This window comes from Syngnathoides biaculeatus, chromosome 1 (assembly GCF_019802595.1).
Source record: "Syngnathoides biaculeatus isolate LvHL_M chromosome 1, ASM1980259v1, whole genome shotgun sequence".
Lineage (NCBI taxonomy): Eukaryota > Metazoa > Chordata > Actinopteri > Syngnathiformes > Syngnathidae > Syngnathoides > Syngnathoides biaculeatus.
In genome coordinates, this window is record NC_084640.1 from 2347287 (window position 1) to 2419375 (window position 72089).

General features: G+C 41.6%; 1 pseudogene; it reads left to right on the top strand.

The window, feature by feature from the left end:
• The first annotated feature begins 45781 nt into the window (after nt 1–45781).
• LOC133504328 (5S ribosomal RNA) lies at nt 45782–45899 on the top strand (annotated as a pseudogene).
• The last annotated feature ends 26190 nt before the right edge of the window (nt 45900–72089 follow it).

Sequence of the window (72089 nt, forward strand, 5' to 3'; positions counted from 1 at the left end):
GGCACAATGTGATTATCTTAAAAAAGCAAAAAAAAAAAAAAACATCTTTGGCTGGGTTGTGGGGATAACGGTGGAAAAATATTCCGCTGTGAGAATGTGCAAGATCTCATGCAGTTACCTTTCTCTCACGCTCCATCCCTCCTCTCTGCTGGCGCTAACTCACACGTTAGTACAGCCAGTGGATGTGTTGACAGTTTTACAAACAGAAATGTAAAACGCCATACTCAAGGGGGTCCAAGAGATAACGGGAAGAGGTTGGGGGGGGGGGGTTCAGGGCAGAAAGTAGATGAAACATGGCACAGGGAAGCAGAGAATCCCGCGTTAAAACACCTCGCTTGGGTTATTTTAATTACACTGCGTATGCCGCATACTGTTTGCCGAGTGTGGTAACATGGAGAGGAAGCGCTCCTGCCTCAACCCAATGGGACTTCCTATCACTTTGTGTGCCCATGGAGTGTGTAAGGAGGTGTTGCTGGTGGTTATTTTGTATTTGCATGGCCCCATCTATTGTTTGAACAGTCTCCATTAAATTGCCCATCAAATGATCAAAACCTCTTAATCGAACTTTCACACGTTTAAATCCCCTTGCCCATTGGTGTGTCACTTCAATATTGTTGATGTTTTTTTTTACTATCCAATGAAACAGTGGACCCATACAAGATCACTATATCAATGTTGAGGGGAGTGAAATGTTGCCATTGTTTTTATATAAATACAGAAAGGGTTATGCATATTATTTTAATTATTTTTAATATACAAAACAGTACAGTGGATCCAGCATCTGCATGGTCACTATTTCCCAATTACGAAAAAAAATGTGAAATATTTTCACATATAAATTTTCTTTGCCCCCTCAAAAACAAAATCCCACTGTATAAAAATTTACATCCAATATATATGTAAAGCAATTACATATCATCTGATTTACAAAAAATGATAATAGCATAAATAAAATGAGAATTGCCATTTTTTTACACATTAACACACTGCAACATACGACAAAGATAATGACTTTCAAACAAAACATTAAAAACAAGAATAAACAAAAATTGGTGAAATAGCCAATATATATACATATATAAAATACCCCGAATAGCAATTAAATGGCCCCATCCCGGTTTACTTTCTATACGATGTGGCGCATGCCCTGGATTGGTTGACAGTCAATCCCACAGTAAACGGTAAATATGTACACATAATAATATATTGCAGGGTGGATTTCCCATAGTGATTTTATATCACTATGATTGAAATTATTAGAGTTAGTGTACTTAGTCTAACTGTAATTATTTACCCTTTCCACGGTCTAATGATGTGAATTTATTAAGGCAAACAAAGCAGTCGGGGTCCCTCTTACTTAAATTGAGCCTTTGTAATGAACAGGCTAGTAAAACTGATAATGTTTTAGGATTTGTCTTCATTAAAATTAAAGATTAGTGATGGAAATAGTGTGGAACGTGTGTGTGTGTGTTTATCATATAGACTATGGTATTGTAGCCAAATGGAGAGCTTTTCAGATGTACAGCATTTGGCGTTAGGGCAACGATTGGCCCCAATTTGTCATGATTCTGGTACGACATCGGCCGGTGCTCTCCAAAAGGCATCATTAAAGCGTGACAAAACTGCCGGGGGCAAAACTGGCCCCTGCGCAATGATCAATACAACAGACAAGATTGCATTTAAGGCAAAGCAGGCTTTGGGAAGGAAGGATTGGAATGAGTTGTTATAGTACAAACCCCCCACTGCTTTAATTACTGATGTATGCGTGTCCCTATTAACAGTGCACCTATGGTCCGCTGGCCTGTGCAGGCCTACACAAAGCTCCAGAGAGGAGAATGAACGCTCGGTAGAGAAGCAAAAGGAGGGGAAAATGGAGAAATGAAAAACCAAGCGTGCTCATTAGCGAATGGTAATCGGCGGTCGAGAGGTTGGGCACTCATCTCACAAAACGCCACATGTCAATTTGTCCTCTTCCATTCATGATACCTTCTCCCATTTTACCCCAGTTGTTGAGGAGAATTGGAATGGAGCGCCGTGGGGGGAAACACTCGTAGGGAATGTAAACATGGGTTTGCAAGAAGACTACTGCTTCGACAAAAACAGAGAGGGCTCACGCTCCTCAGTTGTGGCTCTTCCTCTGTTCTTGTCGGCTTCCTGAAGGTCCCTAGACTTCAGACATTGTCACAGTCACAGTCACAGTGTAAATTTGAACTCCTCTTTTACCATTAAAAAGACACTATCTGTTCAGGATGTAGAGCCGAATATAACTCACTTGGATTGGTAAGAGACTACAATGGGCTACGCATACCAACACTCCGGCCAAATTTGAGTATTTCCTCTTCCTTGGACTTAAAGTCGGCAAAGGGCCAATTCTTGGATGTCTAATAGATTGTCAGGAATGATCATCATGTGGTGTTGGGTGTCTTAACTGCTTGGAAAACTGTCGAAAAACATAATCATAAATGTTAAAACTGCTGAATCCAGTATTTACAATCACAAATCCGTATGTGTGTGGTATAGACTGATTTCAACTCCGCTGTGGAGATGCAAGAAGCAACAAGAGGCGACAAGAACCATGTCATGTCCCTTTAGTCTCCATATACAAACAGCCAACCACTCCCTTTGAATCTTTCATCTTCTCCACCTCCCATCAAGAGACTCTGGTGAATGTCTTCCTCTTGTGGGCACCCACAACACCACAGACTGTGAGGTGAAACAGAACGACTGATTGCATTGTGTGTTTGGCCAATGTTCTGTACCTACCAAGTCATTCACCACAACAAAAAATGACAAAATGAGCTTTTAACCACAGTCTAATTCAAATACACCCCCCCACACACACACACATGCACACACACAGATCATGATGTGACAGCACACCGCACAGAACATATAGGGCTAATGCACCAAAACCAATTTCATCGCAACTGAAATGGGGGTGGGCTATCGCATGCGCTTTCATTCAAATGTTAAATCACATGCCCCAGCCAAGCAGAATCAGTAGATCTTGCCATCTTACTTTGAAATGAGCCCCATTCGTTCTTTTGGATTATCGTGTAAATCTTATGACAGTATGACAACAGTGGCAGAAGCTCTCCAGGGATTTAAGTCTATCTTTTCTGCTGTAGGAGATGCCGATTTGCGTTTACATCAGATCTTAGGGTTCAGAAGTAATATAACATATAGCATGACAAAAATTCTGCTCATATTCTCAGTTAGGAAACAGTAAACAACAGCCACATGTTTCAGGCTTTGATGTGTTTGGCTCTTTCAAATCTTTTGCACCTCAAACTTTTTTCATCATGGCAGCATCAACAAGGTTTAATTGGTATGGAAATAGAAGTGGTTGTGTCTTGACAGGATATTCTCAAACTCCTTTATTCCCACGTATTGCCCTTTAACCAATTATCGCCAATCTGGAGCTGTGCAGCCCCCCCACTAACCTCCTCCCCAATCTAACCATGCGTCACACTGCGAAAGACAGGAAACTGCAGGTCGATATACAACATGCAATCCATGGTAGGGCAAATTGAGTTTCTGTTCGTGAAATATTGCTTGAAATGTATATCATTGCTAATTACCATTAGCACTCAATAATAAATGGTCACATAATTAAAAAATTGCATTATTTAGTCTTTGCAAGAGTCATGGTCAAATGAATGGACAGTCAGAGTTGAGAAAAGTGGAGACTATATTGCTAAAGTAGCGATGACATCCTCACTTTTGGGGCATCATTTCAAAATGTATATTGTCTTAATATTGCAATTCATACAGCTGAAGGATAATTGGGGTCATTACTTTTTGACTGCCCCTCTGAAAAAATAAAATAAAATCTACAGTGAAAGACTTCATCTCGGTCTTTGTCACAGCATTTATCTGTGTGCTTTATTTGCACATGGCCAGGAAATATCACCTTGCAAAGAAAATTCACAGCTCCAACTGTGTGCATTTGCCACATAACAAAAAATGAATGAACCTCTAAAGTAGCAGACAAAAAGATGACTTACATCTGCACCAACATATTTTTCATTCGCAATAAAAAAATAATAAAATATGCCTTTTCTCACACTACAATATGTTTGTGAGAAATTGGTATCAATGAAGCACACATTTTCCCGTGACTTCCAAGAATAGATATTATTCTAGTTAGATATGTAAACGTGTTGATGCAGTGCAGTTACGCTAGCTACCAGACTTCTTCTGTGGCGTCCCCTTTTGGCTGGGCCCTCACATGGACCAGCTTGATGTCTGGGGCATTGTTAGCCCAGGAGGCAGGCCCGAGCCCGAGGGCTCGGTCAGCGTTTAGGCAGGGCAGTATGAAGAAGTCTGGGTGAGGTGGGGCGACGGTGGCGGAGATGGGTCCGGGCCAAGACTGGGCAAGGCTCAATGCCAGGCTCTCAGTGGGATACCCTTCTTTTTGGGAGCCTGCTCAGGCCCCCACCCAGGGCCACAGCGGGTAACTGAGCTACGTGGTCAGTGCAAGACAGGTCCATCTGCCCCACTACCTCTGTGCTGCCCATGCCAGAACCCTCATTTCACCTGCTCCATCGGCACCTTATGGAAATGACCGACTGCTGCCTGACCTATCTGACACGCATGGCTCACCTTCAGCATATGCCACCATCCTTTAACAACAATTCTTTTAATAGTTTAAACTAAGGCCCGGCAGGCCTTTGAGGGCAATAATGATATTACATGGAATATTAAATGTTTATTTTGGGATTAATTTAAAAATATATATACATAATGATCAAAACAGCTTAATTTTGGTCCACTAATGTTTACAAAAATAAAGAATATTTAACTGTTTTACAGAGCTTTGTCCTTTAGTATTTGCTTACAGATTGTCAAATTTCAGCTTTTTATTTTTTTTAGAGAATGCTTTTTTTGGTGGGATGTTTGGTTTCAATGTCATTATCTTTGGGTTATTCTGTAATATGTTAATCGGCTGCTATCATGCCCTTTAAAATCTGCAAAACGCAGCCAATTTATCCTTTTTTATCTTGTCTTTTTGATTCTTCTGCTGATTTTCCCCATCCTATTTTCAATCTAGGCTCCTACAGCTGGTAAAGTGTCAACAATATGCTAATTGTTCCATCGACGGAAATGAAAAATCACATGGCAGTTAACGCTTAAGTGACCCAATAACAGGATGTCTGTATGTCGTTGGCATGCATACAAGTCCAGGTATACACATGCTGACCTAATCAAAATACATCCAATGAGTTTTACTCCACCCTCACATCATGCCCCCCCCACCCTCTGCGGCACAGCGCAACATTGTTGCACCATGGCAGCACTTCCACAGTAAATGAGTTAGGTGACAGTACACTGCGGTGTGCAAAAGGGTGTTTGAGTTTGAGTTGACTGCATGCTACTTGCTAACATTCTTAACATTACCACAACAAAAAAATCAAGAATATTTTGTGACTCAATATGTGCATTGATTGTGATCACACTGGTCGCCACGGCATAACCCTTCCACCCATTAGAATTAAACTCAATCTACCTTGGGAGGTGGAGTCTGGCTGAGGCTGGGCTGCAGCCTCAGTGCATATGGTCTTATGTGGAACTTCAATTAGAAATTAATTACAAGCCCATCTTCTCAAACATCTTTTTTTTTTTAACACAAAATAAGATGAAGAAGGACACTGGTGTTTATAACTTGTGTAAAAAACCTCCTTGGCTACGTGGGTGTAACTTCCTCATTGAAAATTGTTCCTCTGCTTGTATCAAGCCCGGTCGATGTCACACGGCTGATAGCCATCAACCCCACCCTGATTGGTCTGCTCCACGCACAACTACCATTTTACTTTCATATTAAGGTGGGGACCACAAAATATCATTTCTCAGGCAGGAAATGGCCAATGGGCCGAGAGTTTGAGACCCGTTCCTTATATAGTTTGCCTTATAATTGAAAGATGTACCACTCATTGTTTTTGGACTGTGTTGACCCCTTAAAATTTATTGTCAGTACAAATTATTGGTGTGAAATGAGGACATTTGAAAGATTTTGACATATTCCACAGTACTGAAGTTAAAAATGGCTCTAGGAGAGGTTACACCTCCGTGTATAGTAAAGTATGGTTCTGATGTGTTATAACACAATCTTTTGGGAGTCTTTAATTTGACTGAAAAGTTGCTTCTACAAATATGTCCTTTATTTTCATTCCTATTATCCTGCACACAGCGCTATCCTTATGTCATATTTATCAGAACCTTAATGTTAACAATCATATCTCTACTGATGACACATGGTTATAACTAGCTGTGTCTCTTGATGACTATAGTTCGGTTGTGGTGTTGTGTCACTGTCTAAAACAAATAAATGGAGAAAAAAAGTTTTTCGGTTAAACAACAATAAAACAGAGAAATTTGTTTATCACAGAAAAGAGGACTGCTGTTAGTAAATACCTGGAGTCACTCACTCTAAAAATCCTAGATCAAGTTTGAAACCTTGGTGCGCTGATAGATTCAGATCTGATTTTCAGCAGTCATATTAAATCAGTCACTTCGCAATATTGTCACTGTACCAGATTATCACTGTATTAGTCATCTCAAACTGCTCTGCTAAAGGACTGGATTTTCAAAATTCTCAACAAAAAAAAAAACGATGATATTAGCATTACCACATTACCGGTCCTCTTTCATTGCTCAGTCACTTTGTACTATGTTGTATATTTTTTTATCTCCAAAGTATTTTTTGTCAAATGGCTGTCTGTTTTTGTACTAGAGCAACTCCAACTACAGGAGACAAATTCCTTGTGTTTTTAAACATCCATCCATTTTCTGAGCCACTTATCCTCACAACATACATGGCAAACCAAGGTGATTCTTATTCTAATTGTGATCACTCAAACAGCCTTTTACCAGCTGAAGAAGAGATTTGCATGAATTAAGCAGATCACGAGAAGCTCATCCATGCTTTTATCTCAAGTAAACTTGACTGTTTTAATGGTTTTCTGACTGGACTGCACCAAAAGTGCATTAAACATCTGCAGCTCAGGTTCTGAATTGAATAACTAAGAGATCAGACTGCATTATGTCAATTCTAGTCTTTGCATTGGCTCCCATTCAGGTATTAAATAGACTTTAATGTTCTGCTAACTTAATGGACTGGGTCCTGAATACATAAAATAAATGCTAATGAAATATAAAAAGCTACAAATTCAGGTCAGATAGTGGCACAGAGTCTAAAGCCAACATAGCCAACCAGCATTTCATTGTTATTCTGCACACAAATGGAAAAAGATGCAAAAAGAAGTGAAATTAACCTCAAGCGTCAATATTTTTAATCCCCAGTTATAAACTATTCTTTTTATTTGAGCATTTTAGAGCATTTTCATTTTTGATTTTTATTTGGTTTGGTTTTAATTATGTAAAGTACATTGAGTTACGAGCGGTACGGTGGCGCACCTGGAAAGCTTTGGCCTCACACTTCTGAGGACCTGGGTTCAATCCCAACCCTCCCTGTGTGGAGTTTGCATGTACTCCCCGTGCCTCCGTGGGTTTTCTCCGAGGACTCCGGTTTCCTCCCACATCCCAAAAACATACAACATTAATTTGACACTCTAAAATGCACATAGGTATGATTCTGACTGCGTCTCGTTGTCTCTATGTGCCCTGTGATTGGCTGGCACCCAATTCAGGGTGTACCCCGCCTCCTGCCCATTGACAGTTGGGATAGGCTCCAGCACCTCAGTGACCCTTGTGAGGATAAGCGGCAAAGAAAATGAATGGATGGACATTGAGTTACATTGTCTCCAAAGTGCACAATTTAAATAAATTTGCGGTGCCTATCAAAGGGCAATGCTGAACGCCGCTGGTTTGGCCTGCTCATAAAATAAGCTCCTGGGAAAAAACAAAAAAAAAACACCCCGTTATAATATTCAGTAAATTTTAGTTAGTTTTAACAATTTATGTGTAACTAAGGAACTTACATATCTACTTAACAGATTTTATGTTCCATTGTTTATTCCATTTTAATGATGAGGTTTCTCCACTGATTAGTGTACATCAATTCATTAATCTTTTTTAAATAGTTAAGTTCAACCAAAAGTTTACTAATAATTGTATTATTTATTCTATATGGGTGTTCAAAATAATAATAATAATAAACAAATGTGAATAAAAATATTTTAAAAAGTATTGTGATGCACCCTAGTAATTTCTACCTGTTTGTCCTCAAGCTTTCCAATCGTATTTACAAATTACTTTCCAATAAAATTTTCTTATAAAAATAAAATGATATTCCAAGACCATTGCAAGAGTAAAATTAATTTAAAACACAAATGGGGGGTAGGAGGGAGGACAAGGCTTTGTAGCTGCTATCATTCTGAATGCGGTGAATAGGGAGTCGTCGTGCCCTCTGTGCAGCCACAGCTGTCTCGGGCTGATAGGATAGCAGAGGGGGGATGAAAAGGTGTAAGAAAGTTCAGGAGGGCTGTAGATTTTCAACAGGATTGAACAGACTGCCGAGCTAGTCATCTTCTACTAACCAACAAGCCTGCCAAGCAGTGGGCTGTTGCGTTAACACCCCGCTCTGAGGCTCAGAGCAAGCTAATTAATGCAGCCAAATGAGATCAGCGGTGGAGGCCTAGTCCAGGGCCATATTGCTAAACAGCTTCCTTCAGTGCGGGCCCGTGTGGTGTAATTACCAGCAGGCCACTCCACAATGCCGCCTTTATTTCCCACTGAAAGTGATTTCATGTCCCTGGTTTCCCCCAGTTGGCTTCGTATTTCTCAGACGAGACCGGAGAAGCCTGGGATTGGTTCACGTCTGCTGGTAGGAGAGAACGCCGGTTTGCTTTTGATATAATAGACAGCTTATTAAGTGTGATGAATTCAAAGCAACAGCACACCTAACAATTAGAAGAATGAGTAAAGTGAATGCAAAAACAGTCATGACGTTGGTGCCAACACGTCTTCAATGTTTTTTTGGGGGGTTTTCTTTTATGTACGTTCAACCATTCAGCATCTGCTGTAAACATCTCATGACTACAAATGAAGAGTTTGTTTTCAAAACGAGACATAGGCATTTTTTTTCAGATTTACGAAACTCGCGCCAAAATTATCCGTTCGGAGCTGGATAATTTAGTAAGTTTTAATAAGTTTTGAAAACAAACTCTTCAAATCAAAAACAGGATAGCGGGCATCTTGTCATGGTCTGTGTTTGGATTTAGATTGTATTATGCTTTGTTTTATGTTTTTTTGTTTGTGTCACATGTTATTCATGTCTTGTTTCTTGTCCCAGTGTTCTCATTTGTTTGCTTGTATTCATTGACCTGGTTACTTTCAATCCTGGTTGGTGCAATGTCATATGTCATCATGCTTCATTGGTGAGAGTCATTCTCAGTATCTATTTGTTTAGTTTTTATTTTGGTTTTAACTGTGGCAACCAGTTCAGGGTGTAGCACTCCCGCGACCCTTGTCAGGATAAGCGACTTCGAAAATGGGTGGATGGACTACAATCTTGACACTTCCCATGGATGCTGCGTTATCAGCACAACAACGGATTGACGACCATGAATTGAATCCCAACTTGATTTAAAAAAAAGGTTTTCTTTTTTGATGGTGTCTTTGAATAAAGGTTAAATACAAGTATTTCATGTATTAACACCGATATGATATATGTAAACACTAATGAAGCATAAAGATCGGTTACTATCATCTTTGTCTCCTGCTAGGGCTTTACCAGTCACCTGAACAAAAGGAAATGCTCCCAACTGTTTTGCGGAATGTTTTGTTATTTGTAATGAGTCTATTTGACCTGCAACAATTATGGGATGGTTAAATGAGGCTGACCAAGGGATGGTTCTGTGAGTGAGTTTGAGTTAATAATTGTATACTTACGTATTCCATCCTGATCAATAGATTCAGTTCAGCGTGAATGTAGGCAGGCACCAGCATTTGGTGTGTAATGTAGCAGAAGCGTCTATTTTTATTTTTATTTTTTTTTTGCCATCACTAGAGTGGCACCGACACTGTCAAAGGTGCCACGTTTAGCCCGAGGCAGTACCACACAATCAGTCCATGGATCAGAGGCCAGCACACCAGCAGGGTCTGCTAATTCTTTACTCACCCTTACCACCTCCATTCTCCTCCCTTACTTGTCAAAACAGGCAGAGCCAGCATCTCGTTGACCCCATGCTGCCATGACCCCGCCCCTCCCTTTTCTTAACGAGCTCTTCTGCTTCTGTTCCCTGCTGTTCCCCCTCAGACCACCAGATGCTCCCGAACTCTGGTTCTCTTTCCACCTGTCAATGGCAATTGTCCGATGCCCCCGCAGCACCCCCCACATCCAGTTCCACCTCAAGGTACATATAAGCACAGTATCACTTTCTTTCTGGTTCTATGTGAGAATTATTTTGTTATTTTTGGCATTGCTGGCAGTTTAACTTACCTCAAGATGGAGTAAACGGAATTATTTATTAGAATTAAAAAAAAATAAAAACAAAGCGTTTGTTGCCGAATGGAAACATGGGGAAAAAAAGTTTTGTTGTAATTCTCCTGTTGCATTTTTTTTAGGAACCCCATTACAAAATTGACCCTGGAAAATTTTTCATTTTATAAATATGTCAGAAAGGAAAAATGAATCCCAATGAGGATTGTTTACTGTGTATCTCATTAACTCCATTGCAAACTAATAAATATTCAATTGATTAAATATTGCTTTATACCCTCCAGATCCTGTTTCTTTATGAAAAGCTGTTTTGTTTATTTTGTATTTTACTGGGAACATACCAGGAGTATTTAAAAAAAAAGTCAAAATACGGATTATTGACGAACTTGTTCACCCTATGTCTCCAAGCCTCTGTCACAAACCTTTTTCAATCCAAACAGTAACTTTGAGAAGACCAAGTCACAGAATGAAGAGGATAGAGGGGGGGAAATGTATCATATAGTGACAAAATATCGAGGTGTAATAAAAAGAAGAGATGAAAAATAATGGAAAAGCCCGGTTGAGGCATAGAACAGCGCCACCATTCACAGGTCCAGCTGGATTGGAGGTGAGAATACAGGGTCAGGCGCTGACACGACTCCCTGACTCCTGATTTGGAGATTCTCATTTTCATCTCCTGAACCGAGGGCAAGATATTGTACCTGTGAGAAACCTTCAGCCAGAACAAGGTGGGGTAGAATGTTTCTGTTTCCGACAAGGAAAGACACTGTGCAGCTTTACATTGCCAAGTGCAAAACATTGACTGATGAGGCAAACATGCACATGTATTATTTACAGCAACAAATTGGGCAGAAGCAGTTCATATATATATCTATATACTTGATCTTCTGTACTTTCTATACTGCATATCAGGCATGTGATTTGACTGAATGAAAAAAGTTGGTGGTCCGGGGGCTGCAAGCATGATTATAGGATGATCACCAATTTTAACGTGCAAATTTTATAAATTGCATTATGAATGAAATATATCAAGTACATCTACAAATAAATGCTATTCTGTTTTAAAAATGTACACAATATGATCGTTTATTATTTAGGTGCATACCTTTACCCAAAAAAATTACAAATTCAAATTCAACTAAGTAAACTACTAGAAGTGAATGTAAATTGAATTCAGATTTGCATCATGGCATGCAAGTGTACTTTCATAGCTTGTATATCATATCCATTCTGTCATAACCAGAACACTAGAGCGGACCCAAATGCACGACTCGGTAGACAGGAAGGCAGTTAAAGGAAGATCTTTATTCGTTCCAAGGTCAAATGCCGGAGAGTTAGTCAAAGCGAGCAGCAGTATCAGGAGCGTCAAGCTTACGGGGTTGGTCAGAGGACAGGCGGAGGTCGGTACACAGGGGATCAGGAATGCAGAAGTGCGAGAACGAGGCATGGATGGCAATGATCTGGCAGAGCCAAACCATCCGCTGGGTCCTATATATACTGGGGTTCATTATCAGTCATAAGACGCAGGTGTGCACTAGATGAACCGTGATAGATCTGGGAAGTTTCAAAGAAAGAGCGACAGGGTTAACGATCTTAGTGATAGGAAAGGGACCCACGAACCTGTGGGCGAGCTTATGTGACTCTGTCCGAAGCGGAAGATCCTTTGTGGACAACCATACGCGTTGTCCCACCTTGAACGCTGGTGCCCTTCTTCTCTTGAGGTCCGCCGCGGATTTGTAGGAGCTGCCCATGCGTATTGATGTCTTCCGGGCTATTTCCCTGGTCCGGTTGCAACGTCTCACCATTGCCAACACGGATGGCACCGCGGAGTCCGTGGCCACAGATAAAAACAGAGAGGGAGGGTAACCATGAACGATGTGGAATGGACCATACCTGTGGAGGTGGAAGGCAGACAGTTGTGGGCATTTTCCACCCAACCGAGGTGCTGGCTCCAAGTGCTGTGATCATACGATGCCAGACAGTGTAGACCGGTCTCCAGGTCCTGATTTATTTCTGTTTGGCCATTGGACTCCGGGTGATGACCTGAAGTGAGGCTTACTTTCGCCCCGATGAGGGTGCAGAACGCCTTCCAGAACTGAGACACGAATTGCGGTCCTCTTTCTGACACTAAATCCACTGGCAGGCCATGATAGCGTACGACTTTGTCTAACAGTAGCTGCGCAGTCTACTTGACAGACGGCATTTTAGGAGCTGGGTGATCCGAAAGTGAGTGAAAAAGAGTGCCCACCTAGCCTGCCGGGCATGCAGTCTCTTGGTGGTCGTCAGGTACTCCAAGTTCTTATGTTCCGTAAGAACCAGAAATGGCACTTGTGATCCCTCCAGCCAGTGTCTCCATTCCTCCAGCGCCGTTTTGACCACGAGTAATTCACGATCGCCACATCATGATTCCGCTCTGCCTTAGTCAGTCTCTTAGACAAGAAGGCGCACCGGTAAACTCTTCCATCCCTTGCACACCTCTGCCTGAGTACTGCTCCCATTCCCGAGTCCGATGCATCCACCTCCACCTCAAACTGCCTCTCTGGATCTGGCATGATGAGGACAGGAGCTGTGGTGAAACTCGACCTCAGTCTATCGAAGGTCTCCTGGCACGTCACATCCCACTCGAATGAGTTGTGGGGTGAAGTGAGGGCGTGCAAGGGGGCAGCAATGGAATTGAAGTTCTTGCTGAACTTGCGATAAAAGTTGGCGAATCTAATGAACCTCTGCACCTCCCTGCGAATGGTGGGAGTGGGCCATTGGAGAACCGAGTCGACCTTACTGGGATCCATGCGAATCTGTCCCTTGGCCAACATGAATCACAGGAATGTGACAGAAGGTTGGTGGAACTCGCACTTTTCCATCTTGACATATAGATTATGTCACAGCAGCTAGTGCAGCACCTCCCTGATGTGCTCGATGTGGGAACCTTCGTCCAGGGAAAAGATCTGCATGTCGTTGAGGTAAACAAACACGTTCTTGTTCAGTCTCTCCCGTAGCACATCATTAATAAAATTCTGAAACACCGCTGGCGCGTTCGTCAGGCCAAATGCCATCACCAGGTACTCGTAGTGGCCTGTTGGTGTATTAAAGGCCGTCTTCCACTCGTCCCCTTCTCTAATGCGTGCCAGATGGTACGCATTTCGTAAATCCAACTTGGTGAAGATCATTGCCTTTGAAGCAGTTCGAATGCAGTAGCAATTAGGGGAAGAGGGTACCTCTTCTTGATTGTGATGTCATTGAGTCCCCTGTAATCAATACAGGGCCGTAACGTGGTGTCCTTCTTTTTGACAAAGAAAAATCCTGCTCCAGCCGGTGATGATGATGGTTGGATGAGTCCTGCCGGTAGCAACTCCTCCACGTACTCCTTCATGGCTTGGTGTTCCGGTCCTGTTAATGAAAAGAGCCTCCCTCGAGGGGGTAAGGTGCCGGGCAACAACTCAATAGCACAATCGTACAGGCGGTGCGGCAGAAGGGATTTGACCTTTGCCTGTGAGAAAACTTCCTTGAGATCCTGATAACAGAATGGCACTGCTGGTAATTCCGGTACGGACTTCAATTCCTGTAAGTCGACTGGCGCAATATGTAAACTCCTCTCTGCTCGGGCCCCAAACGCACCTAACTATATTCTTCGCCCCATGCCCTGATTTGACCGGTGGTCCAGTCAATGTGTGGGTTGTGTCTTTTAAGCCAGACACTGCCCAAGATGACATCGCTGCTCCGCGAGTTGAATACATGGAAATGTGTTTTTTCAGTGTGAGCATCCGGAAATGTCATCCACAGAGATTGCATACGGTGAGTTACTCGCCAAAGGAATTTACCAACGGCCACAAATGCGTTGCGGAACCGCTGCGTCTGAAAAGTCACAGCGCCCAGGGCCTCGACTACCCATGGATTAATCAGGTTAGCGTCCGAACCCGAGTCAATAAAGGCTGTAGCAGAATAAGTACGCCCCCCCCGTGCTCAAGGTGACTCGAAGCAGTGCTCGACTCGATCCCACTGCGGTGTAATTCACACTCACCGGAGTTGTGAACTTGAGGGCGGAGCGCTTGGGCCTGATCGTTACTAAGTGACCCAGGCGTCCACAGTAGAAGCATCGGCCCTCTCGCCGACGTCGCAGTAGTTCTTCTGCCGGACCATCGAGTCCCTCAACCTGCATCGGCTGTGTCGCGGGTATGGGCGTCGGCAGCAGGGAAACCGACGGGCGGATGCACCCTGCTCTCCTTCAAGTAGCGTGTCCACTTGTCCCTAGATCGCTCACCTCTGGTCGATCTTGAGAGCTAGGGCGATGAGTGAATCCAGGGAGATAGGCAGATCCATGGCAATGAAGTGTTTGCGGATTTGTGGTGAAAGCCCTTGTAAAAAGGCATCGAGAAGCGCATCCTCATTCCATCAACTTTGGGCTGCTCTGATGCGAAACTTGATAGGGTAATCGGCCACGCGACACTGTCCCTGTCGTAACGTGATCAAGTCGCTGCTGCTTCGCATTCTGGCGAAGCATACTGGAAGACCTGCTTCATCGCGCATACAAAGGACATCCAGGAGTGGCATGTTCCGGAGTTGCGACTCCACTCTGCCGTGGCCCACGCCTCAGCTCTTCCCGTCATGTGGGATATGACGAGGGCAATTCATGTGCGGTCCATCGGGAAGGCGGAGGCCTGTAGCTCAAAGTGAAGATCGCACTGGTTTGACGTTCATCGAGTCGCTGGAAAAGCATTCGGGCTGGGAGAGGGGTGTGACCCCAAACCGCTGAAATTCCGTGACTGGCGGGGTCGTCAAAGCGACCTGGACTGAGGTAGGAACCGTGGTCGATGCTGTCAGCGTGGCATTAGCGGCGTTAGCTTGGGAAGCTAGCCATGGCTCTAATTGGGGCACAGATCTCGTCAAGTCTCTGGTTAGTCACCTGAAGAGCAGTCTCCTGCTCGGCCAGGCGTCTGCCTTGGATCTGTAATGAGCGGTGGATGCCTTCTGAGTCGGCTGGGTCCATGTCGTGGCCAGATCGTTCTGTAATAACCAGAACGCTAGAGCAGACCCAAATGCACAACTCGATAGACAGGAAGGCAGTTAAAGGAAGATCTTTATCCGTTCCATGGTCGAATGCCGGAGAGTCAGTCAGAGCGAGCAGCAGTATCAGGAGCGTCAAGGTTGGTCGGAGGACAGGCGGAGGTCGGTACATAGGGGTTCAGGATTCCGAATGCGGAAGTGTAGGAACGAGGCATGAATGGCAATTATCTGGCAAAGCCAAACCGTCCGCTGGGTCCTATATATACTGGGGTTCATTATCACCGATGAGACGCAGGTGTGCGGGGACCTGCACTGTGGTCAGATCAGTGTCATTCATTGAAGCTACATGGCTCATTCAATGATTCAGATTAAGGCACTTACATTCCCATTAGAACATTTTTGAGAACAATTTTGTGTTTTTGCAAACTTACAATGAAAATGTCATCAAACAAAAAAATACATTGCTAACCAAATCATGCAAGCTTATGAACCATAAATTTGAAAGGTCGCTTCCAACTTTGTTTCATTGTTTTTTTTTTTAACCCAAAATGATATCCCTGTCTGCTTTTTGTTTTTGTAAAACTAAATTATTGTTTGCAGAATATCTTTAGCAATGCATGCTGAAAGCTGAATGATGCTCCCAAACAGTTTTAAGGTTAATGTTTTGTTACCTCCTATATTTAAAATATAGAATTAGCTTATTGTGCACTGTATTGTCTGTGCTTTAATCATCGATCAGGTTGGCCAAGGTGGAATTTTAACATTATACACCATCTCAGCTTGTAATTTCTACTTTGGCTTCAGACCAGACATTTTTAGTCAAAAAAGAGAAAATCTTGTCCAGTTTCATCACTTTTTCTTCTGTTATTCACATACCCCGACATTCATTAAAGCAACAGTACTTTTTTTCTTTTTTTTTACTTTTACCATTATTATTGAGAGTAAACATGAGCAGCATGTCTAACTCTCTTTGCTCTACGTTGCCCAGACAGTATTGCTAACTAAAGCGCTGGTGGTGGACGGTGTTTGTAATCATGAGTGTACCCCCTTAGGAGCCGGAGGGGGGCGGTGTTAGGTAAACTAGGAAGTCGAAGTAGGCTGAGCAGCAGATCATGTGCTTCCGTGTTATAAAAAAGAAAGACGTCAGGCTGTGGATAATGTGCTGGAACGGTTTTCTTGTGCGCTGAGAATATGCGACTAGTGTGCAATTGTACTGGTCAAGACTACACAAAATAAGCGACGTCTTTCAATATCTATGACTTTCTACTCACAACAAATTTTACGCGCTTCATTTTTCTTGCTGGACTGCAGATTTGCGAGTACGGTGGCGCGGTCAAATCACAGTAACTGCAAATGGCCCCATAAACTGTCTTGAATACAACAAGCGTTTTCATTGGTTGAATGTGGATTACATTCGACAAATCAACAGGCACTTATCAGATTTTCCGCCTCGCTTGCAAAAGTCGGATCGGAAAATGAACAAGTGTGAATTCTGGCACGGGTTACAGTTGGAATATTGCAGAAAAATGGGATTTGTTTTTTTGTCCATGCATTTTAAAAAGACAGAATTCCGCCTATAAACACAAAAATCACATGTCTGGTATATACAGTTTACAGACTCCTTTGGCTCCACTTTCATGTTTAATAGGTACAGTAAATATCAGACAATGATAACCCAAGTAAAATGCAGAGATTGAATGGTAATTTATTTATGAAGAGCAAAAAAAAAAAAAGGTATTCAAATCTACTTGGAATTTGTGAAACAATAATGACCTCCAAAAACTAATAATAACTGTTTGGGTCATCCTCAATGAATGAAATAAAGCATTATGTAGAACTAGGTAGAGAGTCAACCCCAGAACATTCCATTAACACCACCATGATTGTTGGTATGATGTTCATTTTCCAAAATGCCGTATTGCATTTACACCAGATGTAACAAGACACACAACTTTCAAAAAGTTCAACTTTCTTGACCAGTCCATATAATTTTCCAACAAAAGTCTTGGCAATCATTCAGATGGTTTTATTTTTGCAAAATTAAAGTGAACCTTTATTTTCTTATTGGTCAGTAGTGGTTTTCACAACTGAGCCATGGGTACTATATGTGCCCAGTCTCTTCATTATCATTCAGTAATGAACACTGACCTTAACTGAGGCAAGGCATGGCTACAGTTCTTCAGATGATGTCCAGGCTTCCTTTGTGACCACCTGGATGAGTCATCACTGTGCCCTTGGAGTAATTTTTGTAGGTTGGCCACCCCTGGCTCATGGCTCTCACCGTGGTTTACTGGAGTCCTAAAGCTTGAGCTCTGACTTTGTAACCCTTTGAAACCCAGATTGATATATGGCAATTACTTTACGTGTCATCTGTTCTTGAATTACTTTAATCATTGATTTTTTGGGGGGATGTGGACGGGTGGATGACCACTTTTTGAGATTTTTTTGTGTGTGCAGACTTCATTTTGTCAGACAAGTTCTATTTAAGTGATTTCTTAATTCAACAGGTTTGGAAGTTGCACGGCTTGTTTTTGGTTTGTAAACATGAACCAAAACAAAATGATTAGCCACAAGTAATTCAGGATTTAACATAAGGGGGCTATTATTTTCACACAAAGATGGTTTACATCAATCAAAAATAAATATTTGAGAGGGGGGAAATACTTTTTCAGAGCACCGTATATTCACAGTGAGTGATGAGTGAGTGTGTAAGTAGTAATAGTATTTAAAACTATAAACTGTTAAATTCCAAAGAATGGAAAACACTTTCAGTAACATGTCGCTTGAAAATCATTAGATTTGTCTGTATTTTATAATCAGTTGCACCTCTTGAATACAAAAATAATTATGATGAATTATAAATACACTGTATGTTATTGTTTTTGTATTAAGTGTTGTTACATGTGGTATATAAAATGAGTGCAATATACATTTGTTAACTACGTAACAGTTATTTTTAGTGTACTGCATCTATTAAGCAGCATTTAAAGAACAATATTTAAAATTTTGAAAAAACAAAACAAATATTCACCAAAGAGGACTGGATGTTGTGTACATCCTCCCTGGTTGGGATAACACTGGAGCATGTTTTTTTTAAACATTGAATATTCTTATGTAAATTTAATCAGAAACACTGGCCTTGAATGAAATTATGTCTTTTGTATTAAAAAGGGCACCACAGTCATGTTGCCATCATCGTGCAAATTTAGTTTTGTTCCCAATCTGACATGACACACATTCATCCAGCCTTCCTGATGAGTGGGGATGGGGATGTCATGTCACACCACGCATTTGCTGTCCCCTTGCCCCGTCACATGCACCACCGCCCAGAGAGCTGAGCCTCTGGGTGAACCATGCTTCATGGCTTCACTTGTGAGGTTACATTTGAAAACGTGTGGTCCTTTCCCTCTGTCAAAAACTGCTAGTCTTGCATACAGATCATTTCACGTCATGATTGGCTCCGTGCACGTACTAATTGTGACATAAGGGAAACGTGTTGAAACCCAAAACGCCGAACAGAGCAGCAGACGGCAGTGTTGGCTGAAGGCGTTACATTCTCATCTTTCAAAATTAAAAATGTCATGAGGGTGGGACACCCATATGCAGGACTCCGAGGCAGAGGCGTAATTTTGAGGGTGGTTTTGTTCCAGGCAGAGGTCATACACAGGTAGGCAGTCTCAACATGTGGCAAAAGGCAAGGTCCAAAGACATGAAAACGAGGTCAGATAACTACTAGCCAAAAACAAGACTTAACTAGACTTGGCTGTGGTAGCACAGGAACGCTGGCCGCGATAACCAGGCAAATAAACAACAAGAAGCTTGTGTACTCATGTAGATTAATGCAGTCTCGTACAAAAAATTGGCAACTAGCAATATAACACCAGTCACTCATATTTGAAAAATGTACAGGTGTGGTCAGTAATACCCGCAGATATAAAGTTGCGGGTGTGACTAGGGATGGAATCTCAAGACCTTAAAATCATTTATTGGATTAATATAACATTCCTGTAAATTAAAAATAAAATAAAGAAATACAAAACTAAAATAGAAAACAAAAACGTCAAACTCAGAAATGATAATATCCAATTTCAACTGATACTAGTAGGGGGGGTTTCTTTTGGCTTGTCCCTTTCGGGGTCGCCACAGCGTGTCATCTCAGATGAATGCACATATATGTTTGGCACAATTTTTACGCCGGATGCCCTTCCTGACGCAACCCTTCTCAGGGAGTGCAACTGATATTAGTAGAAGATGATATAAAACAGTATTTAGAATTTTTCATCAATAAAAATTCTTGACCTGACAAACTCAATCTCAAGAAAAGTTAAATGCACTGGCCTGTCAAAGAATAAACACGAATGGTCTATACCCACAATGTTTTGAAAATGCTGAAAGTTTAGTTCAACATAATCGGTGATAGTGGCAACGAGCTAGCGATACATTGGAACGAACATTCCTGTCAGCAATTGTGATATGATGTTATAATCTAGCGTAATTTACGGCAGTATCTATTGTCAATCCATTGATGAAAGCTCGCAGGAGATGATTTATATCTCCCTAAATCATGTAGAAAGGAAAAGTTTTCAACTTCAAGATAACGCGGTACCATGGGGAAAATAACCATTCGCATTTAGATATATGGATAGACTAGTCTAACTTTAAAACTTAGATCAAGTCAAAGTTAAATCACAATGTCATACTTATTATAGTTAGATACTGAAACATTACCTGTGTTGTATGCCAGAAATGTTTTCAGTGTAACTGAATTTCCTTTGACACGGCTCATGATGTTGATGACTCCTGACGTAAATGCGTTCAGAACATGTGCTTTTGACAAAACTTCCGATCATACTCAGTATGGTTAACTTGCAGGTGAGATCAGGGTTTTTTTGTTCCCTATGTTTATGAAATAAACACATAAATTAATGTCCAGACTACACAAAATAAGCAACTTCTTTCAGTATCTATGTATTTCCACTCGTAACAAATTTTACGCGAGTGATTTTTCGTGCTCGACTGTGCAGATTTGCAAGTGCGATGGCGTGCGGGCGTATACGCGCCCATCAAATCACAGTGACTGTAACACACAAGGTTTAAATAGATGGCATTATTTGAGACAATGAGGCGCAGCTGAGGAGCTGCTGCCGGAGGAAGCCGCCCACAGGGCAGGGGTCTGGCCACGCCCCTGACAAAAACTTTTAATATTGTTTTAAACTTGAAAACTACTAGCACCAAACTATTCAGTGTATTTTATTGCGCAACCCAATGTTATTTAACAACATTTAACAACAGAGGAGGAAGTGATTAACGATGATGTAGGATGATGTCATAAAAACACACTTAACATGGATCCTGCACAGCTATATAACATTTATTGTATGTTAAATTAAAGAGCAGTACTACTTTGCAATAAGGATAACTGCCAGGTTCACCAATCAGACATTCATTAAACAGGACAAAAAAGGAAGCAAAGACACCAGTTCAAGTCTCGCGAGGAGAGAGGAGAGGAACTGTCTCATACAATTCACCACTGCACTCTCTGATTATCCTCTCCTCAGCACCTCTATTTATTTAGTTTTGAGACGCCCCTTATTTACATGTATGTTACAATAAGGAGACGACAAGCAAAACAGTTCGAAACAAGGTGTACGTGTTTGTCCACGTGCGTGTGTGTGAGATTGCTGAATACATGTTTGGTCATCATTTCTTTAACAGGCAGCAGTTCTAACAGTTCTGATGATTAGATGTTTTTGTTCTTGCTATCTCCTGCTAGGAGGCTGCCACATTATCTAGGGCAGAGCAAAGCATTTCTTTATTGGAAGCAAATGTATGATAATTATGATCACAATTATTCCAACATTTCCCTCCTGTTTATCCTACATTTGCTACCACATTTTCTAGAGCAGAGCAAAGCATTCTTCATTGCAGGCAGAGACAGTAACTGAATTGGAGCAGAGCAAAGCATTTCTTCATTGCAGGCAGAGACAGTCACTGAATTGGAGCAGAGCAAAGCATTTCTTCATTGCAGGCAGAAACAGTCACTGAATTGGAGCAGAGCAAAGCATTTCTTCATTGCAGGCAGAAACAGTCACTGAATTGGAGCAGAGCAAAGCATTTCTTCATTGCAGGCAGAAACAGTCACTGAATTGGAGCAGAGCAAAGCAATTCTTCATTGCAGGCAGAAAGTCATTTAATTATATGTACAATTATTTTTACATTATCCTCCTGTTTTTCCTACATGTGCTCAAATCCTCACATCATCTAATAGATCATCCTTTCGGCTTTATTCTAAAGTCATTTTTATGAAAACAAACATAGTTACACACGGAGGAAAATATAGTACAAATTATTTGTAATCTTCTGAATCAGAGAACAGGTCTGTAAGAGAAGTCATAACATCATCATCGTGGTCAACAACATCACTGTCATTAACCTGTTGTGCCAATAGTGGATATATTTCTGTCAATTTTGAATTTGTCGGGGCAATAGCAGTAGTTATAAGTCGGTTAAGTAATGCCCTTATGCAGGGAATACAACAATATCCACACAGTGTAAGAAAAGCTGCAAACAGCTATAGAAACTAGGACAGAGAACACCAAATTTTTATATTTGCCAAACATTTTTCCCACCACTCAGACCAGGGTGATGTGCTCACGCCAGAGTGCTCCTTCATCTTGTGGTTTAGGGTGCGGAGGCCTTGAATGGCCCTTGTGAGTGACCAATCAGGTGCTGTATTATTTGGAATAAACGTACAACACTGGTCACCAAACATTGCCCAGACGCCACCCTTCTCGGCCAGGAGCATGTCGACCGCTATGCGGTTCTGGAACGCCATGAGTGAGGTTGCAGCTAGTTGCTCTTTTATGGCAATAAAGCCTGCTTCCGTATAGTTACCTAGTTTCTGTACATTGTAATGTATGCAGTTGATTCTGTCAACATTTTTATTCGGGGTTATCCATAACAAGATGGATTCCCATCCTGCAGCAATCTGGTTAACCAACTTATACTCATCTGGTACGCCTCGTGGGATGCCGATTGCATCGATGTAAGTCAGATCGCCATCTTTCCAAGAGGAACTTCGCCTTCGAGAAAAAACGAGTGGTGGTCCAAAGATGGATGCAGCCAATTGTATATCCTCTGCTGTGGATGGAAACACAGTCACAGGTTGGAGCAGTGATACCAGTGCACACGTTCCTGATGCATTTATAAGTGTGTCATACAACTTTTGACCAACACACCACCACAACGCATCGCAGCATGCGAGCAGTGGGGCAGTTTTCAGATGGATATCATGACACCATGTTTTGTTGAGACTTCCCACATTAAAATATGTCCCTGTAAAGCTAACACAGGAGAAATCAGCTAATTCAACATGAGTAGATAATATCAGTTTATCATTTAGTGCCTTAGTTGTTGGATATACACTTTTTCATTTCTGACAAGTAGTGTTAGGAGTTATTTTAGTCATTACCTCCAGGGTTCATTGTGTTAGGATTTCTGTTGGAATGACACACATTAGTGGCCCAGGGCCCATGCATGTGATTTAACTATAGTTTACCTTGTTAGCTGCATTCTACATTAATAACAACCAGTTTTGTTTCCTATTTGTAAAAAAGAATCATAATAATGAAAAAATGTTCCTCAGGTTTTTCGGTTAAAATACTCCTTCCATAGTATACGTACTCTTTTGTATGGCATTCGGGTCTAAGGTAGCATTAAATTGGCAAATGGTGAGAAGAAAGTGGGGGTTTCATTGAGCATAAGCCCAAAGATGGAATCCCCAGCAATTACACCAAGGAATTGAATAAGTGCTGAACTGATTCATTGGGAGGCACACGTGCAGTCCTCCTCTCATGCCTCGGTGACTCCCGCATAGTTGTTTACCAATGTTATTTGAAATGAAGTTGCGCCTCTTTATCTTATGTGTGGTAGGCATAGTTGACTGAGTATAATTATTGGTTCAGTTGTTATGTATTTTTTTCATACTTTACAGGTGTCCAAAAGTAGCATATGAACAAAAATATCATTATGGCTGTCAATGTTGCAGCCCAACATGCTATCATATTATTTAGCCATTTTGAAGTCATGTCGACCAAGTCACCCCTGAATGAGTCAAGTGACTTTTAAATCTTCACCAGCCTTCAGGTATTTTCAGATTTTATAAATCTGCACCGACCGTATGCTGGACTTTGCTCACCTTTCCCCTTGGGTGACTCAGCTGAGATGACATTTTACAGTGTGTAAGGTGTATCCACGTGTTTCTTTCTGCTATTTTGTCCATGTCATTCAGGTCTTGCTCAGTCTATGCCAGTGTTCGGGTAAAACTGCATGTACAGTAGATATTAATTCATAAACAGACATAGGATGAATAGACAAATGGCAGTGATAAGGTTATTAAAGCACAGTAACTTGTAACTTTTTTTTTCTGATGGTGTAGTGCAGCGATGTCAAACTCATCATCTCTTGCGGGCCACGTTGTAGTTCGGGTTTCCCTCAGTGGGACATTTCGAGTGAAGGCAGCGTGGGATCGATTCCCGCTCAGCGATGGTGTCGACATCTGCACCGGGACTGGCTGGCGATCAGTTCGGCGTGTAGTCTGCCGCTGCCCGAAGTTAGCTGGGATTGGCTAAAGCTCTCTCTCTCTGAATAAATGCAGAAGGGTTGCGTCAGGAAAGGCATCCGACGTAAAAAAAAAAAATCAAAAAGACAGTTACTGCCGCACCACCATGACAGACACAAAAGTGGCTTCACACATCAATGCTGATAAAATTCCCAATTTGTTTCTAATCCTATCAAATTGATGCATGTGAAATTTCCTAGTGACACACCATTAGAAAACTGTGGGGTTTTTTTTGGTTGTTTTTCAAAAGAAGTTAATGGATACACAGAATCCCCCAACTTTTTTTTTTGCATTCGTTATAAATTAATAGCATTGGTATTATCTCTGGATCTGTGCAAATGATACAATCTTTTGGACACGTTTTTTGTATGTAGTTATCCAATTTGTTTTGTTTTTATTTTATTTTATTTATTTTTTTTGGGGTGGGACCTTGAGTGGGTCCCACAGGTACCACTTGAAAAGAAAAATGAAAATAACGGATAGCGTTTTCATCCAACACCCAACAGCAAAATTTAACTGTTTAGTCACCATTATGACAGCAGTCTCACTCCCATGTGTAACCGGACTATAGCGACCTTGGCAGTGGGAATGAGAACAGCTATCTTACAAGTGGCCAATAAAAACAAATTAGTTTTGTTTATGTTAACAATGGTTTCAAAAGCAATAACTTTTCTACAATCAACAAATGAACTCAAGTACCCCTTTTTGCAATTTTTTTAAAAATCTGTTTGGGGTTCTTAATAACTCCTGAAAGGGACCCACTTGTGTTTTTTTTTCCTTCATCATTCGTCTATCTCTCATTGTGTGGAAATTATTGGTAATTTGTATGGTCTCCCAAACAGTGTTTTGAATGGAATGAGACCCTTACGTGCCTGTAATGTATGTATAGTTAGACTAAATCTATCATTGTGTCCAAATTGCCCCTACGTGTTATTGTGAGTGCGGCTGTTTGTCTCCATGTGACCTGCAATTGGCTGGCAACCAGGTTAGGGTGTATCTTGCTTCTTGCCCGTTGACAGCTGGGATAGGCTCCACCCCTCCCTGTGACCCTTGTGAGGATAAGCAGCTAAGAAAATGGATGGAGGGATGAATGGATGTGTAGCTTGAGGAAATTGACCACGTTTTGGATGCACATTCTCTTGTGGATTATGTCGCACACAGATCAAACAAGCCCTACAAAAAAATGTTTTTTGCATACAAGTTAAATCCATGGATCATGTAATGCCTTTGTACCAGGGCTACCATTCCCCCTGTTGAGACCTGAGACTTCCCATGGCTCAAGATTGCCGCCCACTAAAAAAATGTTTTTTGGTAGAATTTTTTTTTTTTTTTTTTTTGGATCTGTGCTGACATAATTCCCATTTTGTAATGTAGTACCTTATTTTTTCCACATTTTTAGTTCTACTGGTAAGCTTTGTTGTTGCATTTTGTTTAACACATCATCTCAAAGTATGTCTTCATTTGTTACATGGTCAGCTAATACCATAAAGGTTTTGGCTGCTGCTTCCTTTGCTATTTTATCTGTAAATCCATTTCCTATCAAGTCTTGAGCTGTTTGCAGCAAGAAATCTCCTGTTCTTGTCGGAGGTTTGTTTGGAATATCTAAGGTGTAATAATAGAGCGCTGGATTTCTATTTTGTAAGATATTTAACCGTCCTCCCAGTAATTCCTTTTTTTTCTTTTTACTTCTATTTTTCCTGTCAGAGAGGGAATTAAGCCGAGTCCTAGTTTCAGCAAGCCATCTTTTCCCAACAAACGTACGGGGCAAATTAAAAAGTTGCATTTTGGGAACATTAGTTGTGACATTTTTGATGGGGAGATGGCTGCTCTCTTCCTCATCTGCGGCCACAATTATTAAATGTTTCGCATAAAGCTCCATAAATTTCTCCTTCCTCTGTCAGAAAGGTGTCAACTTTCTTTTTCTTATTTTGTAGCACTCTTTCTGCGTGTAGTGCTTGGTTAACGTAATGTTGCAGGATGCCAGTCGGTTTGTCAACCCAATGTTTTTCAATCCAGTGTTTTGTATGATTATTTGAATTTCCATGAAGAGCATTTTTTAATTGCCCTTGATACACACTGCCTGGAGTGTGATCTTCAGGAATACCTCTGTTTGCTTTAAAACATGCAGTCATTCCAATTCTATATTCTTCAAATGGTTCATTATTTTATTTTGCTCTTCCAATGGCAGAAAAATTTGCGCGATATTAACCCTCGAACTCCCTGCTGCTGTGAGAAAGTACTTTGCTGTCATCTAAATTTATTGTACTTCCACACCATTTAAGTGGTAAGATTTTCTTAAGTCTTGCGTTCCCTGGACGAATTATGTTACATCAACTTTTTGAGATGTGATACCTTTTATGGCCGTTTTCACATTATCTTGAGTCCAGGTTTTTTTTTTTTTTTTTTTTTTTGTTACTGTTTTTTTTGGGTGTGTGTGTTTCTCTTATTTTATCCTGCTGTATGTTGAGCTGGCCAGCAAAGTCATATTGTGTTATCCACAAATTTAGATGTTTTGTTTTAGTAGGACATTTGCTTTCTACAAACTTCTAGTCCTTACACATCATTATTATTTTTTTCAGATGTTGTGTTTCAACTATTTTGCTATTTATCAACTATTTTGCTATTTGTTTTTCCCCTGTTAGAGTCAGTGGTTCACCTAGGGTGACTATACTGACTTCCCCCTAAACAGGGTGACAATTACGTTCCGTTTGAGGTAATTCTCAAGCTTCTACCACAAGTGGCGGAGAATTCTTACCTCGGCATCCTCAAACAGTTGTCACTCAATTTCCTGTTCAAATGAGGTAGCGAACCTCCACTCACACTTTTACACATGCACATGTTTCACGGAGCTCACGTACAGGACACACCTTGCCCTTTTCTCAGTTTTATAGACAAAATAGTCTACTCGATAGTGACTAGTATTCTCGAGGTTTGGTTCTGCTGCAGTCACCCAGACGCGCATTCACTTTTTTCGTCATTCCTTAAAAATCAATTAGCAGAAATAAAAAAAGGCAAAAAGATGAAAAAAAATCAGTTCTAAAGAATTTCATTTTATGTTTTTTTTTATGTGCTAATAAGCATGAAAATACTTTTAGTAGTTTTGAAAAATAAAAATTCATTCAAACTCAGCTATGCAGGACAGCTATATGTAATCACAGTGTGACACAATATTACTGTAATTTTCCTTTTTTTATTTTTATTTTTGTGTCTGTGGATGGAAGAAAGAGGTTGTCCTAAATAAGTTCTACAGAATTTTTTGTAAAATGTGTATGTGCATACTGCACATGCATGAGTTCAAGTGTAACAGTCGAAAACTTGACTGGCTTATTCATTACAAAGATACAATGCTCAATGCCAGATCCAGGTAAGTGCCATGCTTGAGTGAACACAATCCTCAGACAAAACACAGGGATCATGTTAAATGTGAGCCAGATCACAATTTCATCCATCCATTTTCTTTGCCGCTTATCCTCACGAGGGTTGCAGGGAGTTCTGAAGCCTATCTCAGCTGTCAACGGGCAGGAGGCAGGTTACACCCTCAACTGGTTGCCAGCCAATCGCAGGGCACATCAAGACAAACAACCGCACTCACAATCACACCTAGGAGCAATTTCAAGGAACACAATTTCATTTTTCTCTTATAATGGTCACCCCAAATGAAGTCCAGCCTGGCATTTCAACAGGGTTTTGTAGACTTTTTGTAGCCACTGTAGGAGAAAAGATCATGTCTCTCATGTATTGTCTTATTGTCAATGCAATTGATGTAGCTAGAGAGCAGAAAGGTACCTATTTCTGGCATTATTTCTTGTTCTTTGGGGAGGCTTGAGCTCGTCTGCAATGTACCTCTGTTTGGTTCCTGTCATTAAACGTTGGCCGGTTTTATTGTCTGGAGTGTGACGGTGGGGATTTGGTTTATTTCCTGCTTTAAGCAGACCTCCCTCTCTGTTAGCCTTTGGCTTTGCAGGGATGCAAAGATTCACTGAAGCAAGCAGATAACATCTTCCCACAGAGGTGCCTCAGATCTTCATAATTCTCAATACTCCCCAGCCGCACCGGTTGACCTCTAAACCCCAAGTTGTGCTCCTTGTACACCCCCCCCCTCCCCCTCACCTTCTCATGTCCTCAGAGGAAAAGAGCTGCACCGAGCAGGAGCCTGAAACCATGCTTGTATTATCAGAGGACTTGCCAGCACTTACCTCCACTTGAACATTTAGTGCTGTCTTGTCAACTCTGGACAGAGAATAGCACTATAGGGTCACTGATGAATTGCTTTTTCGGGACAAGTTATAAACACTGCTTTGTCAGGATTACCCGTCCGATCTGTGTTAGAGGAGCTGAGATTTTTTATTTTGGACTACGCCCTCGCTGAGTCTCCTAATGTTGAAATCGTTAGGATATGAGTGGATGAGAACATGAATATGGGTGCATATTTGTGTACATCACACGTTTGTTAGATTTGAATGCAGTAACATTTCTGGTCTTAAAGTTTAAGCCTTGTGTAGCACAAAGGATGATTGGTTGGTGCATCCATTTCACAGATTTGAATTTGGGGGTTCAAATCAGGGCTCTGGTCTTTCAGGGTGGAGTTTACTTGTGTGGGTTTTCTCTTGGTATTCCAGCTTCCTTCAACATCACAAAAACATGCATGTTCTACTCGTTTAACGTCCTTAGGTGTGAATGTGAGTGTGAATGGTTGTTTCTGAATATGCTTCCTGTGACTAGTTAGCGACCAGTTCAGTGAGTACCCAGCTTCTCCCCCCCCCCCCCCGAAAAAAAAAATCGCTTGGATTTGAGTTCCACAGGGGTCAGTTATCTGACCTCTTCTCTTTGACCTATGTATACATTTACTGAGCCCCAACATCAGCTTCCATGGATTTTTTTGGGGGGGAGCAGGGAGGGGGGAAGAATCATAACTGCTGACACAACAACTGTGGCCCAAGACCTGAATCAAGAACTTCCCATGTTAACATTGTCCACAGTCAACATTTTAGAATCAAAACAAATACACGCATTTCTCTCACTATTCATATTAAAATCTGAAGCTGTTTTAATTTAATAACACAATTGCTAAATGTCAAACTAAATATAGTTTTGACCTCACTTACTGGATTATTTTTTCTCTATGAGGTATTTTATCCTCCTTATTCCTTATATAGTTACATTTCCCTGTTCTTTTTGCAGTATTGTAAGGCATCATTTTATTACCCTGCCGACATATGTTCTATAAAGCGTGTAAATGTACCTTCTTGACCATTACAGCTATTTAAATGTAATCTGATGACAAAAGTAAAACTTATAACAAGCCTTGGAATGTGAAGATTTGATGCTTTGTTAGACATCTTAAACAGCTGTCACGTTGTCTCTGTGCGCCCAGCATGTGGGTGTCTGTAAGTTTTATTAATAAGGTGTTGAATCCATCCTCTAAGCCTCACCTGTGGGGATTCCCACTGGTGTGTTGTCGCGTGTGCGTGTGCGCGCGCGCGCGCGCTCGTGCGTTGCATGCACATATCTGCGTCTGTTTGTGTGTCACCAGAGCTGTGCATCGCAGTGCAACACCTGCCAGAGGCTACGGCTGTTTATGACAGAAACGGTGAGAGCTGTAGAGGACACAGTGGACAATCGCCAGCGGCACACACACACACCCACACACGGGCACAGAAAAATGTACTTCACAGTGCAATAGTTCATGTCAGGTATACACAAGCCATACCAAATGGTTAAACAACACAACTACATGAATGAAAGAACACACTGCCCTCTTCAAACACAAGTCAATGTAATAACCACCATGCCAGTCTCTCTCTCTCTCTCTCTCTCTCTCTCTCTCTCTCTCTCTCTATCTCTCTCTCTCTCTCGCTCTCTCTCTCTCTCTCTCTCTCTCTCTTCTCTCTCTCTCTCTCTCTCTCTCTCTCTCTCTCTCTCTCTCTCTCTCTCTCTCTCTCTCTCTCTCTCTCTCTCTCTCTCTCTCTCTCTCTCTCGCTCGCTAGGTCTTGCTGGCTGTGCGGGTCCCCAGCAGCTCGCATATTACGACAGTAGGCAGGGGAGCCTGGCAGAGTCACCGGCCTCCAAAGTTCAATATAAACAAACAGTGGGATCTCTCAGGGACCTGGCAGCAAAATGCTTTGCAAAGTTAAAGCCTCACCAGCCCCTCCCTGCTGATCATGCCAACGAGAACAGCACACTCATTTGAGCAGACAAGCACACACGCACTCATTAACAGTCAAAAGCAGGCAGACCCAATGTCGTAGGTTTGCCCGATGCATGGAGTTGCACGGTTGATCGCCCTATAATTGAGCAATTCCATATTTTGTATGTGGTGGGATGGTGGAGCAGCTGTAGAGCAGTGGCCTCACAGTTCTGAGGACCAGGGTTCAAATCCCGGCCCCACCTGTTTGCATGTTCTCCGTGCCTGCATGGGTTTTCTACCACAACACATAAACATGCATTGCTTGGACACTCTAAGCTACCCTTAGGTGTGATTGTGAGTGCGACTGTTGTCTGTCTTCTGGTAACCAGTTCAGGGTGTACCCTGCCTCCTGCCCAATGACAGATGGGATTGGCTCCAGCACTCTCACAACACTTGTCAGGATAAGCAGCTCAGAAAATGGATGGCTAGATGAATGGATGGATATTTCATATGTATGTAAAATGCATATTACACACAAGCAACTGATATACACGTTACAATACAGATTGTCCATATTGAGTGTAAGTACTGCATACTTTTTAAGGTTGCACCAGGTGGATAAATGAGTGTCAGGTTCAGTCCCATAAAACTTGTTCAAGGGGGAATCCAGTGCTTTGCATGAACAGTGTATCCACTAGGTCATGTAATATTTATCCTATTTTGACAATGTGATGTTAAATCCTCTTTCATATAATAGTGTTTTGAGAAGATTTTTATCAACAATTACAAATTTTCAGATGGTTCTTTGGATGTGAACGACACAGAGTATGTGGAGCGAGCTTCCAGGCGGTGGGCCGTGAGCCGAGCTTTCAAGTGGCGGAGGCCGTTAGCCCCGTGCACCGAAACTAGGCTAAATGCCTCCGCTGCTGCCAAAGCTCAGCTAACGGCCTCCTGGGGCGTCGAAGCTCGTGGAAGAAGAACCATCCGCGGCTGCCGGGCTGGAGCTCCTTCGGGGCTTTGTTTACGCAGTTATGTCGTGCGTAGGCCTCCGAGTAGTTAGACTCTGCATCATTCCGCCAGAAGAACTATCCGAATATTCAACATTAATATAAAGTCTTTACCGTTATGCGCCTATGTATTTGCCGTTATAAAAATAATTTCTTTCTATGAGCCACCACCATTTTCTCTGGAAATAATGATTGCCTTTACTATAAATGCCTAAAATTTTGAATTATCAAAACCTTTTTGAAAATAAGACTTTAAGCGTGGTTGTTTCAACATTTGAGACATTAACCCATATAAAGCCTCCGTAGCTTAAAAAATGTGCTAAAATCAGAATATTTTGTTTTTTTTCAACCACTGGGTCCTCCATTATTGCTAAAATGATATGAAAATGACCTGTATATTCACCTGCTGTGTTCTTCTCATGTTACCTTATATCTTTATATAATGTTTTAACTGGTGACGAGTTCCTTCCCTACGTCGCCAACAAAAAACAAACTTGTAGGAAGGTGAAACGTGTGGTAGTATATCACTAACCTGCGCTACTGCAGTATTTAAGTCCTAATTAGTATGAATACTTCAAATGAAAAACACAAGGCCATAATTACCAATATTACACACATACAGAATACACTACACCATCAGCAACTAATACTGTATATTATCCTGTATTTTTTATTACATTATTTTGTGTAGTTTTGAATTGGATTTTATTACTTGATTATTAGCTTTACTTGAATAAAGGAAGTAAACAAGATCATGACAGCTGCAGTATCACCAAATCCGGAAAGCAGAGCATTTACCAATCTCATTCATCTGCTGAAGTCATTTATGTCTTTATCACTATATGACACACTGTGATGAATTCATAGGATTTTGTCCAACTGTTCAGAAAGAACTTGTATAGGTACATTTGTTCAAAAAATATATATATATTTATTTTTTTGGTTTCTCACCCAGTGTAATAAAAATGAACCCTTTGATTGTAATCCCTCCTGATCTTTCTCAGTGCTCCACTCTTCAGCATGCTCAAAACACAATTATGAACTAACAGATGGGTAAATTACTGGTTAAGGCACCCAGTGGGGTGGTGATGGGGGTGAGCTCAAGCTGAAGTCAGGGCTTAAATATTGGGAGTCCAATTGTGAGCAAGTAACCGGTGTTTCTTTCTTTGATGCTTGGTTGTTTTGTGCTCATACATCATGGCTATCATGAACATGTTCTTGTGTGTGTGTGTGTCACAAGGATATACACGTCCCATTCCAAGTATGTAACGCATACACGCGTTTCATTTGTCCATTTAGGCACATTTCTTGACGCTTCCCACCGACTTCTTCTATGCAAATGAAATCTAATTGGCCTTGTTAACTACCTGCCTACTAACGCTTGTTTAAATGGTCATCTGTCGCCTAACTGCAGAGGATGGGGGGCTTTGTGCCTCAGCCCCAGGTGTCGCAGCGGGTCCTTTAAATCCTCGTTAGCTTCTCAGTGTGTGAGTGTGATTGTGAGACAATATGGGCCACACCAGATCACACAAAGGCCTTATTATTATTTAACTCTTGTTAGCTCTTATCAACGGGACTCAATGGAGTCGATTTTTTTTCAAATGGACGCAAAACCGACACTGACATATGAGGAAAAAAATCAGGAAGTTAGCCTCACATTATTACTTGTGGTTTGCTGATGTTTATAATGAATCATTTGAAAAAAAACATCTTCAAATGTAATTTCATTTCTGCCACAAACATTGTGGAACAAATCCCCCACTGATCATATTAACTAAATAAATATTTTTATTTAAAAAAATGCCAAGATGACACGCTGTGGTGACCCCTAAAGGGATAAGCCGAAAGAAAAAGAAGAAGTCCATCATGCAGTTTTTTTGTATCTTTCGTTTGCATGTTTGCATGTCAAATGCATATTTTATTAAGAAAAGTCTCATCGGAATAAATGTTCACTACTTGCCATTTCAGAAAAAGCAATTATACATTATGAATTATGAATAAAATATTGTACAATATAATCAGTCCAAAGACCCTGTTCTTTATCAGCAAGGTAGGATTCCCTGATGATGTTTTGAGAGTCTAAAAATTAAATTGTAAAAAAAAAAAAAAGTTTCATTTTAAGTGTTGGATTAAAAAGGAATAAAAAAATATGAAGTGCTTTTTTTCTTATTAATTTTCAAGTGCAGGTTAAAATTTTGAAAAAAATGATACATAATTTACATCATACAAGCATTCCACAAAATCAACACGTTACGCTGCTTTTTGTGAAATCCGGGAATGGTCTGACTTTAACCTCGTTCTATTCTAAACTGCCCATTTTATGAGTTGATGTGGGAGGGTGGTGGTGGTGGTGGTGGTGTGAGGGGGCATTCTTAACACATTCCACACTACAGATAATTGATCATCCAATAACTGGACCTTTGCTGACTTGCTTAAATATGGCATTGATATTGCTATATCTGTACACTTAACCCTGAAAATTAAGGATATTTAATTCAAGTCAAACTCAAAGGAAGTCTTGATCTCATTGCAAAACTAAATCTCATATAAGATGTTTAGACTTGAGACTCAATACAGTACGAAATATTAATAATAAACTTATCTGCTTTAAGATGAGAGCTGGTAAGGAAATATAAAATTTTACAAGGAAACAGTCTTAGCACAGTACATCACAGTAGGAAGTGCACAACACCTTTTTGTTCATTAGTTCAAATATCCAGCGTATGTGTTTAACAAATATTTAATGATAAATAAATCTGAGATTGCAAAGAAGACTGCTAGTCGAAAACTGTTGCTAATGTAGGAATTTTGACAGTCATTAAAACTAATAAAATACAACTTTCTTCTTCTAATATTCCAACTGGTTTTTTTTTTTTTTTGATAAAAATAAAGTATCATGAAGTGTCAAAAAGATGAGAGAATGTTGAAGGAGGAGAGGGATGGTTTTGGCCTTAAGAGCATTCACCTGGAGGGAAAATTGAAACGCTTGTTAGGGATGGCCCTTCACGGTCTCTCACCTCTGAATCTTCCTCAGCGTTGGAACCCCCAGCCCCCAACCCTACCCGGATGTTGGCGAATCCCCATCCAGCCGCTGCTCTCCTCCTCCTCCATCCCCCACCCCCAAAGGTCAGCCAACCCTGGCCCATCGCCCCACTCCACCCCTTCAAAAATAGAGGGAGAAATGAGCTTTTAGCCCCTGTCTCCTCTCGGGGGGCGGGGGGGTATCTGTCTCCTTTGTTGTCTCACCTGACCCAAACTGTCACCCTCCAGCTAGCTTTATATATTTTAGGTCCAAGATAAAGTCACCTCAAGGTGGCTGAAATTCACATTACTTTTTTTAAGTTTATCAAGGGATCTAAACTCTGCTTCTATTTCTAGGTATTGGGTTTATGTTTTCATTTACTGACATGTGACAGGTGTTTTTAGTGGCCCAGTTAAGACCTGTTTCAGATTTGGGTTTTGCCATTGCTGTATAAATATCCACTTGTCAGCTGTGTAAGCGACATGAATTCAAGAGAGCCAAGGTGGGGGCAGCTAAAAATCAATTGTGAAGCTTATACAAGATGGAAGATCAATCAAACCCATTGCAATATTTGTCATAACCACGTCCGGGTGAAGAAAGTTCAATCACAGAAAAAAAAAGGAGCAGTTGGTAAAAAAAAAAACATTAGGAGAGCTGTAAAGAAGGCTTTAAAAAAATAACTCTCAGTGAGATCAAGACCAATTACCAAAGAGCACAGTGCACATATCACTAGCTACTGTGTTCACTTTTCTTCTGTTTGTATACACAGTTGTAAAGTGTTTTGAGTAATAACACAGAGCAAATCAGTTTTTTATTATCATGTGTTATCGTAATGTCATTGTCATTGATATTAAAATAATTGTATGACTTTATTGTCCTACTGTTGATTAATGTTGATTCAGTCGCTCTAATAGTACTTCATACAAACCACTTGTTCCAATATATTTCACAGTGACCCCATTAGGACTTATTTAAAGGACGTAAAATGTTGACACCCCTCCCCCCCCAAAAAAATGCATTTATTTTGTGTATTCATTTAGTCCTTTTGCATGAGGCTCTGTAGCTCAGTGGATAGAGCACTGGTTTGGTAAACCAGGGGTTGTAGGTTCATATCCCACTGGGGCCTCCACTCCCTTAGCCGGGTTACCCTCAGGGAGGACATCCGGCGTAAAAATTGTGCCGAAACATATTGTGGCGACCCTGAAAGGGACAAGCTGAAAGAATTTATTCATTTTACAAAAAATATCAACACATTGAAAGTATCCAGGAAATTAGTTTAAATAAATAATCCCCTTCACCTACACAGTGCTTTTCAAACTGGGGTCAGGCCCCCAAAGCGGGGGAGGGAAACCCCACACCATCCACTGAAATGAATTCTAGATGTTACACTGTGAAGCAACTGGTTAGAGTGCTGGCCTCACAGTTATGAGGATCAGGGTTCGCATCCACCTGTGTGGAGTTTGCACGTTCTCCCCGTGCCTACGTGGGTAATTTTTCAAACTGTAAAAGTGACGACTGCTGTCATTATTGCAAGCTAAGACTATGCACATTTATAGAAAAATAATGCATATGTGTGTATGGGGGTTGAATAATTTTTATCTTCTAAAGGGGGGCACTGCAAAAAAAATTGTAAATTGTAAACCACTGACCTAACCCTTATTATTCACTTAAATATGATAATAATACTATACATGTCCCTTCACTTCATAGTGTAAGGTAAAGAGCACATCTAGTGCGTGACATTAAAGATGGCAGTTCAAATTTTTAATTGGCCACTCATACAAACAGTCGCTAAGAAGCACCGAACTTAATAAGGGGTCTTGTGAATTGAAAACAAAACAACTCGTGGTGACACCTTCATCCACGTGTGCAAGCCTACAATAGTCATGATACTGCCTTGTCACCACAAGTGTTTGGCTACACTGCATCTCAACCATGTCGACACCCCACATCTCTTAAGAACGCCTCCACCACACACCCCCCAAGGTAGCTGCAGCCCTAAGGCCTCCCCCCGCTGACGTCGCTCCTCCTGGCCTGTCTCAAGCAGCTACCGTCTCAGCTCGGTCTTGGCCTGGAGCCGACACAGCGGTATGCGCTAACCCCAATTCAGGTGGCGTAAAAATAGCGTGACACTGAGTCGACGTCGCTTGCGTGTGAGATGTAAACAAACTTAAGCATGGGGAAAAAAATAAATAAATTAATTTTATATATATATATATATTCCCCTTACCCGACCCCGAAGCCTGCAGCATCACTCACAAAAGCTTACAATATCCACCCTTGACAAAATATGATGCCATGATCTCTCACACCTTACTTTTACTCATCTTTTGCTGTTTTGCATGACACTTGCGTTTGCACCAAGCGCCAATTATCATGACAGTGTGACCCCCCCCAACCTTTTCCAAAACCATCCCCTCCATTTCCTCCTTTCCTTGTCCCCTTTTCACCCATCCCCTGTCTCCCACACCAGCGATGACAATACTGTATTCCGGTAATGGTGGCCTTCGCTTTTCTTGGCCAGGGCGCCTGAATTTGTCAGGACGCATTTCCTTTCCTGCACACTGAGGGGGATGCTGCTGCGTGGCAATCTGGGCTCACTTCTCAAGCAGCTAAACCCTTTGACACTGCTTTTTTAATTAAAATTACATTATGATTAATCAGGCAGAAGCAGTAACCCCCCCTCCCCCTCACCACCTCCACCCTTCCTGTGCCTTCACCCACTCACCTCTTTCAGCCCGTCCTGCTCCATTTCCAGACAGGTTTGATTACACTCTGTAATGAACTTACCTAACTGCCAAGCTGCTAAAGATGTGGCTGGCAAAAGCAATGGCATGGCCAGCTTGTGGAGCCCCAGGGTTGAGAGCAGCCAGGCACAGATAACGAAATTAAAGAAAAAAAATGGAATCCACGTTTGACAGATTGGAAAAATATGACAGGGAAGGAGGGCCAGGAAATGTTAGGAATGTGGTCAAGGAGTAGAGACAGACACTTAAATACTCCAGACACTCGAGGGACTACGACAAGGCAGCTCCTGGATGGTTGTATTGATCTGCAGAGGTCCCCCTCACTCCCACAACAGAGGAAAGAGGGGAAACACATCTCCCTACATCTGTACAAAGTGTCTGCATACAAGACGTTAACGTCTATGTCTGGAATGTTTCCCTACTTCTTTTTTGTGGCAGGTGAAGTGGTACTGCACGACCGTGCTCAGTTGTTTGCTTACTCAGGCTGAAATTCCGATGTTAAAAGTATGTTCAGACACAGAAACAAAAGCAGACCCAATAAAGAGCATGTCGATAAGAAACCACAGTAGGCACTGTCAGAAATTTGTTGTGGCTTTCTCATCACAGCCTCAGCAAGTCACTCGCTCATAATTTTTTAGGCATAGTTTTACAATGGATGTCTTTCCTGACTGAACCCAGCCCTTTTTTTTAAATCTGGGGTTAAAACTAAAACTTGAAACCACACCGTATCCATCCATGCAACCGGATGTGCAATGCAGGTGCCTAAAGAAATGAAATATATTGAAACAAATAGTGTCAGACCACTGCAAGAAGTTCAGTTTTTGTGTTTGTCTTTCTATTAATTAGGATTACATGGGACAACTAGACCATCCGAAGGAATTTCAACTCACACTTCCGAAAGAACTTAGCTCATGTCCCAGAGGAGGCGGGGAGCATTGAGTCTGAGTGGACGATGTTCCGTGCCTTCGTTGGTGAGGTAAAATGCAATTCAATTTAATGACCAAACGGTTGCAGGTAGCGTACAAGGAGGACAGGGCAACTCAAGGTGCATGTAAGTCATGAGCAACAGCTGTAATTGTAGAAACTAAAGTAGACGGATACAAAATGGTCCGCATAAAAATAAGCATAACTTATTAAATAGCAAATTGGACCTGAGGGTGGAGCCGCAGCAGAAGGAGGATGCCTGCGGGTTAAACAGAAAGCTAGGAGGATCAACCTCTGCAATATTACCGTACTCAAGCCAACAGTATGATACACACAGGGTTGGAACCAGAATGATCATGAGTGAGAGAGCAAGGCAATGATATGCAATTATCCACCATCCTCCTTCTGGTTCTTTTCCACTAGGATGAACAGCTGATCATCATCACCGTCAGGTGCTTAGCAGGGGGCCCTTCCCACCGGCAGCCAGACAAGTTTTGAAACCACAAATGCACTATCAGAGAACAGACACATGACATAAAGGAATTGCCTGTGTGTCGACACAGGAACATTTCAGAAAATCATTGTCAGTCAACATGGTGAGTCCCTTCATCTACAAATGTAAGTTTAAAACCCTACCATACAAAGCCAAAACCATTTCTCAACAACGCACAGAAATTCTTTTAAGGGCCCCGAGCTCATCTGAAAAGGACAAGTGTGTATTTGTTTGACAAGTCCAAATTTCAGATTGTTTTATGGAAATCACAGATCTGTTTTTCTATTAGAAACAGCTGCCATTTTAACAGGCTTTTATATGCACTATAATACAAACAAGTGGAAAAACAGCAAGTACAGCAGTGACTGAGCATCTCTTCTTGCGCTGTGTGTTGAAATACTCCGCTGCTCCATTTGTTTACCACTCATAAACTGAAGACCCGCTATAGTCGTTTATGTGGTAATTAAAGCTTACGGCACCACAAAAATGGGACTATGCCGAGCCAATAAACAACAAATGCTGAAAGTTTCAAATTTATATCCTGAAAAAGATATCTATATATTACTGATACCATGATTATAAAAGTTGATTTCCTGAATACCTGTTTTCTAACAAATAAAACAATAACCTTGTTTGGGAGAAGTCATAACTACCTTGTATATGCTGTATACAAAATTTTCTTTTCCATCCTTCTGCCTTTCTCTTACAGCTTTTACTCACTCTCCCCACCCTCCGAGTTGAGACATGCCCGTATTGAGCGTCCTGTGGACACATTGACAAGCAGTATTAAAAGCCAGTAGGTGGTCTTTCACTGTCACTGGGCAGAAGCTTCTCGTCATAGCACATTAATTACATGCTCTCCGGAGCTCCAAGCCTGATCGCTTCACGCATGAGTATGCATAAACAAACAAGGACTTATTTATTGTGTGCACTGTTATTGATAACAAAGACATTGTAAAGTGAAGTGACTGTAAATTCTACTCCTAAATGCACAATGTAGAAACAGCGATGCTGGTGCATCTACTTGTGTATTGTTTGTGTATCTATTGAACACAGGTGGGTTTATGCAGATGCATGCATGCATGCATGGCTTCTCAAAGGAAGCGGGACACGTTTTCCTCCTCTCCCCCTGACCTGACCCCACCGTGAACCCTCTTGCCCTTGCAATCCATACGTATCATTTACTTAAGGCTCTCCCTGCCGTCTCGCCTAATTCATGGAGGCGTGAAACACCTCGTAATGCTCAATCACAGCAGGGCACAGCACGCTAGGAGCCATCCAGAGTGACAGAGGGGAGAAATGCCACAGCGCCCTCAGGGAGAGGAGGATAGGGAGGTGGAGGAGATGGGGAGAAGGATGCGGGGCTGCAGGGGTTTCCAGACAAGAGATGGGGGGAAGCTAACATTGTCTTTAAAGCAACTCTATCATGGAGTTGTATTTTGATCACATTTTATTAGCGACAGCAAAGAAAATAAGTATTTGAACACCCTGCTATATTGCAAGTTCTCCCACTTGGAAATCATGGAGGGGTGTGAAAGTTTAATCACAGGTGTATGTCCACTGTGAGAGAGATGATTTAAAAAGAAAAATCCAGAAATCACAATGTATGACTTTTTTAACTATTTGTGTGCTACAGCTGCAAATAAGTATTTGAACACCAATCTACCACCTAGAATTCTGACACTCAGAGACCCATTGGTCCGCTTTTAAAAATCCACATCCACTCCATGTCTTATCCTGAATCAGATGCACCTATGTGAGGTCGTTAGCTGCGTAAAGACACCGGTCCACCCCATCCAATCAGTAAGGAAAGAGCTGTCCAAAGACACCAGAGATAAAATTATACAACTCCACATGGTTGGAAAGGGCTACGGAAAAATTGCCAAGCAGCTTGGTGAAAAAAGGTCTACTGTTGGAGAAATCATTAAAAATTGGAAGAAGCTAAACGTGACAGTCAATCTCAATCGGATAGGAGCCCCATGCAAGATGTCACCTCGTGGGGTCTCAATGATCCTTCGAAAGGTGAAGAATCAGCCCAGGACTACATGACAGGACTTGGTGAATGACCTGAAAAGAGCTGGGACCACCGTTTCCAAGGTGATTGTTGGTAATACAGACGTCATGGTTTGAAGGGCATGGCACGGAAGATTCTTAAACCAGCACATGTCAAGGCCCGTCTTAAGTTTGCCAATGACCATTTGGATGATACAGAGGAGTCATGGGAGAAGGTTTTGTGGTCAGATGAGACCAAAATGAAATTTTTGGTCATAATACCACTGGAGGAAGACAAATGATGAATTCCATCCCAAGAACACAATCCCTACTGTGAAGGGTGTGGGTGGTAGCATCATGCTTTGGGGGTGTTTTTCTGCACATGGGACAGGACGATTGCACTGTATTAAGGAGAGGATGACTGCGGCCATGTATTGTGAGATTTTGGAAACAACCTCTTTCCCTCAGTCAGAGCATTGAAGATGGGTCGTGGCTGGGTCTTTCAACATGACAATGACCTCAAGCACACAGCCAGGAAAAAGGAGTGGCTTCGTAGGAACCATGTCAAGGTTCTGGCGTGGCCTAGCCAGTCTCCAGACCTATACACAATAGAAAATCTTTGGAGGGAGCTGAAACTCTGTGTTTCTCAGCGACAGCCCAGAAACCTGTCTGATCTAGAAAAGATCTGTGTGGTTTAACCTCTGTAATTGCAAACGAAGACTACAGTACCAAATATTAACATTGGTTTTCTCAGGTGTTCAAATACTTATTTGCAGCTGTAACACACAGATAAATCATTAAAAAAAATCACACATTGTGATTTATGAATTTTTCTTTTTAGATTATCTCTCTCACAGTCGACATGCACCTACGATGAAAATTTCAGACCCCCCTATGATTTCTAAGTGGGAGAACTGGTAATATAGCAGGGTGTTCAAATACTATTTTCTTCAATGCAACTGAAATAGGCGCCATGGTGGCGTAGCTGTAGAGCGATGCCCTCACAGTTGTAAAGACTATGGTTCAAATGCCGGTCCCTCCTGTGTGGAGCTTTTATGTTCTTCCCGTGCCTGCGTGGGTTTTCTCCTCCCACATCCCAAAAACATGCAACATTAATTGGAGACTCTAAATTGCCCCTAAGTGTAATTTTGAGTGCGACTGTTGTCTGTCTCCATGTACCCTGCGAATGGCTGGCAGCCAGTTCATGATGTACCCTGCCTCCTGCCCGATGAGAGCTGGGATAGGCTCCAGTACTCCTGTAACCCTCGTGAGGATAAGTGGCTCAGAAAATGAATGGAAAACTGAAACATGCATGCCACTTCGGGTCAGACATTAATTTACTGTTAAACTTGAGCCATCCATCCATGATCAAATCTGCTCATCCTCACAAGGGTCACAGGAGAGCTGGATCCTATCCCAGCTAATTTCAAGCGAAAGGGGAGAAGGAGGTCGCCAGTCAGTCACAGGGAAGATATCAACACTATCACTGATATCCATTCCAAGAACACCATCCCTACTGTGATGCATGGGCGTGGTAGCATCATGCTTTGGGGGTGTTTTTCTCTACATGGGACAGGACAACTGCACTGTATTAAGGAGAGGATGACCGTGGGCATGTATTGTGAGATTTTGGGGAACAACCTCTTTCCCTCAGTCAGATCATTGAAGATGGGTCGTGGCTGGGTCTTTCAACATGACAATGACCCACAGAGCCAGGAAAACCAAGGAGTGGCTCCGGAAGAAGCACATCAAGGTTCTGATGTGGCCTTGCCAGTGTGCAGACCTAAACCCTAATAGAAAATTTTTGGAGGGAGTTGAAACACTGTGTTTCTTAGCAACAGCCCAGAAACCTGTCTGATCTCGAGAAGATCTGTGTGGAGGAGTGAGCCAAAATCCCTCCTGCACTGTGTGCAAACCTGGTGAACAACTACAGGAAACGTTTGACCTCTGTAATTGCAAACAAAGGCTACTGTATCAAATATTAACATTGGTTTTCTTCGGTGTTCAAATACTTATTTGCAGCTGCATCACACAAATAAATCATTGAAAAAATCATTAATTGTGATTTCTGGATTTTTCTTTTTAGATTATCTCTCTCACAGTGGACATGCAACTCCGATGAAAATTTCAGACCCCTCCCTGATTTCTAAGTGGGAGAACTTGCAATGTACCAAGTTATTCATAGACTTATTTTCTTCACTGTAAGTGTCCTTGTGAGTGCGAATGGTTGTTTTTTATGTGTGTACGACAATTGTCTGGCAAACTCTTCAGGGTGTACCATGCCTCCTGCCTGAAATTAGCTGGGATGTGCTTCAGAACTACCGTGACCCTTGTGAGGATAAGTGGCTCAGGAAATGAATGGCTCCATCGATTGTAGCACCAAGTCAGAGTATGTTTCCTGTGGACTGTGCTTATAGACCCCGCACACAATATATCCTTCTTCTTCTTCTTTTCCTTTCGGCTTGTCCCGTTAGGGGTCGCCACAGCGTGTCATCTTTTGCCATCTTAGCCTATCTCCTGCATCTTCCTCTCGAACCCCAACTGCCCTCATGTCTTCCCTCACCACATCCATAAACCTTCTCTTTGGTCTTCCTCTCGCCCTTTTGCCTGGGAGCTCCATCCTCAGCATCCTTCTACCAATATACTCACTCTCTCGCCTCTGAACATGTCCAAACCATCGAAGTCTGCTCTCTCGAATCTTGTCTCCAAAACATCCAGCTTTGGCTGTCCCTCTAATGAGCTCATTTCTAATCCTATCCAACCTGGTCACTCCGAGCGAGAACCTCAACATCTTCATTTCTGCCACCTCCAGTTCAGCTTCCTGTTGTTTCTTCAGTGCCACCGTCTCTAATCCGTACATCATGGCCGGCCTCACCACTGTTTTGTAAACTTTGCCCTTCATCCTAGCAGACACTCTTCTGTCACATAACACACCAGACACCTTTCGCCAGCTGTTCCAACCTGCTTGGACCCGTTTCTTCACTTCCTGACCACACTCTCCATTGCTCTGTATTGTTGACCCCAAGTATTTGAAGTCGTCCACCCTCGCTATCTCTTCTCCCTGTAGCCTTACTCTTCCCCCTCCACCTTTCTCATTCACGCACATATATTCTGTTTTACTTCGGCTAATCTTCATTCCTCTCCTTTCCAGTGCATGTCTCCATCTTTCCAATTGTTCCTCTGCGTGCTCCCTGCTTTCACTGCATATGACAATATCATCTGCGAACATCATGGTCCAAGGGGATTCCAGTCTAACCTCATCTGTCAGCCTATCCATTACCACTGCAAACAGGAAGGGGCTCAGAGCTGATCCCTGATGCAGTCCCACCTCCACCTTAAATTCCTCTGTCACACCTAAGGCACACCTCACCATTGTTCTGCTGCCATCATACATGTCCTGTACTATTTTAACATACTTCTCTGCCACACCAGACTTACGCATGCAGTACCACAGTTCCTCTCTTGGTACTCTGTCATAGGCTTTCTCTAGATCCACAAAGACACAATGTAGCTCCTTCTGACCTTCTCTGTACTTTTCCACGAGCATCCTCAAGGCAAATAATGCATCTGTGGTACTCTTTCTAGGCATGAAACCATACTGTTGCTCGCAGATACTTACTTCTGTCCTGAGTCTAGCCTCCACTACTCTTTCCCATAACTTCATTGTGTGGCTCATCAACTTTATTCCTCTATAGTTCCCACAGCTCTGAACATCCCCTTTGTTCTTAAAAATGGGAACTAGAACACTTTTCCTCCATTCTTCAGGCATCTTTTCGCCCGCTAGTATTCTGTTGAATAAGTTGGTCAAAAACTCCACAGCCATCTCTCCAAATTGCTTCCATACCTCTACCGGTATGTCATCAGGACCAACTGCCTTTCCATTTTTCATCCTTTGTAGTGCCTTTCTGACTTCCCCCTTAGTAATCATTTCCACTTCCTGGTCCTTCACTCTTGCCTCTTCAACTCTTCCTTCTCTCTCATTTTCTTCATTCATCAACTTCTCAAAGTATTCTTTCCATCTATTTAGTACACTACCGGCACCAGTCAACACATTTCCATCTCTATCCTTAATCACCCTTACCTGCTGCACATCCTTCCCATCTCTATCCCTCTGTCTGGCCAACCTGTAGAGATCCTTTTCTCCTTCTTTCGTGTCCAACCTGGTGTACATGTCTTCATATGCCTCTTGTTTAGCCTTTGCCACCTCTACCTTTGCCCTACGTCGCATCTCGATGTACTCCTTTCGCCTCTCCTCAGTCCTCTCAGTATCCCACTTCTTCTTCGCTAATCTCTTTCCTTGTATGACTCCCTGTATTTTGGGGTTCCACCACCAAGTCTCCTACTCCCCTTTCCTACCAGATGACACACCAAGTACTCTCCTGCCTGTCTCTCTGATCACCTTGGCTGTCGTCGTCCAGTCTTCCGGGAGCTTCGGTTGTCCATCGAGAGCCTGTCTCACCTCTTTCCGGAAGGCCGCACGACATTCTTCCTTTCTCAGCTTCCACCACATGGTTCTCTGCTCTACCTTTGTCTTCTTAATCTTCCTACCCACCACCAGAATCATCCTACATACTACCATCCTATGCTGTCGAGCTACACTCTCCCCTACCACTACTTTACAGTCAGTAACCTCCTTCAGATTACATCGTCTGCACAAAATATAATCTACCTGCGTGGTTCTACCTCCGCTCTTGTAGGTCACTATATGTTCCTCCCTCTTCTGGAAATAAGTGTTCACTACAGCCATCTCCATCCTTTTTGCAAAGTCCACCACCATCTGCCCTTCAAAGTTCCTTTCCTGGATGCCGTACTTACCCATCACTTCTTCATCGCCCCTGTTTCCTTTACCAATATGTCCATTACAATCTGCACCAATCACAACTCTCTCGCTGTCTGGGATGCTCAGAACTACTTCATCTAGTTCCTTCCAGAATTTCTCTTTCAACTCTAGGTCACATCCTACCTGTGGTGCATAGCCGCTAACCACATTATACATAACACCCTCAATTTCAAATTTTAGTCTCATCACTCGATCTGATACTCTTTTTTTACACAATATATCCTAGGTACCATAAAACAATGACTATCTTTTCTTCCATCTTCTACTACTACTTTTCCTTTGTCTTTGTATTTTTGTAAACTGAGTATTTGGGTGGGGGCTCTCAGAATCAGCTTTATTGGCCAAGTATGCAAACAACACACAAGAAATTTGCTTATGATAGTTTGAGCCACCCGAGTACGACACATGTTGAGTAAGACAACAGAACAGAGTTCTGAAAGGGATTTTTTTTAAAACTCACAGCTGTGCAAAAGATGCAGTCTTCTAGCATTTAGAGCAGTTAGAATGCCCATTAGAGCGACAGTCCAGTGCAATGACCATTGTGCAAAGGGTGTCGAGACTTCAAGGAGTGTATGCAGTTTAAAGTGACTAGTGGTGCAATAGTCTGCTTAAGGCCATGCTACCTGAGAACGGCCGATCTCATCAGATCTCGGAAGCTAAGCGGGTTTGGCCCTGGGTAGTACTTGGATGGGAGATCGCCTGGCAATACCAGGTGCTGTAAGCTTCTCTCCCCGGCTAAAATGTAGAGGGATTGTGTGAGGAAGGACATCTGGCGTAAAAGTGTGCCAAACAAATATCCGTTCATCTGAGATGACACGCTGTGGCAACCCCTAATGGGACAAACCGAAAGGAAAAGAAGAAGTCGTGCAATAGTCTATTGTATGTTATACTAATTCCCCCAGCAGGATGTGACCAGAAACTCGAGGCGGAGAACTGGCACTATGTTGCAGTGGAATTTTTAGGTAGCTGTTCAAGACTTTAACTGCAAGAGGGAAGAAGCTGTTGTAATGCCTGCTAATTTTGGTTTGCATTGTTTGGTAACGCCTACCCGACAGGAGAAATTGGAAGATCTAGTGGCCAGGATGTGGAGGGTCCGATAGGATCCTGCCTGCTCTTCTCCAAGTTTGGCTGGCATCTAAGACCTCATGGATGGGTAGGGTGGTGCAGACAATCCATTCAGCAGATTTTATTGTCCGTTTCAGTTTGTCATTTTTTGTGGCAACACCAAATCAGACTGTGATGGAGGTCCACAGTACTGATTTGATAACCACTGTGTAGAACCGTCTCAGCAGATCTCGTGGCAGGCTGTGCTTCCTCAGAAGCCGGAGGTACTACATCCTTTCCTGGGCTTTTTTGAGGATGGATTTGATGTTTGTCTCTCACTTCAGGTTCCTTTGAGACTGTGATTCCTAGGAACCTGAAGGTCTCGAAGGTTGACCAAAGACTGTTGGACAGCGTGAGGGCCAGCTGTAGTGAAGGATACCCCCAAAGTAAACAACAATTTTTACAGCCCTTAGTACATTCAACTCCAGCTTGTGTTGGCCACACCAAACCTCCAGCCTCTCCACTTCCTGTCATTACGCAGACTTGTCCTGGATGGCTGTAGTGTCAAATGAGAACTTTGAGAGTTTGACAGCTGGGTGCATTGAGGAGCAATCATTTGTGCTGAGCGACAAGTGAAGCAGGGAGAGGACACAACATTGGGGTGCCCATGTGCTGATGGTGCATGTGGCGGAGGTGGTGTCTCCCAGCCTCACCTGCTGTGTCCTGCCCGTGAGTAAGTTTTAGATACACTGGCAGATGGCAGGCGAGACACTGAGCTGGGGATGCTTGGAGGAGAGGAGTTCAGGGATGATGGTGTTGAGCCCAGAGCTGAAGTCCAGAATAGGATCTTCCCATAGGTTTGCATGATGTTGAGATGTTCAAGAGTGAAGTGCAGACCCATGATGACTGCATCATCTGCAGACCTGTTAAGTCACTAAGCAAACTGCACTGGGTCCAGATGGAGACCTGCAACCCTATTGTGTTGGTCCACCATGATGGGTTCAAGGGACATCAGCACCACTGATATCAAGGCAAGAGGCCTGTAGTCATTTAGACCCAAGATTTCCGGTGTCTTGAATACCAGGGTAATGGTGGACGTTGGAAGCAGGTTGGTACTTCCCACACATCTCGAGACCTGCTGAAGATCTTTGTGAAGAAAGGAGCAAGTTGGTCTGCACAGACTTTGAGGAAGAATGGGAACACAAAGTCTAGGGAAATCAACTAATAGATTCGACCACAACGTAGAACTTGAAGGTCATAGACTAGTCAACATTACATTACACATTTTCTCCCAGTAATGTAACAGATAATGTCGATACATGTAATGGTGCTTCTTCACCCAGGTCGTTGGTTCTTAGCCATGTCTTTTCCCATCACATAATCGTCCATGATTTTGGAAACGTATGTGGGTGCCACACACAGAAAAAAAAAAAAAAAAACCAATACCTTCACATAGTGTGCCTGTTTAAATATGGGAAGCACTTTGCATGACAGCTTTTGCTATACAGATAAAAAAAAATATACAGATATTCAGATAAACCTTGATTTATGGATTAATAAAATTTTGCAAAAACTTGTATAAGTAAGGCTGTCCATCATAAAATAACTTCAGTAGCTGTTACTTTTGGAGTTGGCCACCGTAAAATCAACAATGAGAGACAGACGCTGCAAATAATATCATATCAAGAATAAAAACAGAGCTTCATTGATCCTGCAGAAGGAAAATGTTCTAGTTTATTTAGCATCACCATTTTTGTCCAAGGATATTAGCCTACTCAATGATAGAAATGGGTGTATTACTTTCCTACATCACAATCAGTTCAATTTCTGTTTTGTGGGTGATTATTACGCCTTTCAACATTCATATTCCATCACATGTACACGTACCTCGCATCTGTGGAGATAATCCTCGCACTGAGCTTATATTTCACAAGAAATACAAAAGATATACACATGTAAGACGTACCATCATGTTTTCCACAGTTTTTAATTGAACAGACATGTACCGGTGCAGTGATGAAGGTTCCATTGTGTACTGGCAATTAAAAGTTTTAGACATACCATTTGATGCTTTTTACCTCATAGACTGTTGTTACCATAATATAAATTGCATACTAACTGCATTGACGAAAAAGAAGAAATCCTGTAGGAAGGCGAAAGAGATGGAAGGGGAAAGGAGAGAAAACCGATGGTGAGGAAAAGAAGCAACAGACGGAAGTCACACTTGTGAATTAGGAGGTGTGAAGAAAAATGACTCGATCGTGTTTAATGGCAGCTTTCTGGACTGCTGTTTTAAGACGCACCAATGTGGTGTTTAACCCTCTCTTCTCTGATACAACAGTTGTTTCTCTTTTTACGCACTGTCCTCAAACTTATGAGCAAAGACCATTATGAATCATTACCTTTACTTTTTACAGTTGTGTATGCATTGAATTTAAAACCAACAGATGAAGCACCACAGCCATCATTCAGTGTAAATTACTCTGACTCACAGCCACCTGCACTACTTGTAAAAACCTGACTTGGTAGCATCTGAAGAATTTTACACGTAAACATTCAAGTGTGAAACACTGATACGTAGAAAGATCGCTCAGATGCAATGAGGATTAAAGCCTTGCTTTTTGCGCCAGGTCAGCACAATGCTTGAGGGGAGATCTGCTTCCACAATGACATTGTCTCATTTGTCCTTGCCCCTACTCCGTGGACCCATGCCCAGGACCGGAGCATCTCCCAGGCCAACCTGCCCAATGGTCCAGTTAATCATATGCGGTGGCATAAGGAAGCTTATGCTGTTTGATGGAGTGCGGCAGTGAGTCGAGTCAAGCGAGTAACGGGGGTGTGCCTAAAGGGACCATCTTGGCACCAAAGGCCTTGGCATGAATTGAACAACAAGTGTACCCATCAAAAGAAGTGCCGGTACCCCCTCTGACTTCCCCCAGTGTCCAGCTCCTGCTGTGGAGTGGGTGACCTCACTGAATGTGGACACTGAGTTCCTGCCGACCAACACAAACACAGGCACTCCAGTCCCAAAGCATGGAGACCAAAATCGTGAAGGTCACACATGAGAATTCAAAGCTTATTCTAATCACAGTCCTGTTCATCACATTTGATATGAACTACAACACAAATTGTGAGCTGGGCAATCTCGTTTGGACCACAAATACTTGTAGAATTTCTGCTCAGTAGGGAAGAAGCATTTAGAGTGGCAAAGGGCCATATTTTCATCCTTATCCAATTCCTAGAGATTAAGGGTTGATACACGTGTCATAGGGGCCGCATAAATGTTGGTTGGTTAAAAAAAAAACAAGATGCACAAGAAAACAAAATCTCATGAAAACCAGTCTTTAAAAGGGAGTTTAAAAAAATGTTCCCAATTTTGCATGTCTTAAGATCCTTACACTCACACTGTATCATCTAGCCAACAAGTTCAGTATAGTGATAATAACACCTCACGGATGCACGTATACAGTTTTGCTCAGAATAACACCCTGGAACGTGATGTAACACAAATGCAACACTGTTCTCAGAAACTAGAAACCTAACCCTTGTACAACTTTTTTGAAAAGCCCAATATTTCTTTTTCATCAATTTCAATGATGGAATAGCAAATGTGACCATTTTTTATACTATAATTCGACAATGTTCACAATGCATTTGTTTGGCTGGAAATAAAAGCTAAACTTCAAAAATATAAACACTCCATAACTTAAAAAATGGATATCATCTGTTAATTTTAATATTTGATTTTTGAATAAATGAAAAGGACTCATTTGGTGTATCCTGGAAGTTTAACCTGAAAGGTTTTTTTTCCCATATAAACCGTATTTGAATCTTGCCTCATCAGTGGCTATGGATTCATATTAATGCATGCCTGATGTGACAAAAACAATGTATGGTATAAGTAGGCAGGTGTCAAATAAAGCATGAGTGGTTTCCAGTATCAATAAGTGCTGTCCGCAAAAGGAGCAGCAAGGGTTGATGTGGTGTGCTGAGGCTGGCCTCTGGCCACCCGTGACCTTTGGTAACTCTCTGTGTCTTCACACCTCTGCCAGACAAGCTCTGTCATAGCAACACACATGACATCACACACTCCCCCACCCCCCTCCGCATTTTACCGTCTCTTCAATTAAATGCCTAATAGATGTTTTAACACTCTGCCACTCTAATGACGGTGTCCTAATCTGCCGCTGTTGGATCTCGGCAAGGTTGATGGGGAGATGGAGCAAGGGGGTAGGATACAGGATTTTACAGATTAGGACTGACAATCAAATCATGGTGAGACACTTTTTTTTTCATTTTTCACACACAAAAGACCCAAAGGGGTGAGCCTGGTTGGGGCATCTAGCCGGAGAGCCTGGTGTCACCTCAGTGACATGGAAGCCACCCTGGCTGTCACTTTGCATCTATGACGCCCAGACAGGGAGACCACGAGGAGGCTGACGGGAGCATGGGAAAGTGAGCACCCAAAATGTTTGAGACACATTTGGCTCACAGACAAATTGGAATCCAGCAACCCAAACTTGTGCCCCCCCCCAACAACCCCATCCAACCTTCTTCTTTACGTCCTCTCAAGACAGTATTTAAACTTTTAGGCTTTCACATCTCTGTGACCTTTACCATAAATTGGTTATCTGGGATAGATGTCATGAAGCATTTTATCCCAATGACAAGCAAGAGATGTGACAGTTCATTTTTAAAGAGTGAGTTTCAAAATCTGAACTCTAAATGGTGCGTATTGCCTTTTATGGTTTTAAGTCAGGTCAAGTTTATTTGTATCGACCCAAATCACAAATTAGTCTCTCAGGCCCACAAGTGGCAAAGATTGGTGTTGTCCCCTAAAGTAAACCTTCTGACTTTGGAGGATTGTTTCCATACTTGAATATTTGAGATAATCAAACAAATGTAAATACAGTATCAGGCAAAGAAGCATAAAATGCTGTTTTTAAATATTGATTTTATTTCTTAAGGGGGTGATGGACAACTAGTCAAAAATACCTGGCCCTGTGTAGAAAAGTAATGCCGCCTGTTGTTGAATCATAAATTAACTCTGGCCGATTACATTTTTTGTTCCACTGGTCCAAGACAGGGTGGCACAGTGGTGGAACAAATCATTAGAGTGTTGGCCTCACAGCTCTGAGGACCAGGTTTCAATACCTGGCCCCAACCTGTGTAGAGTTTGCATCTTCTCTCCATGCCTGCGTGGGTTTACCCCGAACACTCCGGTCCCCTCCCACATCCCAAAAACATGCATTCATTGGAGACTCTAAATTGCCCTTAGGTGTGATTTTGAGTGTGACTGTTGTCTGTCTCCATTTGCTCTGAGATGCGCTGGCAACCAGTTCAAGGTGTACCCCGCCTCCTGCCTGATGAGAGCTGTGATAGGCTCCGGCACTCCCGCGACGTTTGAGAGGCTTAGCATCTCAGATAGTGGATGGATGGATGGTGCACGACATCACCTCCAGATCTATTTGATCTGTGAAACACTTAAATTGAAATGATTTCACAAAATAAAGTTAGTCTAAAGGTTTTAATTAGCTGCAACAAAATGCCACGATCCAGAGAAATTCCAGAATAGATGAGAAAAAGTAACTGGCATCGATCAGTCTGTGGTTTACGACATCTGGCATAAATGTAACAGTATGTCAGAAAAAGAACATGACACCAAAAATACATGGTGGTATTAGCGTGATGGTCTCGGGCTGATCCCTACTTCCGGACCTATTTTTTTTTTCACAGAAAGTTATTAAGGAGAATGTTCGGTTTCAGTTCGTGACCTCAAGATGAAGCACTCATGGGTTCTGCAGCAGGACAATTATCGGAAACATACCAACAAGTCACCTTCTGAATTGTTTTTAAAAAAAAAAGATAAATGAAAGTTATTGAGTGACCTAGACAAAGTGCAGAATTGAATCCACTTGAAATGTTGTGGCCTTAAAGCAAGACTCTGCCCAAACTTATAGGACTGGGAGCACACATTAAAAGTTAGTAGATGAGGGTTCAGTGTTTCTTTTAATGCCAGACTTATCCACAGATTTCACCAAGAAACATCTATAAATTGGAAAAGTATTATCGACATTCCTCTCTCGCTCAGACATTCCAATGTGCCCGGCTGGAAAACTGACAGCCAATCAGCGTTTGCCACGCCTGCAGTGCTGTTCTGACCCCCCATTGCTCGTGGATACATTTCACCGAACAGAGAACGTACACTATTTGGCATTTTGTGGCCGATTTTTGTGAAAAAAATAATTACAAACAAACAAAACTAAAATAGCATGTTGCACAATGTTCAAGCCTGGGCACTTGAGTCAGAATACACACAGGCGGAAATTGAAGTGCTGGAGAGGGGGCGTGGCACTAACGATGAACAATAATCACATTATATGGATCACAGAGATTTGTTTGATGCTTTTCTGAGGAGTTGGCTTAGATGTAGAGAATATACACCAGGTCAGACTTTTTTTTACCCGGAGTTCTACTTTTCAAGCAGCCAGCCTCGAGCGATCAACCGGCGGTGGGGGTGGGAGGATAGGAGTTGCACGCGCGTTTCGCCATAAATAGTAACCGGGAAGTGTGGTGTGATAAGAGCCAATAAAGCAAGTATAACAGCGAGTCGATGCTCCGTGTTATTACTACTCCTGCCATTGAGCAAACAAAACAAAAATAACAATGTACAATGTTCAAGCGTTTGAGCCAGAATACACACAGGCGGAACTTGACAAGTTGGAGAGGGGCGTGGCGCCGACAATGAACAATAACAGTCCCATTATATGGACCGCGAGATTTGTTTGAAGCTTTTCTGAGGAGTTGGTTTAGATGTAGAGAATATACTGCAGGTGTGGCCAGACATTTTTACCCCAAGTTATACTTTTCAAGCAGCCAGCCTCTCGCGATCGACCGGCGGTGGGGTGGGGGTGGGGGGTGAGAGGGTGGACAGAAGTGGTGGTTGGGGGTTTGTACATGCGCGTTGCCGTAAATAGTAACCAGGAAGTGTTTTGTGCTTACACATATATATCCTTCCATTTTCTTAGCCGAACTATGGTCGCAGGAGTGCTGGACCCTATCCCAGCTGTCAAGAGGGAGGAGGCAGGTTACACACACGCAGATATGGGTAGAACATGCAAACTCCACACACAGAGGTCCAGGGTTGAACTGCTGCGCCAACCCGCCACCAAGTACGTTGTTGCTCATAAAGTACCAGCACAAGAGGCTATAACTAAGAGGCTAATAACCAGTAATGATTAGATGCGTGCAAATTTCCCTGGCTGATGAATGACCCTTAACTGTGACAGCCACAGCATTATCCTGTCAGGTTGACCCCATGGGAGGTTAAAGAAGGACAAATTTGGGTGTGTTTTCTCAGTTTTGTTGCAGTTTTGTGCAGAACACATCAGCATCTTGGCTTAGCTAGAACGAATGGTCTGTAATGCTACGTAAGCACTGGTGACGCCAGAGGCGGGGTCAAGGATGTTTCTTCCATATTTGGCTGTCAAAGCTGGCACATATCCATTGGATTTCAAAATAGCTTTTTATTTTAATTTTTTTTTCAATTTATGTCCAAAATATATGTAATAATAATAATACTTCACATTGGAGGATTTATTGTAGGTATCAATTTTGGGAATTGTCTTCCTTTAAAAAGACCATTAATTCTTCACAATGCTCCAGAGGCCAAACAGTTCTGCAAGGTAGATTGGACCAAAATATCTCCACAACGATGTAAAAGACCAATTTTCACTTATTAAAAATGCTTGATATCATGTGTTACAGCTGAGGATGGCCTAACCAGCTATTAGGTTTAGGGGGCCATTTCTTTTTCATATACCCCCTCGCCCACTTTATAGATAACATTACTTTATTGAAACACTACAACTACTACTTTGGTTATTTTACGTCTGATATTTACATATTTTTGATGTTCGCAGACATTAAAGTGAGGAAATTGAGAATGGGGCCAAAAAGTCCATTAAAATCTTGAATCTTCTGAAGCCAATTCAGGAGTTCTGTGAGTTTTGTCAGCACATAAAACAGTTGAAATCAAAATTATATTAAAAAATAATGTCATTTATTTGTTCTTTTGTGTAGTGATTTGATGGGAAAAAAGATTGCATTTGTTTTTGTTTAAATATTTGTTAGTTGTTCACTAATTATCATTAATTGATGCTTTTTGTGTTCGGTGTTATTCCCCCTGTAGGTCATCTGTGTAATATGTCCCCCACCCCCCTCCCCACTCCGACTCCCACCCACACACACATTTCTAATACCAAAAAGTACATTAGTTTCTGATTTTATATTTTGTATCCAAATTTAAATCTGTTGGAATGCTTTTGTGTATATACATGTGATTTTATTTTTTAGGGGTTTTTAGTATTTTCCATTAGTAATAGCATGATAAAAACAATAAGAATGATAACAAAATATGGTGTTTAGTAGACCAGTCCTCACTGTGGAACGTAAGACGCACAATGACCTGACTAAAAATTATATGATGGAAACCAGTCACCATAGAGATGTCAGTGGGCTGCCGAGGTGGCCTTGGGCAAGGCACTGATACCCCAAATGTTCATTGGAGGTACACCATTGGTACAGCCCCCTCAATTTGACAGCTTTTCCTTGCATAAATGTGCATATGTGTGTGGGTTGGATTTGAATGTGTATGCAATGCATGGAACAATAATAAGAAAAGTGTCAAAATGAATTTCCATGTAGTGTGAATTAATATATAACAATTAACATTATTATTATATCCCATCTGAAGAGGATTTTACACAGTCTTGGGCCTGTTTTGTGTCCTTTTTTAAAATTAAAAGCAAAAAAAAAAAGAGTGTTGCTATGTCTAGCTTGTTGACATGACAACAACATTTTGGGAGGCTAAAAAGGATAATTTTTTTTCACAGTGGCTGTCTGTTGTTCTACTAAGGCAGTTTTTGACATACTTGGCTCATAAAGATGATTCGGATTCTGATGTGCTACAATGAAGTCATTAATTGTTTGCGCCGATCTAGCCACTCATGGCTGATATCCTTTTATACATCCAACCATTTTCCATCCAACTACAGTGGCCCAAAATTTCATTCTTTATATCTGTCCTTTCCCTTACCCTCTCTCCGTAGTAGCAAAGTTAAACTTGTGCCCCCTGTCTGCTTGTTGACCTCCTTGGTAGAGTGGTGCGATCCCTCCATGATCACCCCACCCCCACCCCCCCGCACACACACACACACACACACACACACACCAAGCCCCTTCTCCTCCCCTTGTTCTTGCTCTTTCAGCACAGCTGACTGCCAATCCCGCCTGGCCGCCCCTTGTCGTCTCACAGAAGTGCGAAAATAAGATGGCATTGGATCTATTAACACATTGGGCTGAGTGTTAGTGAAGGACAAGGGGGGTGGGGGGTGGGGGAAGAAATCTCTCGGTAGGTTCACCGACCACCATTCTGGCCTTATACTTTGGCCGGGGGGCAAGGTGGAAGGCTGTGGTGGATGGGTGGTGGGTACAGAATGTGGGCAATTAGAGAGCCCTAATAGCGTCATGACGGGTACGGAAGACGTGTGTTAGATTGGGCCATGCTGACACCTACCCCCATTAAACCCACTGATTCACCTGCAGTGGCTTTGTCAACCAATAATTTTGATTGAGGGAATGATCAATCGCGACGTGTAAGGACATGTACAGCGTGACAAAATTCTGTCCAGAAACTGAAATGTGACATGTGGATTAACCTTACCCTGACCTCATAAAAATGTACGGTGTGTTTTATGCTGAGTTGTGTCAGCACGTCTTTGGACCATATGCTAATGTTTGTATTTCGATTCGTGTCTCCACACCCACAAAACGCTTTTAAACATCTCAGCATATTTTCTATTCATGAAGGTAAAACATAAACTGCCACACAAACTGCCATTTCTCAGATAACCTTGTTCCAATGTTATGATGACTTTACATGTGCTCGCATCCGCAGGATCTCGTTCCTGAACTTGTTGGCACGCGGCGACGTAATGTGTGTCTATCTCTGAATGTCTCTACCTCGGTGTGATTGCACGCCCACGGATCTACCAGCGCCATCACAACAGCCGCACAAAAAAACAAATAAATAAATAAATCAACCTCACAACTTTTTGTCACACTTCAATCGCATAATATGTTGGGAATTAATAGACTGTTTGCTGCTATTTACTAGGATTTTCCTTGATTAAAGACGCATGAATAAACAGCAAAATCAGTCTTTTATCATTTCAAAAATTCTTGTTAAAATCGTGCTTTTGCGTTCATTTGTTCTGCTGGCAAAGGAGCAAATTCCGCTGTCGCCCCTCTGCTATACAGCATGTGGCCCTCCCTCACAGGGGATGGTTACCAAGCAGAATAAGGAAGATATTTACAGGTGTGAAAAGATGCATTTTTCTAATACAGTGTGAAATTCTTCTGTTAAGTGTGCTCTTTCCAATACGCCTGTTCACAATGGGATGAGAGAGAAGAGACGGGAGAGAGAATCCAAGAAGCGACTTGTCTTATTTCTTGGCTCTGTATTTTCGAAAGAGCTCAGGCATAGCCGAGCACAAGTCTTCAGGAAAAAAAAGTGATAAAATATACAGTGAGAAAATCTTTCAAGTGTCAGGAATTAAAGCGGAGTGCAGTCATACAGCAGGACTGGGGATGTTAGTGGGGGGCGGGGGGGGGTCGTTAGGAGGTGGTGGTAGAGCGCTGCTCAAAATGAATACAATCTGTTTTGTCAGATTTTCATAGACGCCTTTTCCTCTGAGGCCTCAGACTCGCCCTGCTTCTGTGACATCACAAAGACTGAATTGAGGTATGTGAGTCCAAAGGGATCCTCTGGTATGTTTTATTTGATTTATTTTTATTTTTTTTTACACGTGTTGCTGAATTATTGAAAATGTATTGTTCAAGGTAAAAATATTTGGCATGGGAAAATAAGGTTATGACCACCCATCTTACTGGTCCAAAGCACTGACGCATTGAAGAGTTGTGAAATTGCTAGTATGAAAATCAATCAAAATATCACGCTTTGTTATGCAGGAGAGAAAGCATGTCGTAAAATAAATTCTCTTTTTTCGATCTGGCAGGCACTTGTGACACTTTCTACATGTTTTGGTGACCCTCAAAAACAATCCTAAACATGATGCCATTGTTTCAATCTTTCCCAAATGGATTGTTCATGTTTTCTATTGAGCAAAGAATTTTAAAAAATGTTTTACATTACAGCGAATTCACCAAGTTATCAATTTTAAACCTCATGTCAGTGTTTTTTATTTTGAAATTTGATCTTCTCCGCCACAACAGCTCCGTGTCTCAATTGACACGTTGAGACTGCACAGAACGTTTCCGTTTACGGTCCCAGCCGACTCAAACGCTTCAGTTTCCAGTCCTAGCAGGCTGGCAGCAGCAGAACTCAAAAAACGAATAATTTCATAAACTAATAGGTTCATTTCATCCATCAATACATCCAACCATCCATTTTCTTCGCCGCTTATCCAGGGTCTCAGGAGTACTGGAGCCTATCCCACCTGTCAACGGGCAGGAGGTGAGGTACACCCTGAACTGGTTGCCAACCAATTGCAGGGCACATCGAGACAAACAGTCACACTCCCAATCACACCTGGGGGCAATTTAGAGTATCCAATTAATGTTACATGTTTTTGGGATGTGGGAGGGAACCGGAGTGCCTGGAGAAAACCCATGCAGGCACGGAGAGAACATGCAAACTCCACATAGGCAGGTCCGGGATAGAACATGGGACCTCAGAAATGTGAGGCCAACGCTTTCCGGCTGAACAACAGTGCCTCCCCAGTTCATTCCATTTACTGAAAAAAAAACGGTTCTTATGAATGATGTGTTCACATACAAGCCAACACAATATCAGGAGTCCTTCTTAAAATTTTGGTTTATTGCAAAAGTTTACTGTCACGCACCAAGTCCTCTCTGATAACAGATACTGTCATAGATTTCTGCTCGACACAGGCAGAAATAGTTTTAGGGAGTTATAAGTCTACTCTCATTGAGGAGCTACAAAACTGCAGTCTGGTCTGACTGCTCAAAACACCTCCGACCCCCACTCCTGCATTCCACTCAATGTCCACGAATGGTGAAGGAGGAAACAGAAGCGCACAAGCGAGGCAATTCTGATTCCTGAGCATAGAACCCTTTGGTCAATTCAAGTTATTTCAGTGACCATTGCTTTTTTTGTGTGTCAGTAACAGAGGTGTTTGTATACCTCTTGTCAAGGTGTGTACTTGCATAGCGACTCTTCTACATGATAGTTGACCATGCTGAAAGTAAACCATCCATTTTCTGAGCCACTTATCCTCACAAGGGTCACAGGAGGGCTGGAGCCATGGGAGGAAACCAGTGTTCCCGGAGAAAACCCACACAGGCACAGGGAGAACATCCAAAACCCAACACGGGCGGTGCTGGGATTTGAACCCCGGTCCTCAGAACTGTGAGGGCAACACTCTTACCAGTTGCTCCACTGTGCTACAAAAACTGAACCTGTTGAGTCAAATTCTTATGGTGGTAAAAATGCCCCTGAAGGAAGATGAACAACTATTTGCTGGAACCAATTTTAGTCATTTATTGGGCTCTTTTAAAAGAGGGTTTTTGTTTGGAGGCAAAGCGAAGGGGAGAAACGGGTCAGTACAATGTGTTGAGCCTTGTCGTGACCACACACGGTCACCCGTCGAGTGTGGCTTGGAGCCCAGACGACTCTACGCTGGGTCTTGCCCACCTTGCCGCGGAGATACAGGAGTCAGGAATCGAAACATGTCAGTGCCAAAATGTCCACGCTGTGAAAAACAAACACATTTGATCCACTGGCAAATTCCTATCACTGTGAACAATGAGTGAAAAGATATCACTAAAAACGTGTTTATAAAACACTCGAGGAAGAAGAACAAATGATAGATAGTAGATTATTGTGAACACCCTGAATTGATTTCTTTGTCTGTGTTTTCTGTTTTCCTTCCTCGTTTCGCTTTTTCCTTTCGTGCCAAATAACTGCAGTTTGTACTCCGGATCCTGCCCACAATCACGGGCCTTATTGAGGCCTTACCGCATGAATATCAGCTTCTTTTATCTATTCACTGCCAGTTGTAATAGCGCTTTGCAGCGCCAACAGGCTCTTTTGCGGCACGCTAGCGCTTGTTAAAGCAATGACACACCGATTGGCCAGGAGATGCGAGGGGCAGAGACACCCCTTAATTAATGGGAGGCAATCTTGCAGCTTTCACGGAGCCGTTCATGGGTTTTAATGAGAGGATTAGCGTCGTGCATTAAAATGTATTTAACTTCCAGTACTAGCTTTGTTTCAATAAGTATAATACAGACCATTAACCAAAGTAAAGGAGGGCTCAATTAAAGCAGACAAAGGCTTATGTGCTGGATGCAGAGTGAGACGGGGCGCCGGGTTCGTTTTTAGCATCTGCCCAAACAGCCCGTGGTGAGCTGGAGGAGAACATTTGTTCACTTGAGGCAGCTCGCACGTGTCCTGTACAAGCACATTACGCCAAGTGATGAGAAAATCGATCACTATATTTGAGACATATGGCTGAAATTATGAATGTTTGTGAGCTTACGCAAATTTTTACGTTAAATGTTTTTGCGGAAAACAGAAAAACGTTAGCTTCACTTTTGCTGAACGTATGGTACTGCAGCATTTTTTTTTGTCTGTACTCAATATTTTCTCTCAATTTTAGACACAATATTCATGTCAAATAACATTTATCTTGGATATCTGGCATACAAATCTATTAGTAACATAAAAATGCAACAAAACTAAAGCAGCCAACCACTGAGAGATAAATCATTTTATATGTATTGTATATATTTTCAATGTATTGTAGTATAATGAATGTTGGAAGGGTGAAGCACATTTGGAACATTTATGAGATTAACATTGTTTAAATACATGCACTTTTACATCAGTGTAAGCGTGCGTGTGCGAGCATGTGTCTTAGTAAAAAAGCAACATCTCACCAACACTGGCATGATTTAATCACAAAAACTGCATACAGAATAAGATTCATGAGAGGTATTAGTATTTCTGAAATATTGATCTTATTCAAATGCCTTTAAGTGTAATCCAACACAATTTAACACTGCTCAAACAATTGTTTTATTTGAATACTGTCTGGACGCTAATGTATAGTACTTCCTGTGTTGAGGACACGTGCTACTGATTTGTTTTGTGAGAAATATGTAAGTAGTTTACCCATATTGCAAACAGGAGCCCGAGATCTCCGAAAATCTATTTTCTAAGTTGTCGGGTTTTTACAAAAACAAGCAAGTGCCACACCATAAATGCCTTGCCAGGGCCCCTGCTGAACAATGATGGTATTGTTCACTCTGAGAAGAAAGCTGGCGTGGGCTACCACATTTATCAATTTTTCCCTCTTCCTCCCTCTTTTCGCCCACTGCTTGTTTGTCATGCCATGGCAAAGGCCCATGTTTGGTCCCAGCAGGTTGTCGTGTGCACACGGCATCTCCTAAAATTAGTTCAAGTCAAGCGGTGGCCTTTTTGCAAGCTTTGCCACATCCAAAGCGTTTTACAAAAGATTATCACACTTATGTTGTAAAACGGCTTGATTTCCTTTGAAGCTTTTGGTGACAATTTAGTAGCAATCATGGCCTGAAAAAGTAATGTATTATATTTAGGCACGTGCACTTATTGGGGGGGTAGGTCCTCAAGCCAAAAAAGGCCAAGTTATTCAGCCGGTATTTAATTTATCCATTCTTATCTGTCAAAACAACCAACACAATCATAAATTCATTTTTTAACAAAGAAGGTGAAAGAAATTTGCAGAGGAGATAGAAAGTCTACAAATAAATCAAGGTGGCAGCATATGTACCAAAGGATTGAAATAATGCCGCTGAAATATCAAATCACTTTGTGTGGAATTGGTGGCAAAGAGTATTTTTATTCAATTTATTCTTCTATTTAGAAAATCGGGCTCCGTTTTTTCATCCAGAGCAAAAGGGACCGTGCTTGAGCACCGCTTGCGGTCTATGTGTACACGTGGCTGATTATATTAATTAAAACACTTTTAAATTAGGAAATAGAATCCAGTGAGCGCAATTATTAAACGAACGGACGTGACAGCTTCATCATGCGTTTAAGTGTTAATTAGTTTACAGATTCTTCATTCCTGTGCCGTCCATCTTCCCGCTATGAGTGGAGTGAGAATGACGTGGTTCACATTTTTCATCACATGTCATCCGACCCCACTCGGAACACTTTTGTCAGCTTCTTTTTCTCAATGATTAGCCTGGAATTACATTTGCAATGTAGTTGTCAGAGTATGTATGTTGATGACAGTCACAGAAACTGATGTACAGTTCACTTTACGCAGCCTTGCTATTATACAGATTTCTTTTTTTGTATGTGTAACTTTTTACAATCTACCAGGCTTTTTTTTTTCATAGCGTATGAGTATTGGAACGGCACGATGGGTCAGCTGGAAAGCGTGGGCCTCACAGTTCTGAGGTCCCGGATTCAATCCTGGACCCGCCTGTGTGGAGTTTGCATGTTCTCCCTATGCCTGCATGACTTTTCTCTGGGCAGTGCGGTTTCATCCCACATCCCAAAAACAACAACAACAACAACAACACCAACATTAATTGGACACTCTAAATTGCCCCCAGGTGTGATTGTGAGTGCGGCTGTTTGTCTCCATGTGCCCTGCGATTGGCTGGCAACCAGTTAAGGGTGTACCCCGCCTCCTGCCCGTTGACATTTGGGATAGGCGCTCCCCGCGACTCTCATGAGGATAAGCGGCAAAGAAAATGGGTGGATGGATATCTAACTATAATATTTAATAGGACGCTACACCAGAGTTCCAATTAATAATTTCATCTGTGTCTAACCTCATAGATTGATCATTGAAAATTACATTTGTTATTTCTAAAAAGTAATATTTTTCATTTCATAGGAAAATGCTCACATCCAGTTCTGGATAAAGAAGAAGAGAATGGATGGAGGAACGTTTATGTATTTATTTCTCAAGTAAATGTTTTCGCCTCAAACATGTTTTGATCTTTGGTTTCATTCTTGAATCCAGGAGTGTATTTTTTTTTTTTTTAATCAACGAAGGTTTGAACTTTGAGTGTTTAAATGAGAGAAATGTGAGAAAATATTTGTGCCTGTCTGAGAAAAGTTTATAACGTGGGTTGTTAGGGATTTAACAACCTAAAAACATCTATAAGAAATGGGGGGGAAACACTCTAAATAAAAAAAAATATACTGTAAATGAAAAGATGATCTCTAAACAAAAAGACATGCATTGTAAATGAAAGAAAAAAACAAAAAAAACAACATCCTGTAAAAAAACATATCCTTTAAATGGAAAAAATGAACGAAAAAAAAATGAAACAAAATGGAATAATAAATAAATAAATAGTGATAAAATTGACGTCTACTCCACAGATTTCACTGAATGTAGGTATTTTTTTTAACGTGACCCCTGCATTAAACGAGGGAACATTATATGAAATGATGAAACTCAAACCATATTAGTGAAGTGTATCTGACGCCCACCAAATACAATACCATGCAGGTGCTCTGGATTGTGCTTTCTGTGCCAACATGGAAAATGACTGATTGAAGGGAGGCTGAATCACAGTTGTTATGGATACAGTATTTTACATGTCAAATTAATTATTCATGATTCTATGTAATGTATGAGTACATGACAGAAACTGTCTTTTCTTTTATATTTTAATTTATTGTGATGTACCGGAAACATTTTTTTTTACATACATGATATAACAATGGGAGCGGTACGGTGGAGCAGCTGGAAAGCGTCAATCTCACAGTTCTGAGGTCCCGGGTTCAATCCCGGACCCGCATGTGTGGAGTTTGCATGTTCTCCCCGTGCCTGCGTGAGTTTCACCAGGCACTGGAGTTTCCTCCCACTTCCCAAAAACATGCAAGATCTAAATTGCCCCTAGGTGTGATTGTGAGTCCGGCTGTCTGTCTCAATGTGCCCTGCGATTGGCTGACAACGAGTTCAGGGTGTACCCTGCCTCCTGCCCGTTGGCAGCTGGGGTAGGCTCCAGCATTCCCCGTGACCCTTGTGAGGATAAGATAAATTATTATTTTTTTCTGTTTTAGGCCAATTAGGATTGCCAACATTATTTCTTTTTGCCAAATACCTGGAGAATGAGAGGTTTTTATTTATTTATTTATCGATAGATAGATAGATAGATAGATAGATAGATAGATAGATAGATAGATAGATAGATAGATAGATAGATAGATAGATAGATAGATAGATAGATAGATAGATAGACAGACAGACAGACAGACAGATAGATAGATAGATAGATAGATAGATAGATAGATAGATAGATAGATAGATAGATAGATAGATAGATAGATAGATAGATAGATAGATAGATAGATAGATAGATAGATAGATAGATAGATAGATAGATAGATAGATAGATAGATAGATAGATAGATAGATAGATAGATAGATAGATAGATAGATAGATAGATAGCAATCCATCGTATGAGCATCGATCAGGAGATTATGGTTCAAAAATATTGATTGAACTTGTACCACTTTGGGGCAATTGAGTGCTGTTTATTCGGAAAAAAATGTACATAGCTTTGCATAGAAAAAGAAGTGTCTGTTTAACTTTCCCAACGTTCCCGGGCTCATGTGTCACTGCACCGAAGTGTAACAAAGTTGAAGCGGCCTAAGCCAAAAACGGAGGCCTCAGCTGTGGCTGATGGAGCCAAAGCCTGGTGAAGGCCTTTGCTGAGGTGACAAGAGCAGGGGAGCACAGAGCCAGTGCATGTTAGTTAGCTCGAGCGTTTGGTAAAAGCGCAGACAGCTTGGGAGGTGCTAATGAATGCCGGGCATTGCTAACCGTACTGTACGCCGGCTCCGGGTGCAGCCTGGCAGCCTCCTGTCCCTCCTGCCCGTGCGAAATGTGAAAGATCAACCGGTTGGAGGGAGCAGACGCGAGTAAACACACTCGAGTACACGTACCCTTTTTTCTAATGCATGCGCGCACTTGACTTGCCAACGTACAAAGTATGCATTGACATCCACACAAATACGAGGACACGCACGCGCATGCTCACACAAAGCCAGCCACACAAGCCCACTCTCAGGCCTGGCTCACTGTGGTATCGCATCATGGAGGGCTCCAGCCAGGCCAAGCCATGAGGCCTCCGCTGAGATGATTCAAGGCTCCCTGCTGGGTTGTCACTCACTCAGCCAGGTCCAGTTCCACTCCAGAATGGGAGGAGGACATCAGCACTGCAACATGCACACAGTGAATGTGGGAAGACTTTTTGGAAGTCCAACTTGTAGTATTTGAAGGAAGGATGTCACGTGGCTCTTCCTCATAACAACACTCACTTTAAAACCTTATTAAAGCATAATATTGGTCTTCATTCTGGAGGCCTCATAGCTCAGTGGTTAGAGCACTGGTTTGGGTTCACATCCCACTGGGGCCTCCACTCCCTGGGAAGGGTTGCAAGGGCATCCGGCGTAATGAGAGAACTGAAAGGGACAAGCCGAAAGAAACTTACTATTGGTCTTCATTGTGTTATGTTTTGCGAAGGATGAAGACATTTCAAGTGTATTCGTCCTAGGGCCAATGTACTAAAATTTCTCGCCAGCTACACTATCATCTAAATTTAAAAATATATATTATTTTTCATCATATAATAACTGAGAATTGTTTTTTAATGAAAATGGAATTCAGAACAATAATCATATTTATTAATGAAATATAACTGCTAAAACCCATGACTTGGTCAATAGTAGGTACAAATATAAGGATACTTTTATATTAATGAACCATTTCATACTATATCTCAGTTTATGTGTTTGTGTGTGTGTGTGAAGGAAATGGTCAGATGTATATTATTTTTTTCTATAGTAGAATAAAACAAATGCAATGTAGCATCCATGGTTTTATAGAAAGTGCCTGTGGCCTCAGCCAAAAAACATGACATTTTTATAATAATAAAAATAATAAACTGAATAGATGGTGGTTTTGAGGGGGTGGGGAGCCTCTGTCCTGTTTTACATTTTAGTTCAGTGAATAATAATGTGTATAAGATTGATCATATTTACTGTTTTGACTCATAAATATTCATTTTGCCATGTTTTGCATACAGCTCTTTTTTAAAAAAGGATGCTTGTGAATTTCAGTAGCACAGTTATGATCCGCATCTGACCATCTGTATGTCATTTGATATTATCACAAATGGAGCTTCAACTTTTGATTCAGCGTGAAAAGGGAAATAATGCACATATTTCAACTTAAATGACGCATTAACTGTGTATAAATGCCTTGAATGTATCATGTTAGCACACTGGCGAGATTTTGTGTGCAGGGAAAAAATTTAAATGTTTTTGACTTGCTGCCTCAACTTTCCTCCTCACACTAACACAGTAAGTTGGGTCTCATTAAAAGCTCTTTGCGAGTTGTCTGGAGATGTATCTATTCATTAGCTTCAAAAGGGTGTCATGTGTATGAATTATGCTAACAGGATCTAATTAGCAGATGCAAATGAGGTTAGTCAAAATTGTAGCAAAAAAAAAAAAATAGGAGAAAAGCTCCATGGGATAGTTGGAGCTTGACAGCTCACCAACCGCCCCCACGCTGGGCACCAAATGTGATGGTTCACCCTGCTGCTGCTCTATACAAGAGGCAGGACCAAACCATAAACACAGACGTGGGGAGTACAGGTTTTCAGAGGTGGAGTTAAAGTATTACCAGACTTTTTGAAAAAAACAGATATCTTTCAGGGATCGCACAACTGCCAATCAGTAACAATAATGGTTTCTAAATGGAATTCCATGACACACGAGCTGTCCGACTCATGCTTCCTCCAAAGTTACACAACCAGATGATGAAAGTTCACAATATGGCGGGAAGAGGAGTCACTAATAGCAGCCGCCTCCGAGCTCCTGCCGCTGTGATATCAGCAGCCTCAGACTGCAGTAGAAACTGGCAGGACTTCGTGGAGCACACTTTCTGGCCTTAGCAGCAAGGAAGGCCGGCGGGGTGAAGCATCATGCGTGTACTGCAGATGCAGTACTGCTGTATACGCATTGGTGTGCAGATACCATCAGTGAACTGTAGTCAGTCAGTAGACAGTATGAGTAGGATCATTCATTTATTGACACCCACACTATAGTTTTATCTGATAATTTTTATGGGTTATACCTTTTTACAATATACGGACAAGTCCGACTGAGCTCTAACTCTTAACTCAAATCAAATTTCTCTGTTGAAATGTACGGAAATTCCATCAGTTCCTATGGAATATCAAGAAATTTTTTAAACATATTTTTGCTTCAACTGAATGGGCATTTTGCTGCTCCTTCTGGTGTACCCACCCAAGCCACCAGAGGGCAGAATTTTATATATATATATATATATATATATGCTATACATATATAGAATATATATGTATTATATATTCTATAATGTTCTTATTAATTGTCTTTTGTTGTATGTGTCATCTTTAAATTAAACTTATAGTGGAGGTGCCAAACAAATATCTTCAAGCAAGCATGCTTTCCCTGTGGGTGTGTGTGTGTTTTAACAGCGGTATTTGTAACGAGATTGAGGTAACAACCAATAAATGAACCTTTTAAAGTGACTGGGGTTTAACTTGTTAAATCCCCTACACACACACACACACAAACACACTCCATTGAGAAATATACAAAGATAGTGTTGGTATATACCAACAGAAGCCCCCTCCTCATCTCTGTTATGTGTGGCATGAATATGGAAATACACATTCAGTGTGTTTATTACACCTGCGGTCAAACTCTGTAATAAAATTTAAGGAGAACAGTGAGCCAATCAGATCAAAGATTGTTTAAATATTGAATATTAACGGGAAATTCAGGAGTCTCATCTGCCATGTATTTACAACCAAGTTGAATACCGTAAAAAGGGCATCCTGGGTATTTCCAACCCAAATAATCTTGCAAACATGATAAATGGACATAAAAAAATAATAAATAATAAATAAATGGGATGTTTAATGGAAATCAATGTCCTTCAATATTATCATGAGGTTTATATTTGTCAAAATGTGGAACAAGCAATGCAATGGCTATAGTGGATTAATTCAAGGGTCTTATCATCTAGTTATGGAGGGTCGAAGATCCACTTGGACTAATAAAGTAAATGTTTGAACAAAATCACCTAGGGGTTCCCCAATGGTGAGGGAGACATCAGGTCATAAAATGTCCCTCACCACCTTGACACCAAGTACTACCACAGTTTAAGTGAAGACACAGGGCAAAAAGGTGGGCTCCAGGCCGATGTGGACTATTGTAGCATAATATATGTCCCTCTGTGTGAGCGTGAGCTGGGATCTCATGTTTCAGTTTCACGCATATGTGTGTGTGTGTGTGTGTGTGTGTGTGTGTGTGGTGTGTGTGTGTGTGTGTGTGCGTGCGTGAGTGAGTGAGTGAGTGAGTGAGTGAGTGAGTGAGTGAGTGAGTGAGTGAGTGAGTGAGTGAGTGAGTGAGTGAGAGTACAATGTGTGGCTAATGCTATTGCTAGTTTGGTTCACAGTAAATTACAATACATTACAATAGTTATAAACAAGTACTTACCACATACATCAACTTCCTCACCCTCCATTTTATAGGCATGCTTTTTTTGTGTGTGTACAGTCCCAGTAATGTAGCCATAGGTATCAAAAAGTTCAGGTGCCCGCAAACAGTGACAATCATTTTATTCTCCATTGTTAATCTCAATAACTCTAAAGTTGAGTGGGAGGGTGCCAACCATGAATTGGGCAGGTACTTTAATAATGAGTAGCGTAACTACAACCCCAGAAAAATTATCAGCTCATTTTCCTGCCTTTTGCCTTTCATCAACGAATGCATACAATTCATCTCAGATTACTATTGAAAGGCATAAAGGTAGCTCAGTTTAAAGCCATTTTGTTTTGAATATATATCAAAAAGTTGTCACAACTTTCCATGCCCTGAGGTAAGGCTTTGACCACAAGTTAGCTCAAGAACTAAGAGGCTCTGGGATGTGACGGCGCGGACTGGCAGTAGGCTAATCCGTATTGTCACCTCTTCGCTTGGTGTTGTTTTGGTGTGTGTCGTGCATCGTCTACATTACAGAGACACTTCCCTTCTGTTTTTTTTTGTTTTGTTTTGTTTTGTTTTAAACACGGCAGCACAGCAGCCAGGGCATTTGTTAATTTAGAAGTACACATTGCTGAATTCATAGCAACCATTGGAAATCAAGTTTGAGACCAGAAAAAAGGAACATTTTAAATGATCTATTTTCCCCCCAAAAAAATCAGACATTTACTCATTCGGGTTTTGTAGTTGGTTACATATTTTATTTTTTATTTTTATGAATTAAAATGGACAAGATAGGCCAGATCAATATTGGGTGCGGTAAAAATAAAGTTTTTAAAAACTATGCATCGCTACAGAAAATACAGAAAAAATGTATAAAAAAAACAGCATTCTCATTTCTGTGATTTAATTATCAAAAAAAATATTTTTTAATGCAAAAGTTCATAAACAAATTATGAAATACATGTAAAATACAATTGTAAAATGCATATTACATAATTAACTTGTATGTTTTGGCTTTATTCTTTTTACAATTTTTTGTAAACTAAATGAATGAAAGTAATAAATAAATAAAAGTAAATAGAGAAATTAATAAATACACTTTATATAATACAATGTTATGATTTAAAAAAACAGCTGGGGTCATTTGTAAAATGCAAATTTTCCAATTGCAGTAGGTGCTTTTACCTCTAATTTAAGCTTTGATTTCATTCAACAGATGAAAAAAAAGTAGTCAATTTTTTCTTCAGGCCCATTACAAGCCATATTTCTTTTAAGCCTGGAGCTTTATGTGGACCATGGGTTGTGTCAGCTGTCCTGTTCTATCAAGGTCTTCACCCATCTGATGAACCTCAAAACAAGCACCCCCAAACGAAAGTTTGGTTGCATGTGCGCAGACCTCCACCCTATCTGACCCGCCAGCACAGAAGGACACCCAAACACTCGACAGACGATGATCATAAGGAACAAAATACAGGCAGGCTCCATCGCTCCACTATGAGACTTGGATATGCATGCTCACTGCTGTTCATAATTTCTTATCCTTGACACCCATCCCTCCACATCCACACATACACTTGTCAAATATGACACCTCTACCCAAAAGAAAGAGACCAGGTTATTTTACCTCATCTCAAAAAGCTGCCGATACTGTCCCGCCTAATCAATTGAGAAGTCACGCATGCATGGCCTTCAGCTTGACAATGGAAATGTCTGCTTCGCTCTCAGTCTTCACAAAACAAGGACTTCTGTTCGTTCCTGCACATAAAGAAGACCAGACCGTGGACCATGTCCATGCTATGTGGGAGTCCCTGCTGTTTCCATGGCTGCCAGGCAGGCAGACAGGCAGGCAGCCTCTCCTCTCCTCAGAATGCTTGGCTCCATAACCACGAGAGCCCATCTGATGCGGTCCCCCATCTGACAAGCGGCTCTCTTCCCTGGGCCCAGACGGTTGGAGGGACAGAGCAGGAGAAAGAGGCCGCAGATTGTTGTAGACCATTTACATGTAAATACAGAAACCGAGCCTGGGTCTCAGTTCAATATTGAAGGTGTCCGCCACTCTGAGGTCCCTCTGTGTATGCATATATCTCTGTGTTCGCGTGCATGTCTGTTTTCATGTATGTGCCCGGTATGATCCAGTACATCTTAATTACACAGCTGCCAAATTGCAGCAAATGTTTTTATACAAAAGCATTCTGTGATCTCTAATTACACCTAATAGATGCTGGATGGATTTCTTTAGAACAGAAATAGGCACATTTTCAGTGAATAATTGGCATTTTCTTTATTGTATTGTACCAAAAAATGAAGACTAATTTACCAAAACATGGAAAGTGATCTTGAATCCCCCCTACAATGCTGAAACTCTCAAAAAAAAAAAATTTTGTAGTGACACATTTTCTCCCATGGTCAATCTTGAACTTGGGATGGACCAAATAGTTGGCAATCTGATTTTATTGGGATTATTTTCTCTTGAAAAACACTAATTACTATAAATTAAAAACACATAAATTATTTACCTATATGAAAATAAATCTCAACACTAAATTACTTGAAAAACATGATGGGTAAAAGATAACTAGTGTTGTATAATAACACAACTACCCAGCTGCATTGAGAACGAACAAACAACGCCCTATTGGGCTATGGCTATGCTAACTATCCAGCTGAATTGATCAGGAGTTCACTGTATTAGGTCTCAGTTTTATATAATAACACAGCGCAACATAAATCAACCACTCAAATGTGACAATTAAAAAAGGCACACTTTCTGCAAACTACTCGAACTATAAACACACATAAACAAAAAAGAACAACAATTCAACAGTGCATGGCGCATTGCATTTTGGGAAACACACCATGGGCTATTATTGTTTTTAAGGAAAACACACTACATCTCACGCACTGTCTTTTTCATTTTAAGTCTGTACCTTTTACTTAGTAAGGATTTTAATACCACATATTTTGACTGGGATTTTTTATCAATGGGTATTGGTGTCTTATCTTTTTTTCATTCTGTCTGCTTTTTTTATTTTATTATGCATTCTATACAAAATATGTTCCATATATTTTATGAGCAAAAGGAAAAAAATAATTAAAAAATTGCCATTAATTTCATGTCGTTGTGAGAAAAATACAGGATACGTATGTAGGGAAATGTTATTATGATTATTTTATATTTTTTTAATGAATCTGACCATTAATCCGTGATGAGATTTTTTTTCTTGCCAAGCCATGTAATCAGCATGAAATCCATGTCAGTCAGGCCCTACCTTGTACTATTAATTATCACTACAAAACCTCACACTCAGCATATGCCTCAGTTTGGTAGACAGCAAGTCAGTTAGGGCTTTCCTCTTTATCGCCCTAGAAGCTTTCATACTGAGACAACGATGTGTTAAAACTCTACATTCTCACTTATGACTCACTGATTTAACCACATTGAAGGAGGAGCAGCATCAGAATACTCCTGTGGTGTAAATCTGCTTGTGTCGCCCGACCCCCCCAACAAAAAAAAATACAAAAAAACAAGTCCTTTCGAAATGCAGTTTCTGAGTCTTGCAGAGCAATGTGATAAAAGCCCAGCTTGTTTGGCAATAATTGTGCTGTGGGGAAAGGACAGAGAACCAGGGGTGCTCCGACACAGAGGTTGGTGGCTGTGGTCGCGACATGTGTGGGACCTTCCCCCGCTCCCCACTCAATTTGAGCATAACTCTTCACAACCAAGTGTTTCTTCAAGGCTTAACGCGGAGTCGATACAACCGCGTCACCCTCCCCTTACACCTCACATGCCCCAGAACACATACATCCAGTCTACACTGTCAAACTTTTAGCACCTGCTAGTTTTCCCTGGTCCCTTATGTCAATTCTGCCGCTGTTCAAAGAGGCTGGACCACGAGAAGTGGGTCAACAAAGGTTGACGCTAAAATGGGGTTAGGGTGAGAGTCGGGCCAATGAGCTTGCGTACACTCGTGGCCTTGTCAGTTTAAACACACAATGAACGTGTTACTGAAAGTAATGCAGTAGCATCAAATCACATGTTCATTTTGTACCAGGTATTTATTTAAGAGGGGAGAGCTCATCTTACTGTACACTGGAAACTGAATTTAAAACTGCCTCACTTTAGTAGTTTCTGTCTGTATGTCCTTTCATTTTTGAGTTGTGTTTTGATATCACTAATGCAGTGCAGTACCTGAGAGGTGCAGTACAGTTTTTAGCCCATTTGGGTAGTTATTTAGTTACTTACCATGAGAAGCTTCTCAACTCGGGTTAGT